Below are 60,948 nucleotides of genomic sequence, written 5' to 3'. Positions count from 1 at the left end.
TTAGAAAATCCTTTGATGTCACTTACCTCCAAAACAAGAACTGTGCAGACCTGACTTCTAATTCTGCAAAACATTTTGGAACAAAATGAACAGTCCCTCTCTGAAGCGACACTCTCAATGCCCTTAGTTTATTTTGACACAGCTAAGGACTGCAGCACTGGGCCCTCTTCACATCACCAGAACAGTTCATTTAACTGAAAATTTAATGAGCCCACAAATGAGTACTATAAGTAAGAACATCTACTGCTTATACTAAAAGAATAGGAGTATCAAGTGTTAGCTGTGGCAAATTCTTTAACCTCATAAATGGATGAGCCACCAAAAGGGAACATTAACCTAAAGTCTTCTGATATTTATAAATAGAAATGTAGGTCCAAACTGTGCACACTTGTAAGTTTTCAAATGAATCCTTTAAGAATCAATGGAAATACTTTATATTTACTTCATACTGTAATAATACTTTATAATTTATAATACTTTAGATTTGCAACATGATATTTATACTTACAGCAGGTATTTGGACGATACTTTTTGCCAGCTTCAGTGGTAACTGTTTGTTTTAAGTAAAAAGGTTCAGTTATAGCCCACTGGCTGTAGGACTTTATTAGATGACCATGCATTAACAAGGAAAAAGCATTTTATGCATTTACAGGATTTTATTTCTGATGTGATCTCTATAAAAAATGTACAATGAATCTATTCCTTATCCTTCAGAGTAAGTTTACATTAAAAAGTCTAAAATGGTAGTAATGCATATGCTGTGCAAATGTGATGCAGTGAAAGTATGAAATGTCAGTATGCTATTTAAACTGCCATTTTAATTTAAATCTATTTGGCTTTAAGAAACAGCTTTTGCATTTAGTCCTGTTTCAATAATGGCAGAAGTAATGTATAATACTTCCAGAGGGAAAGAGCTTGCTCTGAGCAGGTAGTCAGAACAAAGTTGTAGCTGGATGAAGGCTTTTTATTAGGCAAATAAACTTTGCTGGCCCATTCATCTAGCTTGGTAAAATCTTCCTGAATGGAAGCCCTAACCTCAGCATATCAACCACTCTCTCCCCTCCAAATTAGTGACCTCCGCAAACTTGCTCAGCCTGCATGCTCTTCCATTACCCCTGTCACTGGTGGAGATGTTAAATGGTATTGACCCCAGTATCTGTGTAACACCACCTGGAACTGGATGCTCATTAGACTTGAACCATTGACTACCATCTCTCCAGCCCCATGGTCCAGCCAGTTATGCATCCACTCTGTAGTCCACCATCTCCTCAGTTTGGGCACTAGACTACTGTAGGACACTGTGTCGAAAGCCTTGCTAAGGTAGAGGAAAACAAAATCCATGCCATGTAAATGCCAGGTTGGGCACCTGCTCCTTCCTCCCAGGCTGTGGTATGAAAAAGAACTGAAAACCCAACATGAGATGTCCCTCCAGTGTGTATTTAGCTATTTAAAATCCAAGGTAATTCTTTATCTATTGAAATTTGCTACATGATTAGCACATGAAAAGTTCCTGAGTTCAGGACAGCAAAGTTATAAATTTTGATTCTTTTTTAAAAAATAGAAGGTGCTGTATGATGTTGTCCACTAGTAAAATGTTTGTAAAACTGTGCCTATATAGCATGCTGCAGTTTTTATTCTCTTCTCCCCTTTGTTTTCACTCTTTATTTCCCTTTTTTCTACAGGCTGCCAATGAAAGAGGTTCTGTTTAGCTATAATGGTGAGTATTACTGTTTTTATGACTTGATTACAGTCACACTTTGAATACGTAACTACAGCTTTAGTGTCCCTTAAAAATTTTGTGTGTGTTTTTGTCTAAAAAATATGATAGGATGCTTCAATCATACAATTTTAGGGTTTGAATAATCAGCTGGCTATGTTTGGTGAATGAATTTCTATTAATAACTACTAATATAGAATAATTCTACTTTTCAGCATCATAGAATAAACTAAAAAATGAATTAATTCTAAGTGGGATGCAATCAAAGAGTAGAAGGAATTAAGTAGTGGTCTGGGATTAAATTGTATAGTAATGTCATTGAAATAAGATGTTTTATTTTATATTTGAGTACATAACTGCATAGTGCCATTAAAATTAATGGTTTGCTAGAGTTAAACAATACTATACAGCAAAATGCACTATACTTGAGTGTAGATACAAAGTAGCATTTAACAGGGGAGCTCAACAAATAGTAGGTGACATATAAAAGGCTGAAATGTTCAATGCCTTTTTTATTTCAGTCTCTACAAAAAGAGGTTAATTGTGACCAAAAGTTTAATTCAGTTAATATTAAAAATTTGAGAGTAGGAGCCTGGAGGGATTAAGAAAAAAAACACCTTAAGAAATACTGAGATAAATTAGATGTATTTGGGGTGGCACAGCCTAACGAAATTTATCCTTCAATGCCTTAACCAAAGCAATTTCCCAAACACTAGTGATTGGCAGGATGAGCAAGTTTTCAGAGAACTGGGGAAAGGCAAACATAATATCATGTCTAACAAAGGAGGAAAGGCAGATCTAAGGAATTACAGAAAAGTCAGCCATAACATCACTTCCAAGAAAGATACTGGAGCAAAGTATTAAATAATCCACTCGTAGGCATCTAGAGAACAGAGAGGAGATAAGAGGACTTGCACAGGGACACGTGAGAAACAAATCCTATCAAGTCAATCTCATTTCCTTCTTTGACAGCATAACAGATATAGGGGATATGACTGATACAACATATCTTCTGACACTGTCCCACATGACATTCATAAGCAAACAGAGCAGATATGGACTAAATGAAATTCACATAAGGTAGATGTGCAGCTGATTGGACAGCTGGATTCAGAACAATCATTTACTGTCAAAATGGGAGAGCATTTCTCACAGACTTCCACAATGCTGACATCTAGTATTTAGTACTATAAAACATTGTTATCCATTACTTGCTCAATAGGATAAATAGTAAATTTATCAGATTTGCAGATAATGCCCAGCTGGGAGACCTTGCCAGCAGTTTGAAAGACAGGATTAGAATTCAAAAAAATTTTGTTAAATTAGAAAAATGGCTTGAAATCAATATGATAAAGTTCTCTGAAGACAAGCACAAGGAAAAATGAAAAGCACAGACAGAAATAGAATGGCAGTAATACTGCAGGAGAGAATCCAAGGATTACAGGGGACAACAAACTGAATCTGAGTTGAAGAGGTAATGCTCTTGCGAAAAAGAAAAATGCTACTGAAGGGAAATGTCGAAAGAAGTGCTTATAATATAATGGAGGTAATTACTCATCTCTATTCCATGTTGGTGGGGAATCAGTTGCAGTATTGTGTTCCATTTTGGACATTTTTAGAAAGAGAGATTGTGGATGTGGAAAACAAATGAAAGATTTTGGAAAGATTTAATGGTTTCAGTTTCCTTACAAAGACAAAAAGAAATAAAGACAGAGCAGAGACACAGCGGTTTCTTCCTCTTTATAATGAGCTGTTATAAGGAGATGTTAGTCAGCTCTCCATCTTCCCTGACAGCAGAAGAAAAAGAAATGGGCCTAAATTTCAGGAAGGGAGATTTAGTTTAAAGATTAAGATAGTTGCAGCTATGTGGGAAGCTAAGTGCTCAAACAGGTTACCTCAGGCTGCTGCAAGGAGAGGCAAGCACCTCACAAGGCAGGTTTGGCTTCCTTGCTGTCGTCTTGCCTCACGGCTATGGAACAAACAGGAGGACTCAAAATTTCTTCAAGCCTTTTTTTCTGTGAAGCTGCAAGTTACATTTATCAGACAGATCAGCCGGTTGCATAAATTATGAAAGCTAATTGACCTAAGTGCATGTTATTTATATTTTACTGATCTGTTTCTTGACTACTCACGTTCATGTGAAAACTCTTCTTTTGCAGCCTTGAATTAAGATCCAGAGCTAAAACTGTAAAGCATTTTGAGGCCTGTTCCTATACTGAGATGGAATCCACAACACAAATGTTATTTAAAACACCATTTAAAAAAAATTGCTTCCAGTATACTAATTGCAAAGCAGTCATAACTGTCAAATATTCTTTCCAGAGATAATCATACGTATTAGAGTAATTAACCCCAGAGAAACACACATGAATGTGGCATATTTATATATCGTTTCTTGAAATGCTTACTGGTTTAAGAGATGCCCAGAGTAACACAGCGTATTTTCTTTAGAAATAATATAAATTTTGAAATTAAATAAAGCTGTATTTTTGTTGCAAAGTGTTTGTTGTGATTCCTTTTTTTTTTTTCTTACATAAATCTAGCTCCGCATATTTCAAATTGTTGAGAATGAATGCCAATGTCCCTGGAAACAGTATGTTCCCACGCTGTTAATCTTGGTGACATTTTGCCATCATACAGACACTTATATTTTGTGAAACACTCACAGAATTATTCACACTGGTATCACCACCTACAGCAATCCGTATGCACCGTGCTTCTTCCCCGCCTTGCAATATTCATAGCCCTTTTGGCCAGCCAGCGTCAATTCCAACCCGTGAGTGCAGACAGAATTGCTAGGTGCTGCTGCTGCCAATGGGGAGGAATCCCCACTTTCCTCTTCATTTTAGGCTGTTAACTTTTTGATGCTGTGCTACCTCCACAGACTGAGTCTTGCCTGTGCCTGGTTCTTAAACAGTTTGCTTTCAAAATACATGGTAAAAGTCTGAGGAAGCTGATTGCCTATGCTAACATGAGTCAGCTTGCTTCTCCCTGATCCCCTGATCCTTTGAATTTGTGAGTCACCCCACATATCTGTACCTGTTCTGGACCTATGCCTCACAGTCCTGCTGACACACTGCTACATGGTAAGGGTGCAGGTTGAGATTACTATTTTAATGAGAAGTGCTGCTGCTTCCATTAAAATTAATGTGATGAACTACTTTATAAAACATCATCATCAATTAAAACATTAAAATTAAAATCAGTTTAAATGTTATACTCTTAAGGGTACTCAGCCTCTTGTACTGCTGGACCTAATGTAATTTCAATCCACTGCAGCCTGCATTTAAACTATTTAACTGTGGAACTGTGAGAAAGGGATAGAAGTTCAACAGTTAGTGAGTCTCCATAAATAGATGATAAACATACATTCTTCCCTTTGTAGAGAAGCACGGACATCCTTTACAGTGTCACAAACAGGTTGATAGACATAAGGTATGCTTTTTTTGAATTAGTATCTTCTCTCAAGAGAAAAATAACAGAAGTTGTGTGTGTAGATACTGTGGACAGCATACCCACTAACTAGATGTCAAAAAAAAAATATTGAGGAAAGCATTTCAGTGAGCTCAAGAGAGAGTTCCTGGGGACAAAAATCAACAGATACAGGTAAATGTGAAAAAAAGTACTGAAAACTTTAAAAAATATAAACATAGATTCATACATATAAACACATCTATATTAAAAATGTTATTAATATTGTACAAAATGTGACAGGTCAGCCCATCCAAGATCTATTAACATTTCTTTTATTCAGTCAAGCATTGAAATGGGCACAAATCTAATTTCTAGAGCCAGTGTGGTCTGTGTGATTCTCAAAAATTTGAATAAATTTTCCTGCCATTTTCTTAAAGTACTTGCTTTGTTCTGAATTTCTTCCAAACCCAACTTTTTTTTTTTCTCCCATGAATTTCATCTTTGTAAAGCCCCAGTCCCATCTGGCATGTCTAGCTGAGAGATTTGTTTGAATGGTATGTTTTAGCTTTAAATAAGTCCAGGTGATAGAATGAAGTCCATAGACTCCAGAACCACATGCAAGGTAAAGAGCTACCAGAATTACAGGAAAGTCAATGGAAGAGTCGCTTTGTTGGCCTCTGCTTTGGTAAGTACTTCACTTGTATATATTTTAAAAAACAGTTTCCCTATCTCTTGAAACAGCTTCTGTTCATAAATGAAAAGTGAGAGTATATTGGCAATTACAGTCTAGGAAGTCTATCCCTAGGTAACTAATGGAAAATGTATTAAGAGAAGAAATCCTTTAAGGAGAGATTATGAAGAGCAAATATTGCCATAAAAAATTGATTGCTTTCAGTAGTACTATAAAAATAATAGACACTGCTTATTCAGTGGTGTAATATATTTAGTCCAAGATCTGATACCTTTACCCTAATTTTATTTGTTGTTTCTCTGGTAAATACAGATTCCTGCCAGTATCCCAATGACTGCTTATACTCAGTGAGGGCTTGTAGACCCCCTTTTTCTCTCATTCCCTCTCACAAGCCAACATGCAGTCTGATACACAGTAATCACTGTACCCTGCACGTTTCTGGTGTTTCTGTTGTTGCTGTACTCAATCACAGAATAACTCAAGCTAGCAAAAAAATGAAAGATGTTGCTTTTTTGAGACCTCCCCTTCTCCTTCATCTCCAGCTAGGTCAGGAACTAATCTGGGATTGGCAAGCTCACTGAAAACAGGACTTCTCTGAAGCTATGTGCAGCCATTCCCTAGCTTATCTCTTCACAAGAGTCTGCAGTGACAGCACAACCTTGGTGGTACGTGGGCCTTGATACTCTGGGATGACCGCCACGGTTTTCATCCCCCATTATGTCTCCTGAGAGGTTTCTACCCACACATCAAACACAATGACTGCTTTTCTCCCATGCTGCAAGCACTCATGAAGGACCATTGAAGAGGACAACTGCAGCTACATGACTACACGCATGATGTGCTGGTTCATGCCCAAACCCCCTTTCTTTCTATGCATTAACTCAGCTGAGCTCAGAGTGGGCTGACCATAGTCTCAGGGAGATTCTGGAGTGTGGCTGGTGGAAGAATGAAATGGCACCTGCTGCCTCAAGGTTGACCAGGGAATGCAGTTGGGGTGGGAAGGAACCGTAATGAATTGCTGTGGCAGGAAGCGTGATAAGGTTAGGAGAGTGTAGCGACCACTTGTGGAACCATATAATGCCTATAAAACTCATCTTCTGCTACCTGTGGTTGTTGCTTCATGCTCACATACTTGTGTATGTCTGTGTCTGTATGCATGAGGAATGGGGTTTCTTCGGCAAGGGTAATTGGGGTCATATTCTCATCCTCTAGCTCTGCTTTTGACCCTAAAGCTGTTCATCTGGGTATCTGAGAAACTTACCCCATTGGCCTCATAACTGAGTTATGTCTGGCTGTAGGTCCCAGAGGCTCTTATAACAAATTGCACTGTGGCAGGACTGTACTTAGATATCTGATGAAATTTGCCATGTAAGTCTCCACTATTCTGAGTTGCACATAACCTGGATTGGCATCATAAAAATTGAGATAGGCAGCCTTGAAATGTTTGAATTCAAAGTGACACCGCTCAATGCTGTAACAACAACCCACAACAGTGAGCTGCCAAGCTGTCACTGAGTAGGATGAAAAGTCTATTTAGGCAATGGTGAAAGCACCCTCGTTTCTGGGCCTGCTCCAAACACATGGAGACTAAAGTGTTAGCAAGAAAGATTACTTTAATGCCCAGGTATTCTCTGAATAAACATGTCCAGGATCTAGTCACTCATTATCCAGGAGCGTGAATCCTATTCTGTAATCAGCATATGGCAGAGGGAAGACAGTGTGGAATAATACTTTTGGGGAAATAGGTTTGTTTTAAAAACTTTTTTCCTTGTTGCAGCCATTCAGCTTTATTAATAATTAAGAGTAATACATATAAAATATTGCAGCCATTGCAAATCAGTGGTGTATTTTGGGCAAGGAGTCACCAGCTAAGTTTCCATTTGAGCTTAAAGCAAGGGATGGCTCATATCATTGCAGAATTTAAATTGAGGGTAAGCAACTACAAAGGCTCTCTGATGCACTGTGACGTGTCTACTGACCGAAATGACTGCAATAGGGGATGGTATCCTGGTTTCTTCCTGCCTTGGATGCTACACTGGCCGTGAGTCACTTCATTTTCCTAGCACAATGTAGTAATACCACAATTCACCCTCAGGCTGGGTGTAAGGCCTGCCCCCAGCCCTGCTCACAGCACCTGCACAAAGGGAAGGCCACTAAGGTCCTCTGACATGATGGGCTCTGCTGTGAGCTCATGAGATGGACTTTGAGCTTCTGGAGTCTTGGGGTTCATTGCTATATTAACCTCTACTATGAATGTGATTAGAAATGAGATTTTAGGGTGTCCAATAAGCTTGTTCAAACAAATCAGAGAGAATTTTGAAAGAATGTCTGTGGAATAATCCTGCTTGATCTTTAAAGAGATTCTTGTTCATTTCTACTGTTTCTTGTTTTGTTACTCCACAGAGTGTTCAATGACATTAATAATACTTGAATTTCTGCCAGATTTGTGGTGTATTTTTAAACTCAGGCATAGACGCCAGGGAGTGCTGAAACAGGTACAAGCCAGATATTTTTGTACTTAACTATGTAAGACTAGAACCAAGAGTGGCACCATAGTTCAAAAGCTTAACAGAACTGTTATATTTGGAACAAGTTAATCGTCAATAGAGATAAAAGATCACATTTAACTACTCTTAAATACTTATGGGTAAGTTAACACGTGCTTTCACACAGTAGTGAGAGCTACTTTTGCTCACAAAGGAAACTACTGAAATCAAAATATTTGCTGAACCACAACAAAATAGAGTCATGTTTTTGTTAAGGGTTAAACATAAGCCAGCAACAACAAATGGGAAAATTGGATTTTATCAAGTTTCAGCACAATTTCTTGTGTCACAAAACAAACCTGTTCAGAAGCACTAATTCCATTTTTGCATGCCCTTAAAAGACAGCTCATTCCTGTGCAAACTAGCACACTTCACTTCCAAGCAAATCCTTCGCCTCTGGTTTAGTTGTCAGCAAATCATAAAAGTTGAAGATTAAAAAAGCAAACAAAACCGACTATGACTTAAAACATGAATATGGCCATCCACTTAACCTGACTGGCTGATAACATTTATCACATATGGTAGCTTGTTTTCTTCATTTTGCTTTACCAGAGCAAGGATATAACTTTGTAAAATTATTTCCAAAGATCTGCAATAAGAAACAGCATTTACATTTTGCAAATGTCAATGCAATTCAAGAGTCATTTTATCGAAACTGATGGAGTCACACAAGCATAAGGAAAAGCAGACGTTCATCTCTAGTGAGCAGTTCACTTAAGACATGAACGTGTCTTTTCTCACTTTCCTCACATTACATTTGATGCATTGTAGCAGACAGTGACAGACACATTTTTGTCTTAAAAACAAAACCAAATCAAAAAACACAGAAAAAACGTGAAGGCTCAGATTTATATCCTAATATGTGATGTACAGTGATTGCATGTTGCTGACCTTGCCCTTTCTATTCACTTCCGTAAAGAAGTTTGCCTGCAAAAGAACAAAATAAAGCATGTGATCTGATGCAATTTTCCTTCATCCTCAGTCCCTTAGCTGTGGTGAGGAGTGTGTGGGAGGAGGTCCAATAAAAGCACTGCTGGCAAGAAATTGTATTAAAGACCTGAAAGTTTGGATTACTGGCCCTTCTATATAAACACACACACACACACGCACATGCACACAGGCACATGATTCCCCTTAATGTGCCTGCCACTCATGGCAGTGCACCCAAACCATCTGTGCTGCCAGCTGTGCTTTCAAAAGTAACTGGTCTTTGATTCAATGACCTTCTGAAGCACTGAACAGTCCAGTGAAAATCACAAAGGGAACGAGTCCCTTCATTCCTTTGAAAACTGCCTGCCATTAATTACTTCAGGTTCCTTTCATTTACTGCAAAATGGGGAAAGAAGAATGACCATTTTTTTTTCTCTTTTTTTCAGCTGTGAAGACTTAAATTGTTTTGTAATGATTCGTATTTCGAACTATGTTTTTTTTTTCTGCAATTTAGCCTTACATACTACCTCTACTAGTAATTTTAAAATTCTTTGCTGCTTTTTTCTGAATCTTTTAAAGTTTTGGCAACACTACCATGCATGCTTCTTTAGGTCTGCTGTCCAAAAACTGGAGACCGCAAATCAAATAGTAAAAGCTATTAGACATGTCTCTTGGTAGCTGCTCTGTTTTTCTTTATGGTTTTATTAATATAGCTAACCTTGCTCTCTATTTTTTAAATAGGAATGAGCACTGATCGATCAGTGGTATTTATTACTCTGTTGACAGAGATTTCCAAGTTTTTATTGAATGAAGCTTAAAAGAATATCTTTGAGTAATTGTTTATACTGAATATCACCTGATTTTCTTTTTAATTCACCCACAGTGAAAGAGTGCAAAATTAAATATATAAAGCTAAGTTAGATCACTCCTGCTGTAAGACTGGGAGAATATCTGTTTTAGGCAACAAAGCTTTTGGAGGTCCTGCTTTGAACTCTTAGACAGCTGCAAGTTGTAAGGCACCAGTTTGCTAGGGATATGATTTGATTAAATAATACTTTTCTCAAAAAGTTGTGATAATCCTGTCTGTTCATAAATAATTTCTGTGAAGCAAGTTGCTGGCAAACCCCATCTAAACCATGGTAGAAGCATGTTACATTTTTAACTCTCTATATGCAGCAATATTATTGGGCAGTGCAAACAAGATTGAAAGCAGGGATGCAGAATATATTTGCAGAATCACAGAATAGTTGGGGTTGGAAGGGACCTCTGGAGATCATCTGGTCCAAACCCGCTGCTCAAGCAGGGTCACCTAGACCAGGCTGCCCAGGACTGTTTACTGTAGTGAAACACAGCGGTCTATAGCCCTGAGTATCAAAAAGGAAAATGTGAAGCAAATGCAACCTAAATATGATGTAGTTTCAAATCATATGGAGAATATATATAGATTACAGGCAACTGAAACCAGGAGGAAGGAGAGCTTTCTTTGAGAGCACGTGCTTATCTCGCATATTATTTTGATTTTAGAAGTTAAAAATACAGAACTAAAATATTGGATCATATATCTTCTGCATAAGAAACTCAGCTTTACTACAGACTTTCTCACTTGGAAAAGAATACACCCAACATCTCAGAATGATTGATACATAGCGGTGGCTCCATTTCCAGTATCTTTTTATCTTGGGCAAATAAAATAGTTTACAACATGTCTGACTAATGATTAACGCATACAGATTCTTCACTTTATAGAAAACTGTAGTCTGCAAGTTTCTGTCCAGGTTTCTTTCTGAACAGTAACTGAAGGGATTACACACACAATAAATGGTCATTTACCTATAAAGTGAAGCATAGGAAGCCTTAAAGAGGCTGCTAGAGACAGAAGAATGTGGCTCAAAAGCCAGATCTTGCTTTTATATTGCATTGCAAGTGAAGTTTGGATGGAAAAGCAACTTGACTCTAGAAGGAGTTTCTCACGAGGACTTTACTCAGCTGAAGACCACCATTCTGTAAAGCGGAGCAGACTGAAAAGGAGCTTGTACCAGGGCAAGTACTGCAAGACACGAGGCTGTTGTGTGGGAAGAGATGATGGCTGCAGCTTTAACATCACTTCCAGAGGAGCTATCTGCTACTGCGACCAGTTCTGTACCACAGGTCCTCCTGGCCCTGTGGACTGCTGTGCTGATTACTGGGATGTCTGTGACAACTCTGTTGAGCCCACTGAGTCAGATGAGCCTTGGCTGCCTCCAACATCAGGTACACAGAGAGAGTGTGATTAATTGGCATTAGCACATCACAATAAAAAATGTACTTGAAACAAAAGCTGCTGATTAATTTTTAGTGTATTAATTTTTAGTGTATTTAAGCTAAAATGTGACTAAAGACACAGTGGACAAACACCAACTTTGGTATGAAACAGGAGTAAGAATTTTGCTTGCTATTATTTCTTTGTCTCTAGGGACATATTTTTTTAGGGTTAGCTAGATAATATCTCTTTTGGAAAGAGCCCCTAGTTTACCCAAATAAGATAACCTCATTGGATCATTAGTGTAATTTCATCAATTTCAATAGAGCATCACAGATTAACGTGAGATTAACATCAAGTCCCAAATTTTAGTATTCATTAGTAAAAACAGACCATCAAGGAGATTGAGACTTATCCTAAATGATAATAGTCTGAGGTATCCTGCAGTAGTTTAGACCCAGCATAGATTCTGTGGGACATCATTTTTATTGCAGCAGCTCAGGTGCAGGAGTAGCTGAAGGAATGTGATTAGAACAGGGATTTCTGTCTCATACTGTCTTTTTTTAGTTTTTCACTAGTCAGTTTGTAGCGGAACTTCCTCCAGGATTGCTCTAATCTCAGTCTATTTTTTTAGAACTAGAGACTGCAAAAAATGACCTACAAGCAGCAGGTTCTCGCTTGGTTCCCCATAGCCAAATCTCTGCTGGTGATAAAGATTAGAATGGGGGATTTTAACACTAATGTAACTCCTTACTATTAGTAGTCCAAACCTGACTGAAAAAGAAGAGAATGTATGAAACTTTTAAAGCCTAAAATCAACACAAATATCGCCATGACTTTTTAAAATTAACTGTTTCTTTTCAATAACTTTGATGATCATATTTCAGCACTCAAATCATAAGCTCTTCAGAAGACTGTGTTCTTAAGCTAGGCGTAGAGCCAAAACCTAATAAGTGATCATAACAGGGAGTGACAAAAATGCTAAATGCTGTAAAGCAAATTTGGTTTTCCAAAGTGTTTTTAATCATCTAAAAGAATGTGCTATGATTATGTAAATAAAGACATTTATTTCATATTTATTTGGATTGCACGGTTGCTTATTAACTTCCAAAAGATCCTGGGGTTGTTGTAGTAAGCTCTGCATAAACATATGTAGCAGCATTTCTGCTCCTGAGCTGACAGCCTAACGTTCTAGTTTTGCAAGCTGTTTTAATGAAGCAAATCAGTACAAAACCTGCAGCAGTCTGTCATGTGGATCCTGTGGTAGGTCTACCTCCGAAAAGTAAAAACATAATGGAAAGTTTAGACAAAGGATTAAGTGAGGGGGAATATTTTTACTGTCTTCCTTAATCCAAAATTTGCATATGTGTTCACTGTTCTATAGCTCCTGGGTTGTACATGCCTGGCATAGATGGCTATTACATTTAATCTAATCATGCACCTTTATTTGTCTTTTAAGTGAACTTATACCCTATTTTTTATATCTTGCTTCAAAACAAGTTCCCTTTTTTTTTTTTTTTTTCCCCCTGGTTGTTAAAGTGCTTCGCTGATGGAAAGTTAGCCACTTTTTTATCTGCTTATTGGATATTTTTTATACAAGTAACATATAGGGTAGAGAGAGAATAGTAAAACAGTCAAAATGCATCAGGAAAAAAATGTAACTAAAGGAACTTTCTAGAACTGAAATGCCTGAGGAACAGGGAATGGAGAATGAAATTGGAAGGAAAAAATGGAGGAAAAAAATGGATGTCTGAAGATTAAGCAAACTACGAGGCATTTTTAGAAATGATGTAAGTACATTAGCTAACTTTTAGTAACTGAGACTACACTTCTGTCTTTGGCTAGGAATTATTTAAGCACTAGAAGATTACATATGTCAAATTACTTTTCACTTGGAAGATTTTGATCTTTTGGTTGCCTGTGTTTTTGCTCTCAGTGTTTCCCGAGTTATATTTCTTTAAATAAACCAATAAACTGACATGCTTTACATGGCTTGGTATACAGAGAAATAAAGCAGTGCTTTATTTCTGGATCCCAGTTTATTCACTGGCATGGAGCATGGCAGTAGTAAGCTATGCTGGGATTTCTTTCATAGGTGTGCACTGTTTTGAGGTCACTCCTGAGTTAGCTATGTGCAACTGGTTTGACATTGTCTTTATAAAGCCAATATACAATATGTTTCAACATCTTTCCTGTGTAGTTTCAAAAGAAATGGTGCACATTCCAGTTTCAGCTTTCTTAGATACTGAATAAGAGTTCTAGACTTTTTTGTTTGTTTGGTTTTTGTTATTAAAGAACCCTTAAAGTTTTATTTATTGACTATGTTTATTATTTATCTTTTTATTTCAATTACTTTGATGGTACAAAAAGGATTGTGTATCCTGTCAGAGTCAACTCACTGGATCTTACCCTGGTGGAGGTATAAAGATGAACAGGAATATAGAGCTGGGATGGAAGTCCTCATTTATTAAATCCACTCCCTTTCTATCACAACCTCCATGTGATATAATCCCATTAATGAAGTCATCAGGCTCTATCTTGAAATGAATTAATTTCCTATTTACCCCATGACTCTGGCTAGAAGGCTTTTCAGAGTCCTGCTGCCCTGATGGTTTGAATCCTCCTTGTGATTCCCAACTTATTCCTATTTATTTACACCTACTCTTATGCCACAAGTCTCTATTAGCTTAGATATGTCTACTCTCTTTCTGACACTGATATTTTAGGTACATTTATAGGTTGTACTCTTAAGCCCTCCTAAGTCTTAATTTGGCTAGGCTAAAAAAGCTGTTCTTCTAGTCTTCAATTCCCTGTGTGTGCATTATTAGAAAACTTTTCCTGTACTTGTTCAAGTTTGTATTTTTTCTTGGAAATGGGTGGTGAGAGCTGCCAGCAGCGCTCCAGATGGGGCCTCATCCTGTCGCTCATACAGTGCATTAATACTTCCTTCCCTTCATATATTTGAAACATCTTGCTGGAAACCTCCTTCCAGTAACTGTCTGATTCTCATTTTGTGGCAGACTATGAAAAAATGTGAGACTTGAGCAATTTGCTTTGGATGTACTTTGAAAAAATGTCTCCATAGAAGAAACTGAATTTGAGCAATCAGTTTGGACCTCAGTTTGAGTGGGATACGGCTCACCTACCTCTGAGCTAGTTGGCATAGTCTCCTGTATAACTAACAGAGAGAAATAGGCCCTTATAATTAATTCATGAATTCTACTCTACTTTAGCATGAAATTAATTATCGCCTAGAAGCACATATTTCTCTCATGTTAATAATGGAGATCTAGATAGCTAAGACATAAATGTCTGTATCTGGTCAGAGGCACTCCACCCCTTGTCATGAGAGAGGGACTGCCTTCCTCACAGTTGTCCGAGAAAAGGCATGATATAATGGTAATATAAGTTGACACTATAGTCATATGAAATATGGTTAAAGCTACCTGAAAATGGAGGAGAAGGAAAACCTGGGGGTTCCTTGCTCCAAACCCTTTCAATGGGTGAAGAAACATGATCTCTACCTGTAGGCTTGCCAAAATCTGAAGGAAAAATAATATATTACAAAACATTTGAAATAGTTTTTAAAATACAGTAACTGAAAAAAACTTGTTAAAGATTCTATTTTAATTATGTATTATATAATAATTTTATTATTAGAAATTTATTATTTTGAAATTACTAGAAAATAATTTTAGTTGAAGAATTGTTTGCTATTTACATGTAAGATAAGCATTTTTTAGTGTGTGCTTTGAATCTGTTGCTGATTTTATTTACTGTGAATAATAATGTACCTAGGAAAAAATTAAAATTCATCAGACTGTCTTCATTATTTGGAAGAAACTGGAAATAGATATTGCCATCTTTCATCAAAATAATTTATGTATATTGCATTCAACCAATTAATTCAATAATAGCAAGAGTTTTGAGTTAGTTCACTTCAAAATGATTATGTTTTTCACGCATCTATATGTTATGTTGGCAGGTTGTTATAAAGATGGCCAATACTATGGAGAAGGAACAACAATTAAAGACAACTGCAATTCCTGGTAATGTTTCAGAGAACAGCAAATTGAATTTCATTTAGCATACATCGTGAAACAAGAATTAAAGTAGCAAATGTCCTTAAATTCGTATTAAACGTGCAATCAACTCAAAATGGTTGGAAGACTTGTCCTGTGTTAAGGTATCATAGACTAAAGCCCCCTAAAAACGATGGCAAGAGATCATCAGCCCTCCTTGGCAGGACCCCAGCGTCTGAAGGCTGCAGGGTTCCTGTGTGCCTGGTGACCACAGCTTTCCCTGGCTCTCCCGGGCCTCCAGCTGCCGGCTCTGAAGCCATTCCGCATTGCTCCGGCTGCAGCCAAACGGAGCCGGGACCCACAGCCGCCTTCGTCTCAGCCCAGGATCTGTGGGGCAAGGTGTCTACGGGCACGTAGTTCCTTTCTGGTTACCCAAAATGAAACTTTCTCAAAGCATCTAATTTACAGTAAATTTCTTTTTCTCCCTGATTTGGTTTAACCAGGATAGAAACAAAATTTTGCTATACCACATTTCCTGCAAGAAGTAAACCTTCCCACCTCGTTCCAATTAGGATTCATTAAATAGTGAAGTAGCACTGAGTAAGACTGTGTTTTCATTAATACTATGACATTTGTATTGTTTATGCTTTCCTCCCCACTTTCCTTCTGTTGTTAGAGAGCACAGTTTTCCTTCGACAATTTTGCTCAGAGATATTCTTGCCCTTTCAGCAAATGCTTCCAAAGTCTGTGGAAGTGTTCAAACGATGTATGTCTTGTTCGCCCAGACTTAATTCACCACATCAATACTGGAGATTATGGGTGAGAACCCTTTTATTTTAAGGTTTTATTGTAAACCACTGTATTGCTCATAATACGCATATGCAAATTATAAGTTATGGTGTACTCCCCTCCCCAAAGACAAGAAAAAGAGATTTTCGTATTTAAAAGCAAACATACTTCTATGAAATCCCTTTTTAAATCTCTGGCAGATTACAGAGATTTAAATGGAAAGATACTGAAAGTCTCATGCTGCTAACAGTTGACAGTTGACATCTATCTAAAGACATCTAGTTGACATCTATCTAAAATATTTTCCAAATTTAGTATAATTTTTTACTCTTAAAATTCTATTTAGATAATCTTCCCTCATTCCTTTTTTTCACTCAGGATAGATATTTAAAGTAATTTTTCTCTATACCCAGCTGCATTATTCTACATACCAGGACTCTAGGTAGCATTGCAGGAGAGGATGGCCCAAACAGGGACCAAGATATCAGAATTTTGTGAGGTTTAGTGCTTTTCTTGCTACGAGTTCTTGTTCCCTCCAAGTAGTGCAGAGGTGTTAGGGAAATGCTCAGTATCAGAGCAGTATCTCAGGAGCCTGCTGGCTGTTTACAGAGATTCAGGGATTTCCTCCCTACTAGCTGAGGCACTAAATTCACCCATGACACCTGTGTAAGTAAATTTCAGATTGTGACTCAGTACTGGTACATTTTGTACTCCATGGGAGTGATTCAAACCGACTGAGCTAGGACAGAAAATTGTTAGTCACCTGGATACCTTCACCTCTCTAATGTGAGCAGTATCTCTAACACGGGTTTTGTTTCTTTTTTTTACATCTATGAGGAAGATGGAAAGCTGACAACTACAGCCAGCTCTGGGGAATGACACTGGAAGAAGGTTTCAAAAAACGCCTGGGCACACTCCCTCCATCTCATTCTTTACTGAATATGAAAGAAACTCCAGTGAGTGTCATGTGCAATTGTTCAATTTTGTTAATAACTTTATGACGGGGAAAAATAGATGTGGAAAATTATAAGCACACAGTTCAGGGATTTAACACTAACTGCTTCCATGTTGCATATGAAACTTCCAGAATAGTTCTCCTAGCCATAGACAGTGTGGTCATTCTGACAGAAATCAAACTAGGAGGAGCAAAAGGAAATGTTATCCACTGGGAAGCAGTGCACCAATATTCACTTGACCAGTGCTGCCTTGTAGACCACTGATGTGTAGAAATCATTGCTTCTTCTCCATATGCTAATCTATTCCAATTGCACACATGACTGCAAAAAAGTTCTGGACGTATTTCTTTAAGGATAATGGCTGAGACTAAACAGGATTCTCGGAAAGAAGTCATGGAGGTCCATAGAATAAAGCAATGTAAAGATGCAGAACGAGGTTGGCATTTTGGCCAAATGAAAGGAAAAGTGATGGGAAGCATGGGAAAATGAGATGATTTTCTACCACCAGCTGTCTAAACCTCTTGGCCACGGCCACTTTCTTGGCAGTTAAATTAAATTTCTGATCACATATTTATGCTCAAATTAGGTCTGCAGCAAAGCAAATATACTGTAAATTAGGTAGGTTAAGAAATAAAGGAAGAAATGCATGGTTACTTAGTCTGAAATAGATTCTCCAGTGTTTTGAATCAGCTAGCTTCTTTCTTGGAAGGCTCACAATTATGGAAATCATAGTCTGAAAAAAGCAACTACCCCAGCAATGAGAATGAAATTAGAAAAATTGCAAGGATAAATAGATAGATCCAAGGATGGCCAATAACATTGAACATGCTCCTTTTTGATCTTTGGCTTCTACATAGCTCAGGCTAGTGATTCTATTTGAAGACAATTGCTGCTGTTCATTGTATATGCCTATACATATAGATATAAGAATATGGCAGAAGGGTCTCCAAATTACGGAAGGCCTTATGGGTACCGCAGGGCAGAGTTATCACTTGAAGGGGAATTTGGGAGAGAGGGGAGGACCAACAATTTTAAGTGTCTTGACCCTTTTGCTTGATGCAGACTGGTTCTTTGTCCCACACAAATTCTGCTTGCCCCAGTGTGGTGAGGCATTGGGTTGTGGCCCAGGAAGATTGCCTGGCATGCTCCAAATTACACTATTAAAGATTGTCAGAGCCATAAATAACAGAAATTAAACTCTGGAGTAAAAGACTTTCCTCATGTGCTCTGCTAGACTGCTTTTAACAGCAAAGGAGGAATCCATTTGAACTGAAGATGGCAAGTCAAAATAAGAAAATGATATAAAAGATTTTACTGCAATATTGAGTTGTATCTTCCACAAATTGCCAGTGAACTACAATGAAGATAGTTTAACAGAGGTTGGTTGTTTCTTTTTGCAGGGATGGGGAGGGTTTTTCATTTGTTTGTTTGTTTGTTTTGGCGGGGGAAGGGTTGAGAAATACAGTGTGATCTTCATATAGCAGAAGCAAGAAGTGAGTATAATGTAATTAGCTCACTCAGACATTGACTTCTTCATTATTAGGTATCTAGTTAGCTGAGACAATTTCCACCTAGAATAACAAGAAGGGGAAGGATACAAGAAATTATCTATAATATTTTCTCTCTTCCATTACCCTTTGGGGAGCTGGTCACCCAGTGGTACCATGTTATTGAATCTTTGCTGTTAGGCTTCCTGTGGCTTCCTTGACTGCTGCACTGCTTACATCCTTTGTTCCCCTGATGCGTTTCCCAGGCATAGGTTATCTATTTGTTACCTTTTTACAAAGTCTGTGGGCCACAACTCAACTACCTTTGGCTCTGCCAGAGTCCCCAAAAGCTTCAATGCATTCTTCTCCAGAAATCCAGCTTTGTGCATTTAACCTTCAGGAAGTCCTGAGCATTGCTGAATGCATAAGGTTTGCACAGGATTCTAAGAAATCTTCCTCTCTACTTACAAAACCTAAAAATACACAATAATAATCTCTGTATGACTTTCGCTGCTTCTGGAGAATGCTTTGAGCTTACAGAAAATTGCTCTGAATTTTACAGGAACCCATCTCCTGCCTGTAGTTTCTCTTCAGAAATATTAAATCTTTCTTGCTCTTGGATAGTCTTGATTTAAAAAAATTTGCTCTAAAATTTCCCATAAGGCTCTGAGAATTTCCCTGATCCAGTCCCCTTCTATAGTTTTCCAAGGAACGTCAGATCCTTAGTTTTCTTATTCTGCCTCATGAAATTTCCTACTTGCCAAATTTCAATACTTTACAGAAATATAAGAGAAAACTGGTTTTCTTCACTTCAGCCAATCCAAGTTAGTAAGCGACTCCACTTGAATCAGCAGTTATCAAGACCTAATGACCAGTGGGGTGAAGATGTGATAAAGTATTGCTTCATAGCTGACTTCATATCTATTGTCCCTGTGTGATTTAGCAAGTTTGCAGCAGGGGTCAGGGTCCATGAGGGGTGCTGGACAGATGCTTCCAGTTGTCCATTCAACAGTGTGATGTGTCACCAGAGGGGCGTCTGGGATTCTTTCGGATTCTGGGGTTAGTTGTACTGAACTCAAGAGATTGTCATTTGTCAAGTGTGAGAATTTATTATAGTTAAGAAGTTATAACAAAGCTAACAGCATAGCAAAGCTAGAAATATAACAGAACTGAAAATATAAATACATATCAGAGCTCTACAGTTCAATCACTGGTGCACGATACAACGACCGCTCTCACCCTTTCCTTGAGGGCCACCCCTCCGGTGTAGTTTTCCCTGGATTCCCTAACAATGGGTGCACGGTACAGTGCCCACTCTCGCCCCTTACAGGCCACCCTTCCAGTCTAATTTTCCCCAGTTTCTCCTCACCATGCTGTTGACATCAGGGACATCCTTGCCGACGGGTGGGTCCTTGGGTCCACAGGCCAGCTGACCGTGAGTCCAAGTCCACACAAGCATATGTGGCTGATTCCCTTTTATACCCAGGCAGAACAACGCCAGCCCACAGCCATACCAAGGCCGCGTGGCTCTAGTCAATACCAGGGCGTGCACATCAGCAGGTCACCTCGCACCAAACACTGCTCAGTGGGTAGCAACACACCCATCAGCAGGTCTTTCTGTGGGGAATGGCTCCACAGTTTGGAGATGTGGGTCTGCGGTGTCACTTCCCCTTTGTCTGGACTTCTCAATGATGGGGTCATTAAAGGGTGCGCCCCCAGGCTGCAGCAACCCCACAGTGTGGTGGCACTGGTCGTGGTGCACCCAGGGTTCGTTAACTCTTGGGGAGCGCCCTGGAGCAAACCTCTCTTCTATGGGCTGCACCATCTGGTGTCCCACGCTTGCCTGTGTGGTGCCTGTCAAACAGCAGCCATGGAGTTAACTTCCAGGCACTTTTGAAGATAAGTAACTTACCAGCTTTTCAGAGAAACCTGTCTGTGCTTCCCCTTCCATGAGTAATTTTCTGTCACTGATATTTTGTAAGGCACATGAACACATTTACAAAGATCTAGTGATAAAACCATGCTAATTTTCATGAAAGTGTTTCCATTAAGATTTACCTGTATCCAGGAGACAGGTAGAAAAGGATATGAATGACAAGAAATTCAGAAATAATGACTTAAGATTTTTGAAAGGCACTTTCAAAACCTGAATGGCTTGACCTTAAAGGGACTTTGTTGAGTACTAATCTACCTGCAGACCAAGGAACTGCTTACTCATCCTGGATAAAATTGGTACTAATTAAATCTTCATGGGTTCTCTGGGATTATTACCGTCTTTCCCATTTTGCAGGTGAGGAAACTGTAAGACATTTGCCCCAAATCATCTATTTAGTTGATAAAAATGCTATGATTAGTGTTCAGGAGGTTTTGTCTCTATCCTGTGCTTATCTGATTAAAACCGGGTAGCTTTGCTGATGAAGAATGAAAACCATAGCTACCCATTCATTATATATAACTTTTTCTGAATTTAAATAAAAATCATTTCTCTAACAGGTCACTGAATTACTCTTTCATGAATAAATGAAAACTTCTGATATCTAAGGGGCTGCTGTTTTAATCATTTTTATTGTTTTTTCAGAATGCTTGAGAAAAGCAATTACATGCAAAAAATATTCAAGAATCTAATGCCCTTCTGTGTTAGCCATTTTATAACTATGGCATACCCTTAGTTTTTAGTAGTTTTGGAATGTTTGGTTGTAAAATAGAAGGCTTTTAGTTGTTTCTTTGACTGATAATCCAGTTACAAATTTGGCTTCATAATGTTGCTTCTAATTAAACTGTGTGACAGAACTACATTTTGGTTTAAGGAAAACACAAGCTTCTTGAAGTTGCTCACAGAGTTCTTAAAAGCTCTGCTATTAATAAAAGATTATGCTTGCTCAAAAAGGTGATGTTTATCACCTTAGGGTATTAATACCACATGATGGCATACTAGAATATCTAAAAGAAAATTATGTGGCACGTGAACTAAATCTGAGCTGAGGATCCTCTGTGGCAAAGTACAAGTAGATCTGAATATAGGCTGACAGCTAAATACACCACTAAAATCTTTATGACTCCTGAGAAAGTTGAAGCCCCCGAGCATATCACTGCAGAACATGGGTGTTACCTGAGAAGGCTCACATATCTGAGTTGTATCACACAAAAAATTTGAAAACATAATTAAGTTAATAAGGCACCATTTTGAAAGTCATTAAATATCAAAGACCTCATAAAGACTATGTAAAAATACACAAAGTATACAGTTGTTGCCTTAGAATGAAAATTATTATATATTGTTTCCTCTGACATACATCTCATAGTAAAAAAGTTCAGCAGCTGTACATGTCTTCCCTCTTGCAAACTGAAGGGCGTGCATGCTCATTTTGTCTTTTCAAAGCAAGTGATGTAAAGAATTTTTTTTAACATTTAAAAATGTTTTGTTTTTAAAATTTTTTTACAGCTTTTCCTCAGAAAAAATGTTTCCACATTTATCATAATTAGTAATTTTCAGCTTTTTTCTCTGATAGGCCATCTAATTTTTCTGAAGAAAAGTCATAGCTTCAGTTGGAATATTCTTTTATAACCCTTTACCTTCCCCTTTTGGCCAGGTTGCTTGCTTGATGGCATAGAACACGTATGCAGGATTAAAAAGTTTGCCAATCGTGCTGATTGCATTGTGCTGTCTGATGGTAACATGTGGAGTACACATTGAGAAACAGTCATCTAAATCTACTTTTTGTCAGAGAACAGTAATGCTTCTGAATATCATAGTAGCAATTGCTCGGAGTAAAAGCTTCTGTTTCTGGCTACAGGTCAGTCCCGCATTTTTTAAATGACAAGGCTGAGGGTTAATGACTGATTTACTCTGGGATATACAATTTGAGGCTATTAAATACATTGGCAGTAGTTTAGGAACACGAAAAGTAACATATTGGCCCAGACCAAAAATCTATTTAGATACTCCATTTGGAGTATTGTATGTGGTCGCCATCCAGGTTAAGTGTGCTAAATAACCTTTTGCCAAATTCTGCTTGTTTATCAGCTGATAGTGAGCAGTTTTATCAAGCAAATGAAATGCTATTTGTTTGGTATTTTGCCAGTGTCAATAATCTTCAAATTAAATCTTGTGCTTGTGCTTGCTCATTAATAATGAACCTAATGATAATTTAGCAAGAGAGTCTTTAATGTAGCAGTGGCTTTGTGTGCATCCTTTGTAGTCAGTCACATGTTTCTAACAAGCTTTTGAAGAAAGTAGACTTTTGGAAGTGATTAAATCAAAATATTGAGACTAATACTTTCGCAAGATTAAGTAGATTATTGACTTTTACGGGTGGAAGTAAAACTTGCAGAAGCACCTAAGCGGCTCAAGAGCATACAATACACTTTGAAAATGTCTAGTGGAATTTAGGACTAAAAGTCTGGGTCTAAACTGCTGAACCTAAAAGCACTTTGGAGTTACTGGCTCTGGGTGTGTGCACAGACTGTATCCCAATCTAATATCAGATAAAGACCTGAGGTACACGGCCTCTTCTCTCCCTCACTCACTTCTTCTCCACCTTTGGTTTTCTGTGGGAAGGAAATCCAGGTGTACAAGCTGGATGGAGGCACTAGCGTTTCCGAAGACATACCATGAAGCAATCATGACACAGTCGCATTGTTAAAGCTTGGTTCCCCAGAGAGTCCTGAAATAGCTTGAAAGAACTGGGCTAAAATGTTTAAATCACCTGAGGAAAAGGTCTTGTGAGTCACTTAAGCACTTCAGAAAAATGATGCAGTGGGGATACCCAGAATAAGAAGACTAAAGATAAATAAATAGAGATAAAATAAAAGAATGTACAGGATAGAACCTATTGTGCTTCAGGGTGTAAGCCTGCTTATAATAAAGAAGAATCAGAGAATGTTTTTCTTGGGAGTAGGTTATCTTACAAATGCAGGTTTCACTGTATTTTCTCTGAAACAAATGCTTCCAACAATTGAGAGACACTGCTAGACTGGATGGACTGTTATTGTCATTCAGTATGGCAATTCCTACCTCCCTATGCAGCATAAGCAATAAGTCCACAAAGTTCAACAACAATGAAAAAAAAAAGCTCAGTGGTTTTGGTATGTCAAACAGAGCAGATTATGAGTAGTTATACCAGATGGTGCTTGCTTATGTGGCTATTTAAGCAAAGCGTGGAGGACATAAATTAAGGCTGAGAGATGAAGATGCCAAAAAAGGATGGTCAAATGGATGGCCTGAGCAGGCCATGAGTTCTCAACAGCTCATGATCAGATTGTGAAGCAGAAGAAAATATACTGTTTTCCTTCTGGAACAAGAATAAGTGCTAAAGATTGAAAAACCTCTTTGTAAAAGATGAGTCAATGATACACTCTACTGATTCCTCTCCTGTGGTAATTAGTATCTCCAGCCACATGGAAATACATTCATTTCATATGTAAATCATGTTGAAGCAAAGAGTGTAACAGGTACATAACCTTGCTGCTATTCATAGCAGAAAGCTCTTCCTTCCAGAAATGCCAGCCGGGTGATAACTGACATGTTTCATAGGGAAGTGTTAGTTGGGATAAAAATGAGAGGGAAAGCAGACCGGTTCCTCACCAGACACTGTCTGGTTGCCAGATGCAGAGCTGAGCTTCCTGGCCAAGCAGTGGAGTGCCAGAAGCCCAAGCCCCCGGCTTGGAGGCTTCCAAACCCCCGGAGCACCCAGCTTCAAAACGGATGCTCTGGAAGCCATAGTTGCTAGTGCTTTCTATTTCAATTTAAAAATTAAGGACTTTTAAGGCAAAGTTAGGGTCAAATTTACTCTTAATACATTCCTCAGTATGGAAATAAAATATACTTGGGTCTTGTACACTTTGTTTTAGAGAAACTCACTACCAGAAGAACAATTTCCCGTGTTTTTTGCAGCCACTTATGCATGGCCTGAGTGGATTCATGATCCTTTGGATCAACGAAACTGTGGAGCATCCTGGGCTTTTTCAACTGCAAGTAATATCAGTTTCATTATCCTTTTTAAAATATCATTGCATGTTACAAGTGTGATGGAAACTTGTAGAGATTAGTAATGAAGTGATTTCAGTTTGCTGTTCACTTTTTATCAGCAAACAGCAACATTTAAAATTACCATACCTTTCCCTCTAAGATGTCTCAATGACTTAAGAAATTAAGTTGCAGAGCCTTTTTCTTTGCTTTTCATAAATTTGCACATCAGGGGGAACCTTGCTGGTAAAAGAAAGTAGAGAATGCATTGACTAGTGTGCTTTACCATAACTAGTAGAGTAACTTTTTAAAAATCTACATGGCCTGCTTGAACAACTACGTGCTTGTCTGAAAAGCCTAATGAAAAGCCTAAAAGATGCAGGCTTTTTTTTTTTTTTCATATATTTTTATATTTGTGCACTTGCCATTATCTAGCCTTACTATTCAAGTAAATTAAGTATAATATTTTCGATAACTTTATGAGGAGAAACTCTGACACTATTCAGATATTTGTGTAAGAAATTATTTTCACATTCTGTAAACAAAGAAATGTCAGAACATGAGCTTGAGTTGCACTGCTACAGCCTTTGGTTTTATGAAAAACGGACACATGAGAGTTTGTATCCCCTTCTTCAAGGAAACTATAGAGATCAGTTCTGTTCATTTTTTTTAAGCAGAAAGAAATCTCAGTACATATTTGGGCATGTAAAGATAGAGAAAAAATTTATACAATCCTATGACTTGGTCCTTCCAGTGGATCCTCATAGGTGCAGGTTTCTGAAACTGCTGCTTTAAATCAGAGAAGGAAAGGAACATTTAGGTTAGTTAATCCCAACTTTCTGCCAAAGCCAGACTGAAAACACTCTATTACCAAAGTACCATGTCCATTGCAGTTTTAAATGAGAAAATCAAGAGAGCTTCTAACAGTTCTCCTGACAGATTACTGCAGAGATGAATAGAGCTCACTGAGCAAAACTTTCCAGATACTCAGCCTTAATTTTCCCTTTAATAAATGAATCCTCTGATTTTAATTCACATCAGTTTTCAATGCTAAATATTATCAGCTCCCTTCCCATGGTGTTTAGGTAATTCTAAAACACTCTTAAAAAAAAAAAAAAAGCTTTTACACCCATGAAAATAGTTTCATTATCATGTGACATCTTATGACAGTGTAAAACAGAGTCACTGTTGCTGTCGGCTGACTCCATTTGACCTTCCTCATTCTTTTGAAGTCTGGTCTAAAGTTCACTGAAGTCAGTGTTGATTTTGATTGGGCTTTAGATTTCAATGGAGATTTTTATTTTCAGGCTCAAAAATGAAGTGCTAATGGTAAAAGAAGATATAATTTAAGTACAGGTAATGATTGGGATTGGGGTTTAATAATTGTTTCACTGTTGCCCATTAAAGAATGAAACATAAGAGTCTTAATTTCACTTACAATTTAGTTAACCTAGTCTGCCTTTAAATCAGTGCATAAATATATTAGTATTTAGAACCATGACTTGCTGATCTAGTGTAGACATTTAAGAAGACCATCTCAGAAGCAGAATTTTCTGTGATAAGGGAAGATGATCCAATGAATCCCACACTTATACAATAATATGAGCAATTCCAAAATATTCTATCCAGTAAAGCTACTACATACTTTCAGTCTTGAATTTTATTCTTGACAGGACTGTTCTTTTTTTTTTTTTTCCCCCAAGTAAAGGAAGGATATCTAGAAAGGAAAGAAAAGGGACTCTTGAATAATAGGAATTTGGGGAGTCATCTGCGGAGAAGTGGGGAGTATTTGCATCTTCTGCTGGAGTCAGCTAGAGATGGATGTACATTAACAAACACGATAGACGCTATCAGACTAGATTATCTAAATACCTCATCTGACCTTTGGATATATGGAATGTTATGATAACCAGTAAATCTATGGATTTACAATATTTCAGCAAATCTGCTCATTTATCTTTGCAGTTTCACAATTATCTCCCTCAAAATTCTGTACAGATTATACACCAATTGTTATGTAAAGGTATCCACACAGTTCAAAAATATTGATGTTGTGTTTCAGGCCACCTTTCACAATGACCAGAGAGCTTTCATGACTAATTATTCACTTTTTAATAACAGAAAATTTCTTTCAAAATAGGTGTTGCAGCAGATAGAATAGCAATTCATTCTGAAGGTCTGATCACAGACAACCTTTCCATTCAGAATTTGATCTCTTGTGATACCAGGAATCAAAATGGATGTAATGGTGGAAGTATTGATGGTGCTTGGAGATATCTGAAAACACATGGGTAAATATTTAACTATCTGTTTAGAATATTTTAACTTGAACCATCTGATTAAGGTACATGTGTTACAATGATTTTTTCTGACCTTTCAAAATGGAAACATTTAGCTCTGTCTTAGGTCAGATTAACTGTATTACCTTGTCAGGATTATCACCATCTCTCATTTACATTTTCTTTGAAGCCCAGGAACTGTGAAACATTCCCAAAAAAATAGGTGAAGACTATTTTGGATGAAATGAGAACTCTTGCTGAGGACACTCTGTAAACAGCTATCTCCCATTTACACCTCATTATAACTAGATGTTGTCAGTAGCTGTAATATCACTGAACTTGGGGTTCAATGGTATTACAATTGAAGTTTCTCTCAGCTCATTTCCCCAGCCTGTCAGCATGCCTCTGAATGGCAGCCCTTCCCTCCAGCATACTGATCACTTTCCACCAGTTTGGGGTCCTCCACAAATTAGCTGAGGGTTCCTTATGTCCCACTGTCCAGGTTGTTAATATAGATGCTAAGCAGTACTGCTTCATTGTTAACCCCTGAGGAATGTCACTACTGAACGGTCACTTTGAACTGTTGACCTCTGAGCATGGCAGTCCAGTTCAGTTTCTGCTGATCTTGTAATCTACCCATCCAGTCTATATCTTTCCAGTTTGTCTGGAAGAATACTATAGGAGATTGTGCTGAAAATGTTGCTAAAGTCAAGGTAAATGATATCCACTGTTCTTCTTTGGTCCATGGAGCCAGTCATCGATTTATAGAGAGGAATCAGGTTGGTTAGGCACCCCCTTCCCTGGTAAACCTGTGCTTTCTGTTCCCAGTCTACTTCTTGACCTTCATGTGCCTGGAAATGCCTTCCAGGAGAATTTGAAATAATGACATTTTATATATTCCATAATCAAATTCAACTGTTTCTCATGTTATGAGAATTAACTTGTACTTCCTGTTCCACACCCAAATCTACCTGCTCTCTCACTTTTACAGTCACACATCCCTTACTCTGATATACCTGATGCTTGCAGGATGAGAGATCTCAGGTCTGCTGTCTGGCAACTTTTGATGTTAGTTAAAAAACCAAACAAACCATGAACAGATCAAGAGAATGTCAGACATGACTCATCAGATATTGTAGTTATCATGGCAGCCTGGGGATCCAGGTTAAGACCAAAGTGCTGTCATTCACATGGACGCTAAGTACACAGAGCAATCATGCTGGTTATCTTCAAGTGTATCGAGTGTATTTCTGCTCTGGCAAGGATTTTGTATTGTAATGAGGAGATTTTACAACAAGTGTTTCTCTATTTTCCTGTCTCAGGGTTTAAATATTAGAAGGACACTAATTATGTTCTAGGTTTTGAGTGGTAGACCCTTTATATATGTAATCACATTGGGATAGTAATGAATTTCACCCTAGAAAAGGCCTCTTAGCATCTTGTTCATGTAAAGCCAAAGGCCTTCATGATGCAGTGAAAGTTATACTTTAGTATTTTAAGCAATGCTTTTCTGTAACTTGAAGAGCAGGCTTCTTTTAACCAACAGCTCAAGCTCTTAAGAAAGTAAATAAAGCTCTTTTTTTTTTTACTTCTGATTGTTCACTTGCTTACCATATTAGGGATAGCAGCACAAGAATTGGCAGAGTAGATCAGATAAAAGATCCATTTGAATGGATATTCTCTCTACAAAGGTTAAAGTTCCTTTCTTAGAGGAAAAAAAAGCTAAAGAATGCAGATATAGCACAATCTCCTAGATTTCTGTTCTCCCTGTTATCTCTGTACAGGCATAACTACCATAATGCCTAATAATAAGACTCTTTCTATACCAGAAAGTCATATTTTTTTAACTTGAAGCAATGTGGTTAGTGTGGTGCAACCCTTTCTGCAGAAGCAGTATAATTATGCAGAGATTAGTTCATTTCCATAAGGAAAGCAAAGTGGGCTGAAGCTGTATGAGAGAATTCTTTATCTACTTAGTTGTATCCACACTGGAGTTTGTGCTAATATAAAGACTGCAGTGAGAAGAATACTTAATGACTGACCATATTGTACTAGCATGAAACTGTGTGCAGAGCAGGCCTTACGACTGACATAAGTTTGAAAACACTGAGGTAGGGCACCTCAGGTCCCCAGAACCCTTGGAATTAGACCTTTGGGCCTCTGAATTCCCAAGTACATGTATTATTGCTCAGTCATCTAAGACACCTTACGGTATTCACCAGACTCTTGCAGCAGACTGTCTGAATAAAGAATCTGCAAGGCAGTTATAAGAACTAGCATGAATTTTTGAAGACTCTCCATGAGATCTCTGTAACATAAGACCTTCTTGGCCAATCATCCAGTTTTATTGTTGCCACAGAGCCAGTTCCAACATGTACAATGTCACTGCACTCTTACAGACCTTTGCCTATCCCTGATTATTGATTCACCATTGAACTATCACGCCTGAAAATATCTCTACTTACCCTGCTTAATAAACAAGACTTCAAAATACTCATTTTCTTTCCCAAATCTAAATGGTATTTCAAATTATCCTCCAGCAATCCTAACCACAGATAAACACCTTAAGAAGAAGATCCAAAGGGAGAGAGCATAAGAGCATAAGAATGGCCAGAGCAAAGGTCCGTCTAGCCCAATCTTTTGTCTCTGACAGAGGCCAAGAGCAAATGGTATCATGCTTACCTAAAAGAAATTAACTTTTGGGATTCACTGGCGCTGATAATTGAATCATTTTAGTTACTGAAACTGTAATCCATAATCCTTTATTTTTGAATACGGAACAATAGAAATTTATGGGATAAATGTCTGAAATGTCTCTTGAATGAGTCTTGTTGAATATTGCTTGCTTCCTCACACTTTCAGGTAATTTTTATTTTATGAGACAGTATATTGCAATCATTTTTTTCATTATCTTCATAGCCAGCAATAAGATGAAGGCACAATGATTTTCTGTGGGCTTGTAAATTTTCACAGCAGGTTTTCAATGTTGTTTTAAAGCTTCTGGCTTTCTGCTTTCTGAAGTGTGCTTATCTCAAATTTTTGATAGATTTTCAGGAAAATCAGGTGCTGGCCTAAACTGTCCTTGATGAAGCCAATAGAAGACTTCCATAGAGCTGAGTGAGGAGAGTTAGGCCAGTGCTGAGACCTGACCTTTCAGAAATGCTGAGTGCCCAGTTAACAGAGAAATCTGTTATAAGTGGAACTGAATCACTGCCTGACACTCACTTTCCCTCTCTCTCTCTTTCTCCATTAATTAAAGAATAAATCCAGCTGATTATTATTAATTTTAGGCCTCTTTTAGTTAAATTGGGAGGGATTGAAAGCATCTATTTTATCTGGTAATGGAAATTAAAAGCTTACAGTCTGAAAATGGAAAAAAAAACATTTCAGTTCCAGGCAGTAAAAGGTTAACACACTTGAATGGAAATACTGCTTCTAATCAGGGCCTGATCTGTTTCATAGTTTGGCCTCTCAGTGGTTGCAGAGTATGATAAGGATATTATTGTTATTAATTTTGGCCAACTTGCTAATAATATAAGCTAATATTTTAAATTATGTCCTTATCTCTCAATTAAGACACATAAATGCAATAGAAATGAAAGATTGTCACAGGATTGAACACACAAAACCATAAATGACTTCATATGAATTCTACCAAGGTTTTATGAATGCAACACAGACTTTTGATGTTTCTCACTGGGTATTGCTTGCTCCTAGTGCTATTATATGTGCATGTGCATATGTACATGTACACACAAATATATTCATATTTGTTTCAGTTATTCTTCTATGACTCTTCTGGCAGGGTCTTCTCTGTTGCTATCCCTGAAATGTGAAATATTCTTCAGAATGTGCAAACTAATTCAAAGAGCTGATACCTATATTTATGTTAAATTATGCTAATCATAACTGTGAAAACTGTGTTTAATGAAAGAATTTAAAAGTAACTGCAATTTCAGAATTATCTTGTCCAAATTACTACGTACCTCCAGTTCACCAGCTCATCCCTTAGTGCTTCGCTTCTTTTGCCATAGAAGACACAGGCAGAACTTGTGACAACTCCAGAAGGACAATCTAGCTGATAGAAGGGAAAAAAAAAATCCCTGTACCAGGAAGGAATTGCTCCTCTGTTTTTTCCCTCTGGAACACTTCTAAGTACACCTGAGGAATAGATGTCAGATGTCATCCTGTTCCTTGTGCTGGAATACAATCAATCACATGCTTCTGCCTCTCTTATACTAGATTATGCTGTAAGAGTTCTATTTATGCACCTTACCTACCTTGCAGGCCTGATTGCACCTACCAGCAGTGCTTTATTTCTTTAGGAAATTTGTGACCCGGGGTGACTAGAGAAATTATATATGAATAGAAGCATTCTATATACTTTATATATACATACATACATATACACACATATAAACCATAAAAAAGTTTTATTTCAACCCAGCAGTAGAAACAAAGCACAATAAATTTTTTAAAAAGGAATAGCAATCTATGTGTATTTGACCTAATTAATTACCGTTCCCCAGTGGAAATCTGGGAATACAGAACATCTTCAGACATTTGGAAGGGATTTAAAGGGGTTGACAGTCAATAGATTGAAAACCTAAGCAATAACAGCTAACAACCCTGAGACAGAGAGTCCCTTTTTGTCTAGGCAGAATTATGGTTTTTTTCCAGCTCCTGGTTGTTTTGGTCTAGCTTGTCCAGAAACAATTTGCTAAGAAGAAAAAGACTTTGAAACATTCTCCTCAAGGTCAATTGCTCTACTACTGAATACTTGATAGGAAAAAGCCATGTTTTATCTAGAGTAATTGAAACATATATGTGTTCATCTTGTAAAAGTTCTGGCAACTAAGGAAACACAGGCAAACATAATTATTCCCCAAATTGCATGGAAATACAGTTTATAGTTCTTCAGATTCATAAAATTCAGTATAATTGCTGATCTACTAAAATAGATGTTCCTTTTTATAGGAATATCTATTTTAAAATATTCTTCTTCAAAGAACTATATTGAACTATTTAGTTCTATTTTTAAAAGAACCCTTCTGATATGCCTCCATGACATCAAAACAGAAATTTATAAAATTGTTTTGGAAACATCTAGTACTATAATGTAAAAAGCTAGGAGGTCCTAATATCTAATAACTAGGTTAACATAATAACTGGAAGACTCAGGATGCCTTTATATATATATTTCAGATTGTCAGTAAGTGCATTTTAAATATATGCTTTATTTGATTCACTTTATTGAACTAAAAAGGATGTTCATGTAATCAAAGTCAGAATGGCTGAACTATTCAAGATAAGCTACTTGAAAGAAACAAACTTATTGTGTGAAGAGGCAGTTGATTATAATAAGTTTTTGATGTATTGACAAGGTAAAGAATTAAAACCCCTCTTTACTTTTCCTTGAAACACCTCTTATTTTCATTGCCCCTTACATGCATTACGGTCTCTTAACATGGGCTTCAAGATCCTTTGATTCAGCACATTGGATGTTTTCAAATCCAAAGCTTACAGGGGTTCAAGTCTCAGGGGAGTAATTACAGCTGTTCCACCATCACTCCTCAGACAAGATCAGTGTCAAATGCTGTCAAGTCTTTGCAGCCTGCCACTATAGAAGTGTTTACCAGATGAAGCTTTGTTATTCAAAGCTTTGTCTTTGTAGGCAGAGCTCTTTTAAAACAATAAATTTAATTCACGTTTCCAATGGTACATTTCCCCCAAGATTCTTGTCATAAGTAGATTTTTGTGGTTTTGAAATCTTTATTAGAATAACAACTGTCCAGTGATTACTGGACTCAATATTTTAAACATATCATTTAATTTCATTAAGCAGTGCTAGCAGTGAGTCATATTTCCTAGAAATAAACTCTAAAAAACTTGAATCTGAACCATTAATAGAGCTTTATAGTGAATAGTAGGAAAAATGCAATTGTTGTATGTGTGAGCAAACCATCTCTCAGCATTTGGAAAATGTTTAGAGGCAGACACTTTTTTAAGAAATAACCAGGATGATTTCAGTAGTTGTAGAGACTGGAAGCATATTCCTGGGCTATCATGGCCCAAGCTGTCAGTTTAGTCTCCTTGAGAGACTCATTACTGTCAATAACTAGGAACTGGCAGAGGGAACCCTGTGACTGGTCCTCTCCCCTGGCCTTTTCTTTTTCTCCAGTGGATCAAGATGGAGAAACCCAGTGACCAACCCCTGTGTGAAAGCTTTCCGTAGTACCTCTCTACAGTCAGATTGTTTGTTAACTTACCAAAAACTCAGTGCAATAACATCTTCCAAGGCACGTTCTCACTTCTACTTATCTCCAATGTATTTCAGTTCTCTTTTAAGGGGTGCACTCCACTCAGAAACAAATGTTGCTGGTATTAACCACTTAGGGGTGTACCTTTCTTAGGAAGAACCACCAAATTTACTCACATGCCAACAGGACAGCAAATATTTTCACCCAAACCTTTAAAAAATGCATATAGAATTTTTATCTCAACAAATATTCTTAAAGAGGGAGAACAAATGTTCCCCATATTTATTATGACAAATGGAAGGTCAGAGACTTTTCAGCTAAAAGAAATAAAAAAACCTGCTGCTTTTCATCAGCAGTCCTGTAGAAAATGTAGAGAAAACAGAAAATGGCTAATTTCCCTTAAAAATTTTCTGCTGCAAATATCTACATTTCACAAGCAGTTTTTGCTAAATGGATCCTGTTGAAAACACTGGCAATTTATTTATCTTATTCTTACTTACTTGATATGTGGGCAGTGACTAAATAATTAAAAGTTTGAAATAAAACTGCAAAAATGTTTAAACAAACTTCTTATCAATTTATTTTTTTATCTGAACAGGATTGTGTCTTATTCTTGTTATCCATTATTTTGGAATCAGCACCTGCAGCCACCAGGTGAAAATCACTGTTATGTGTCAAGTGAACTTGGGAAAAACTATACAACAGGGCCGTGTCCCAATGCTTTAGAGCAATACAATCGGTTATATCGGTGCGCCTCCCACTACAGGGTATCCTCACAAGTAAGTTCATGCTGCGTATTCATCCCCTCTTGCATTTGTTTTTTGTCCTTTGGGGCTTGAAAGCTTTCTGGCATATGGAAATGTGTTCACTTTACTTGAGAACTAGTGCTGTTATAAAGTCTATTGCCCTATTATTTTCAGAATGTTTTAAATTCTATATTGTTTCTCAGTCATACATTATTCTCTTAAAGATGCTGCTTTGTGGTCCTACAGAAATTAGACATAGAAAAGAAATTATGCCATCATAACTATGCATAACTGCTTCTTAAATATGTTTCTGAAAGTTTTGTGCATTTGGTAACCCTAACATTCTGTAGCAGAAATACAAGTATAATGGTATGTTCATACCACATGTGTATATACACAATGGTAAATTATTATAAGTATATGTATATGTATATGTATAATATATGTATAGCATATTTTATTTAATAGAATTTATTTTATTTACATGACCTCTCCACTCCTGCTGTTCCCTCCCCTCAGGAAACTGACATAATGAAAGAAATCATGGACAAAGGACCAGTGCAAGGTATGGTAAGTTTGAAAGATGATAATATCATTACTGAAATAATTAAAGTGTGCAGTGACCTTGTATCAAAATATTAGAAATCATAGGTTGCATTCCACAGTGAATAAAACAGACATATGGGCTGTAGTTCATCAAGGGACTCCAGCATTTATGCAACTTTTGGTGTGCAAGTAGTCATCCTAGAGACAGCTGTACTGGATCAAGGTCCATAATGAGCAAAAAGACTTTGAGCTGGATTTGTTGCAAACTTGTGAAAAATCTATGTGCTGGAAATGTAACTTTTTCCCATGACAGCTTTTCATTCACTGATGAAATAGCAATTTGGGGCTGTGCAGGCAAAGTTTAACATTAGCAGAGCTCTGCCGCCTGGGGCTGGGGCTGATCCCGCTGCTAGCCAGGGCCCTTCATGTTTGCTGTCCCCCAAAAGCATCACTGAAGCATTTGCACCCTCTAGAGAGTCATTTAGTGCTGAAATGGCCCCAGAATTTCCCCTTTTGTAGCCTGTACACTTTCGTTTGCCACAAAAGGCTCACAAGATTCGGGCTTTTCGTCTGAGACCTGCAATGAAGAATCCAGCTCTCTTAGGGAAATAAAGAGACTTTGGTAGGAAGTGAGGGGAGAAGAGATGCTTTGCCCAGCCATATCCGGTTGCAACCGCAGATGGTGCTGATGGTGCCTGTGCCTGCAGCTTCTCACCCTCCGGTTCTCCCGAGATGTCAGAGTTTGGGGATTGAGTCTTCGGTGACAGGGAAAGTGCATTCAGTGGGAGGTCCATCTTTCATAGATGGAAATAAAGGAAGACCTATAGAAAAACTAAGCATTTGCTTTTAGGGGATTTTTAAGGAAATGCTCTTTTATATATTATTCCTCAAGTCTGCATTTCTACTGCCTTCAACTTTACAATGAATTATCCTTGCTTCCAACTTGTTGTTGAAATGGTCCAGATTATTAAATTGAATTCATTTCAATACATCTTGGTGTTGACTTTTTTTTTTAAACACATTATGTGGGCAGTTGCAATTAATTTTAAACTCAGCTTTAACAAGATTAATACTAGCAGTCTTTTGTGATCTACTCAAGTTTGTTTGGTCAAGGAAAATATTCTTCCCTATGTTTCATTTGATCTAGGAGTGAACACAGTAAGTTCCATTGGTTTTAAGAAAATGAGAGAATTAGGATACTGAAAATACAATCTTAGACCATTTTCTAATATTGCATTCCTAAGATATGTACACACAGTTTACTCGATTAATCTATCAATACTAAATCTCCCCATAAAACAATCTATATTCAGCTATTTGTTAAGTTTTAGCCATTCAATACTTTCTATAATTTCCTGAAAAGTCAACAGGTTTTCAGAGAAAGTGTCTGTATCAGGTTAAGGTAATGTTGTTTGTGGAAAATCAAAATCTGAAGCTAAGTATATAACAGAGAGTGTAGGTATGCAACAGAGAGTATTTCACTGAGTGAAATCCCTTTCCATTTTTTCTTCTTGCTATAATGAGATTTTTAACTATGTCACAGTTATGACACGATAATTTGTCACTGGTTCCCTATTCTATCTGTCTGTACTACAAACACAATCAGGGCACAATTCTAACTTTAAAACCTTATTTTTTTTTTTCCAAAACATCCTGTAAGTGATCTTCAGCTACTGAAAAGATTTTCCAGGATTACTCCATTTTTCATTCCTCAAGAACTTACAAAGTGCTTATAGCCAACCTTATCTAATGTACAAAGTAATTTTTAATAGCTGGAAAACATTTAAAATCCTTTTAGGGTCATGATGTAGACAGTCATCTTGTATGATGATGAATATATCTGTGTTTTTCTGCATATTCAAAGCTAAGAAAATAATTTATTTTCCTACCTTGCTGAAAGTAGATTTAGGAATTTAATTGAAAATTTTCTATTATTCATCTTTCAAAATCAAAAGACAATTTCTCTATGGCAAACTTTGTTGTGTTTTATGGCACATGAACTGAGCAATTAGCAGTTTCAGGTGCAAATGATGAAACACTACATTTTTTTAAGGAAGGGTTCCATTTTCAAATAAACATAGTGAACTTTCATTAGTGCCTTGAAAATATTCAAATGGACAATTGAATATTCCTTTCTCAACTTTTTATTAATGAACTTTAGAAAATACTCTGATAGCTATAGTGTTGACAGAAAAAAATATGCCTCTCTATCACGTTATTCAGTCTCAACCAAAAGAATAGCTAATCCATTATTAGCAAAACATGAAGATTTTGCCCCTACAAAACATATAATTTTAGCCATCATGGTCTTGGAAAACAATGGTATTTCATTTGCTGGCACAATAAAAGGATCTGGAGAAAGCACTATGGTACATTATTGTATTGTGCTATACTTTTGTTCCTTCTGTAGTGTCTGCTTTTTTATTTTTTGTATCTTAGAATGTTTTAGATGCATAGGTTTTAATTTAAGAACTTTATGCGAAAAATCTGTACTAGAATGGATGTAATAGTCTGCTACATTTATATATGTAGATCTGACAGCTCAGCATGACAGAGGGAGTTCATGCATGAGCTATAGTCAATCTTATGAAAATTGTTGTTTTGAAAATCTTATGATTCATGAAAAATTAATCCATTAATTTTGGAAAATATACAGCCTCTTCTACCTAGGAGGGAGTACCACCAGCTGGTTGAGTGTGATCGTCTCAATCCTGTCTATGTCAGGGCAATGTCACTGAATAAATAAAAATATCTCAATAATTCTTGGACTTAATTTTGAAACATCATCCCTCTGCGCACGCTACACTTCATGTACTCAGGCCACTTAACTTCCAATACTGTACCATTATTTAGCTCCTGATTAATATGCAGGAGATATATATATATATATATATATATATGCACAATATATGTAGGTATAATATGTAATCCTGGCTGATTTTACACTACTGAGCATGGGGGAAAAAAGAGAAAAAAAAAAAAAATTTCCAGACAGCTCTAATGGAATCCTGAGCTTGTGGATAGAATGCAAAAATAAAGTTTGTGGTATTTTCCACTTGGTCTATTGCTCTCAATATCTATGAGCTCTGGTCTTGCAGATAGCTCTGGCAAAAGCTGTAGCATTATCCATTAAATAAACGTAACTTTTTTCTTATTTATCTAATATAGCTCTCCTGTAGACTTATCTCTCAGGTAGTATCACAGTTGTTTATTTCCCATGAATTGCTATCTGCATATATTTTGAATGTAAGAAGTGACCCCATTAACAAAGAATATTTTTAGCTAGATTTCCTAGGCAAATGAGCTCATTTGATCATGTCTTGAGCTGTTCTTTTCCTCCCCCACCCCATTAAATTTGTGAATATTTTCTGTTTTCGACCAAATTTAATAGAGGCTGAGAGGTTGTAAAGATGAATAATTCCCTTCAACTTTATGAAAATACTCAAGTAGGGGAAAGAAATTTGGAAATGCGCCAGACAAAGAAAAGACTGCAATATGAGTTCACCTTACTGGGTATCCCAGGTCTATACCAGGCACATACGTTATAAACATTTCAACCCCATAAAAAATTGTCAGTGAAACTTGTACTTTACTAGACTCACAAGGCACAAGCCCCTAGGAAATGGAGCTTCATTAATTCTCATGTTCCAGGGTATGTGGATGTCTAATAATATTAAATCAAAAGCTAAATGTAAGCTGGAGTTGAGCTTGTATTTATGCTTCTCATTCACTAGAATTCAAAGGTAATGTAGACCTGGAGAATTTTTTCATTTTTCTGGTATTGATGGCCTGCCATATAGCAAAACAATGGTACTAAGGTGACAGAAGAAATGTGGGGGGAAAAAAATTAAATAAAGGTACTGCTATTCCCATGTAGTGATGCATATACCCAAAATGCATATTATAATTTTCCTTTTCTTGCACAAGATCTCCAGTTCATCAGTTTTTTGGCCCTACATTGATATTGACACAAAGCGTCATTTTTTCCCCTTCTGTACAATACTTTCAGCTGAAAGTCAGGTTGAACATATATATGGAAAATCTAGCTTTCCATAAGGAAATTCCAATGTAATTACTGAAGTCTATATAAGGTTCAGACAAAGACATGCAAATCGCCAGAGATCTATCACTGTGCCATATTTTAAAGGTTATTATATAAATGGATATACATTGACTATTAAATACTATTCCTGAATATATGCTTGTCAGATGCTTGTCAGAACTGAAGATTTTATGAATGAACTTTGAGGAGATTTCTCTCATTGGACTAGGCTTTGCTAGGACTGAAAAAAAGTTATGTACGCCTGCAGAAGGCGATATTTCTTCTTACTTGGAAGACTTGCTTGTATTGGAAGAAGTCCCTGATAGGGAGTTTCCATGATAGGGAATCCCAATTAATTTGACAAGAGACCTCGGAGAGAAATCTGTTGGAATATTTCCCTTAGTTTACTCACAACAGGGAACTTCTGTGCAATTAGAGAATTCATTATAATTACAAAGTACTCTTATGCAGTCTAGCATACAACAAAAACCTCACTGGTAAAATGCAAGGAGCAAACTAGAATAGAAGCAGTATTTGCTAACTGAGCTGATTTTTTCCTATTTGTTTAGCTATAATGAAAGTGTATGAAGATTTTTTCCTTTACAAGGAGGGAATCTATAAACACTCTTGCAGTGCAGGATCTCAGTGGAAAATTCATTCAGTCAAACTCCTTGGGTGAGTAAAACACATTTTTTTACCCTTTTCCTTTGCTGGTTGTGCACTTAATAAAATGTTAATGTACAGTTTGGAACCCAACGGCTTTTATTGTCAGAAGTGGAGCACTGTTAACTCCCAACACAAGATTATTTTTGTTTTAATTTTTGTGTATCTGAGAATTTTAGAGGGCACTGGAAAGAGCTATAAACCCATGTTTTTTTAATTCACTCTAACATTTACTCTAAAGCTTAAAATATACTGGTTTATAGAATAAAATGTTTTGCTGAACAATTGCAAAGTATTCTGTGTGTATGCCAGCTTACAAACAAAATTTACACAGTTCCATGTAAATATGTCACCAAGCAGAATGCAAACTGAAATATAAACATTGCTAGCAGCCTCCTAAGTAACTAAGAGAGCTTGCTGACACAGCAGCCTGGGCTCTTTACTCCCCAGACAGAACTCACCTGCTGTTCAGATGCTGCTGATTTTGTTTGGGGTGGACAAGGAATACACACCCCATGAATGAAACTACTACAGAAGAATATGTACAATACAGAAGTAGATTTCCCCTCAAATGCTTAACAGTGACACTATATTAAAATGACAAGTGTCCAATCCTGTGTATACTCGAACTATAGAAGACACCCCTGGGCTCCATCCTCAAATGTCAAGGGGATACCCAAGGATGCATTTATTAAATCACTGAATGAATAGTTCCACAGAAAAAGATGGAGAGGTGTCTCAAATATTTTATAGGAGAGCTAGAATATCAAATAAATAATGATTCAGGCTTATGCTAGGAAGATTATTGAGAAAATCTTCAACATGTAGTTCAGGAAAACAATACAGTGAAATAATTTTTTTTTTTTTTGCTTGTGATTTTAGTGAAGATTTTCCTTGTAAAGTGTCATGGAGATGCCTATGACTGTGAAATCTGTAGGTGTGTATTACAGGAATGTGCATGATGGTGGCACAGCAGCAGAGAGAAGCAGCAGACTCATGCAGGATCAGTCTCGAGCCTATACAGTTGCAAGAAGTATTGACTCAGTCTAATAGGGGAAAAGTTCCTGTAGCATGCTTCTAGTGAATGTCGTGAAGCAAAGAAAGAGATAAACTGGAACGTAGCGTAGAATAACAGAGGACTGCATTAGGAAAGGATGATTATGAAAGGCAGCCTGTATGTGATGGTTTATGTATGCATATATCAGTATATATGAAGGACAATGGGAAACCAGAAAGGAAAATCTGCCATGCAAGTTGAATGCCTGAGTTCAGGGATGAGCTGCTGTGGGATGGGGAGTGCAGATGTTAGGCATCCTATGAAGTGTGTTTGGTGCAAGTGAAGGGTGATGACAGGTATTCCCTCAGGCAAGTATATGCTGAATAAACAACAGAGGCAGGTAGCAATGCCACAGTGGCACAAGGGATCAGAGTGATGGCTGAGAAGAAGGACTATTTCATGCAGCCTAACATGCTGAAGTGGATGCCAATTTAAATGGGAACTGATAGGCTGTGCAGAGAAAGGAAAGCAGCCTTTAGGCAGAGCCCTGTGCTGAGGAAAAACTGAGAGCATTGACTGAGACAGGCAGCTCCCTGGAGACGCTCGTATTGACCAGTCATATAAGACACTGAGTAGGAGGAAAGCCAAGTGGTCTGATATACTAAATAAGACAAGAGCAAGAAAGTGAAGGAAGAAGGAAGAAAATCGAAGGTGCAGATATATAAGAAACCTCAGCACACTTAGTATTTTAGTATACGGGAAATACTAATTTTCACTGAATGTTGCTGAAGTACCCAGTGGATCCAGCAATATAAAGAATTACTTATCCTTTCATTGTTTAATGCATAAGGGTTCTGCCCTCAGAGATTATGCCATATAAAATATTTGTGGTGAGGGGCTTAACTGTAAAAATTGAATTCAAAATCTGAAAAGCTGGAGGCTGTTTGAGTCCAAGACTAGAGCTGGTCGAGTTTCTAGTAAAGATAAATCCAATAACAAAATGTGATTCTGCACCATGAAGTATAAAACACAATTTATTATAGATTTTAATGTGTCCAGGATCAAGCTGTCACTTTTTTAGATCATTCTATAGCTTGAATTAATTTGAATATAAAATATGTTGCCCGGATATTAGCCCTTCACCACCCACTCATAGCTTGTCTTTTTGAGCAAAGGATAATATGAACTGCTTGACTTAAATAAAAAAAATCATGAGAATCTCATGAAAGTTGGATTTGCTATAAAAGTGTTGATAATTATGTACATTACCCTTAGTGGAGCAGTATTTGGAGAGAAAAATGGAACAAAGACATGCTGACATGTAGGGTAAAAAAAACAACTTTGTGCAGCCTGATGTTTATTATAACCTGATTTTTTATTTCTAACCTTTGTTGTAAAAGTGATTCAATATTTGTAGAAGAAAGTCATAATAATGAATGGCCATATTGAATTGAATTGAATATTGAATCCATATTTGTAATTTCTCAAAAACATTTTTGAAAATGCTTCAAACAGGCCATGCATTGTACTGTGTATAAGGTGATGGAGTCTTACAAAACGCAGATAAGTGTTAGAGGAACTTTCCAAAGCTGTTTGTACTGAAAGACAAATACACATATGAACTTTCTAATTGATCACTGAGTTATAAGGATTGTGAATCCAATGACTGAATTCCCAAGTTGCAATTGCTAGGTATTTTCTAGCACCTGAAGGCTTTTTGTTTATAAAACCATCTCTGATTGCACTACAAACCTGTCTCCAAGGAGGTGCTGTGTGGCATCAGGCTTGAGGAGAGAATGGGAAAAGACAGAGAACTGCCTGGAAGCATGAGAAGAAAATGGGCAAATCAGGTCGATGGGGGTCGCAGACCAGTTGGATGTGATTGTAGTCTCCGTGGACAGTGAAACAGCACTTTCTACTAGCTGAAGGCAGGGTGGATTGACCCGACTGACATTTAGAAAGAACAGGGTCTCTCAAGCCCTTCCTGTGTCTTGTATTCCAAGAAAGGGAAGCAGACATAAAAAAATGAGTTACAGAGACTGAGATTCATAACAGCTAAGTCTTGATGTCTAAATGTTAGATGTATATGTCTCTGCTTGTCAGCTATGCTTCCCTTTATAATTCATGGATATTCATCTGCTCTATCCTAGGTATCTATTTTATTGTGTATTAAATTGCTTTGTCAGCCCTTATTTCTCTCTTTCCTGACTATAAAGGAACCCATGGATAACAGCAAACTGCAGTTGCTAACATTAAGATGTCTAGATTAGAGTAGGTGAATCCTGTTTGTAAAGGCATTGTAAAATACCTTAAACAACAAACTCATTGTCCTACTAGTGCATAATTATAGTAAGATGGTATCTTAAGGATGTCTTACGTATGTATGTTTGTGCATATGCACACGCACACACACACACACACACACACACACACACACATGAATTTATGTGTATACATATGTAAAATTACCACTGATAATTACACTAGAGTGAAAATAAGCTAAAGAGGCACAATGAACTGCAAATGCTGAATGGGACTGAGGAAGCCAAATTGGTCAAAGTTTGATAATTTTCACATTTTTAGCTGCACTCTGTTATTGTAAGAGGACTAATGACTGAAAAAATAACATGTTAAACTGTACTTTTTATCTTAAGTTCTCTAATAATAAAAGCAGACTGAATTCACATCACAAAGGATTTTTGTAGCAGATTTACCTTCCAGGTTTATGCAGTTAAGCCAGAGTTGCCGAACAAATGTATGAAGTCTATTTTACAGCAGGTTCTCTGTGAGATTGGTGCTTGTCTTTTTAATCCTCCTCCTTCTCCTTCTAGTCCTCTAGCTTTCTTAGTTCTATCTAGGAAAAGATGACAGGAGAGAAATGAAGTGTTCATAGGTAAAGAAAACAATGAGGCAGATTTGTAGATGGTGTAAACATGTCTAAGTCCATTAAATTTAGAGGAAGTACACTGGTTTGAGTAGCTAGGGTTCTAGTTCAAATATATCTCTTTCTAAAGTTGGACATAATGAGACAAAAAATCCAGCACTAATTTTTGTAGCCTGCTTGGACAGATTTTCTCTCACCCTTATTCCTCCATTCTGTTCAGCATTGGTGCCAAGGTACAATATCTGATCCATAACTCCACCCAAAGAGCTGGATCTGCTGTACTCTTGACACTGAAAGTTTCAGAAGGCCCTCAAAAGCTCAAATCCTGGTCCACAACCAAATCTATGGACTGTAGCCTTAAGGTGTAGAGGGCACAAGAAAAAATTTATTAAAAGCCTTAGATACTGTTTCACAAACAAGATTGTTTTTCAGAGATTTAGAAGGTGCTCAGAATGATAAAGGACTTTCATAAGAGGAGGTTGAGAAATATACATTAATCAGAAACACATTTCCCTTCTGTTTTTATGAATGATTTAGTGGAAGTTTTAAATTCAATAATGCAGCAGATTAAATGGCATTGAAACAACTATGCCCTGAAAAAGCATAGGTTGAATTCATTGTTTCTTAACACAAAAAGCCACACTAATGGAGATAAAATTGATATGTGAAACAAAAATCTGTGTTTTGCTGTTGAGGGGATGGCCAGATAGAGCAGCAGCACTTTAAGATTTAATACACCATTAAATGACTCACCTGGGCTTAAAAAAAGTTCTTATTGGTAACTACTATTAATGATGTTCCAGTTTTTGCCTTTGAAGACACTGCCTTCCTCACTCATCCTCGCTCCAGCTCAGACTCAGAATAACAACAAATAAACAGCATCTTAAACAAAAGAAGTGGTTTTCTTACTGGCTAAAGAAACCTTGAAATGAGTTCCTTTTTTCTTTGATGAGGGAAGAAAGTCTACACTATCGTTAGACAATCAACATCAAATAATCTACATATTTCTTACAAAATATTACAAAATTAAACAGCACCGCTCAAAAACTATTTTGCAGAACAGAGAAATACAATGCAAGATCATGGGGAGAAGATACCCCAATGTAAGGTGTTTGGTGATTCATGCAGTTAAATCCACGAGACTCTCTCCCATGTAATCTAGCATAGTAGACCTGTGGGCATGAAGTAACTGCTGGCTCACTAATAATTTCATTCATCTTTTGTACGCTAAAAAATCCAGGTGAAACCACAGTATCAAATTTCGGTAACAATTTTCTGAGAAGATTTACCTGGTGGAGAACACTAGTCAGCTCTAATCAAACTTTTGTCTAATTTAGTAGATGAAAATCCTAGTCTTTAGGAAAGTACTGTGTATTTGTGCTATAGTACTAAGAATACAATTTAAACTGCAGTAGTTATGCCTTTTTTGTCTGGTAGCATTATAACAGTTATATGGTTAAGTTCAAGGGAAAAAGGGAGATGAAAAGTCTTAAACTATGTGTGTTACTGGCTCCATCTCCTTTTATCAAGAGAAGGAGGTACTCTGAGCCTCTTACAAAAGCAGAAGTTAGATATCAAAATAATCCAGGTCAAGATGAGAGGGACTCATTAATCTTTTTATTCTGTTTCTGTGTATATACAGTCTATGAGAAGACAGTTGTCTTGCCCAAAAGGTTTTATTGTTTGTTTGATCAGAGTGGTGACAGTAAAATAACAATGCCTACATATAAAACATAGTATTAGACAAATAAGCCTAGTCTGTTAGCACCAGCTGAGGTCAGCACTTAAGTAGGATGAACTATCTTCAGAGGGTATCCCTCTTTCTTGTTTGTAGAGAGTGGCTCTTTTCCTAATTCAAATGTTTCAGTTCCCTAATATTAAATGGGATTAATCTGAACTTCACCAAGTCTTGTTTGATCGCCAGCATTTTTTTTCAGGTATTGAAAGGGAATTTGGTGAAATTATTGCTCTGTATTCAAGGTTATTTTGATTGAAGATCATGAAGGTTTCTTCTTAGAAAGCTAAGTAGTATATTTGTCACAGAATATTTTGGCACACAGAAGAAAAATCCATTTTAAAGTAATTTTCTGTAACTGATGGGCAGATCTTCTCCTTAATGATTTCTTAAAATCTCAAAAGCTCTTATTTTCTTTTTAACACAAATGGGAATTTTAAAGGGGGTAAGATTGAAAGCTTTTCCTTAAGATTGAAAGCTTTTCCTAAGAACACTGAAGGTGGGAATATCGGTGGTCCTGAGCTGTGTAAAAACATCCATAACAGTTTCCCTATCTCTGTGAATAATGAGGTCCAGCATCTGTTTGCTTTTGAAATGTCAGTCCTTCGAAATAAATATCAAGCTGGAATAATTACAAAAGCAAGAAACAAAAGAGGGCTATTAGATTATTTTGATCATCTTCCAGAAAACGGAATATTGTTCTCCAGTGGATGTTGTCCAAAAATCTGTCAACTTGCTCTTAAAAGTCTCTGTCATTTCCACTGGGGGACTATTCCACTGGGAGTTAAATTGCTCTGTTGTTGGGATATTTTTTCCTGATATTTTCTTTCCTTGACTTCTTCCCATTACTCTACATACAGACACTTAATACATGACACTAAATTCTCTCTTTCTTCTTGGTGTTTAAGCCCTGCATACATCTAGGTAGTTAGCATCGATATACTTTGATTTATTCTTTTATCATTTCCTCACAGAAATATATGTTATTGTTGCTCTGTTTATTCCCTCCAGTGACTTTGCAGATTTAGTGTAGCGCTCCAGTCATACACTTTATGGTCCAAACATCCATGATCTTGCCTACTTATAATCCCAGTTTTTGAGATTTTCTTTCTAATGTTGTCAACATACTCAAAGCAGATATGTCTAATTTCCTGCTATTACATCTATTAGCGGTTTCCCTCCAGCTTCTGATATCTTGGCTTCCCTGGAGATACTGGAAATCTCTGAGCAAAGTGTGGATGTCATTAGTTAGGAATATGTAGTTTGGATAGATTTACTTTAGGAAAAATTGGTGAAGACTCTATTAGCACAACCACAGGATCTCAGGAGTAAGAACTCCCACAAAAAGTAAAAGAACTGGAGGAGGAGATATAATATGGACTATATTAGAGAAATTATATCAGCTAACAACTGTGAAGCTAATAACTGTGAAGGTGTCATAGTTTTTTTATAAAGTAGTGTCACTCATTTATTAATTCCCATTGATTTTAACCTACAGTCAAAGTATCAATACCTCTCAGGTTTATTAATGGGTTGCTAGCTCTTTTCTTTCTTGAAAGATTACTTTCTGAAAGTAGATAATGGCAACAGCATTTACTTTTGTACTAAATCATTTTTCACATACAATGCCCTGCACAAAGGAGTTTAGTTCCACGACTAAGGCTCAAGGCACAGCTGTTAAAAATTAACAGTAAACTAAAGTGACATTCTCCCTTCTCTCTCCTGTTGTCGGTCCCTCAAGCACCTCTCGATCCACCCGGTGAGGAAACATGAAATGCAACCCAAATTAATTTAACAGCCTTTCTAGCACAAATCATTCCTGATTAAATTTTGTTCAAACTAGATTGTACCATGTATGATTTTGTGCCATATTGTGAAAAAATGATATATATCATTCCCATGTTATGATGATCATTCTCTCCCTCTTCCTCTCTTTAAATTCTTTGATTTTATCCCTGATGATGTAAGATATACAGCATCCAACTTCTTCAGTCTGCAGTTTCTTAATTCTCCTCATCTTTCATATTACAGTTATATTACATATATATACAGTGTATTACAGTATATTACAGTTGCGTATTTTTGGAAGCTGATACTTTCCATTTCTCCAAAGAGTGGATAAAAGATCTCTTTTAAGAAGTAAATCAATTCTGATGGTTTTCAGAATTCCAGGATGAAATCTGACTGTATGTTTAAAAAAAATCAGTTTTTGCACAGGACTGAGACTGACTTATTTTTCGGTAGATTTTTGCAGTTCCCGTAAAATACCATTCCACTTCTCCTTCATTTTCTGGTATATAATTTATAATTCCTCATAATTTCATACTTTATTTATCATGTTTGCATGCAGTCATACAGTTTTCTGTACTTACATCCCCACAGTCTTCCGTAGATAATATTTTTTCTTGAGCTGTTGTTTTTCTTTTTCTTTTCTTTTGTGTATTCATATGTAGATTCAAAATCAGTTATTTATATTATTATAGCACATTATTGGCTGTGAACAAATGTTGTCTGCCGTTTCCCACTCCAATACTTTATTCACGATATATTTCCTAAGAATTTCCAGTTTTCTCTTTTGCTCCAGTGAGGCTTCAGTAGGCACTCATGCTCTGACTCAGTTTGAGCTGAAGATACTTACATTTTCTGTGTCTGCAAGTAGGTGTGATGTGCTGGATATCTAAATTATCATTACAGAAATGGAGATCTAGTCAATACAGGCAGTGGAGCCTGGAAAGCAAATCATCTGGCAGACACTAGTCGATCAATTAGTTGCCCCCATACAGATATTTGGTGCTATGGTAAGTGCTCTAGAGCATCCCACCCAGCTGCTTCTCCGAAAGGGCACAAATCTCTTATGGGTCCTCTGTCATATCTGTCAGAAGCACCTGGACACCTCAGACACCCCAAGACTTCTCAACTAGCCATAGACACCATAGGCAACTGGATGGATCCCCATGTACTCTGCTGCTGTGGACCTCAGACCCTGCGCGCTTGGGAATGCCTGCATTTAGATGTCTTAATCTTGATCTAAATCCCTCAGTGTTTCACTGTCAGGGAAAAGACAAATTCTAATTCCAGTTCTGACATTAACATTTACATTAAGGCTAATAACACCAATGTTCAGAATCTCAGAAGAGATCAGTACAACTGACTGTGTTTTTAACAATATTATAAAGCAAGTTTTAAGTATTCTGTTTTTTCATGCACTGTTAAATAATATCCTTGTACTACTGTTGCCTTCCATGTAACTTTTCAGGAATAGAAAGGGGTGGTTTGAGTTTCATTTTTATACCCAAGTTGCTTACCTAGCTCTTTGGTGATTATGCCTTTAGTTATTCAATTTTAAAAATTCTGCTTTTGAAGATTTTGAAGGACCACCCAGTACTTCCTCTGAGCTGCTACTCTCCAGGGAAAATGGTCTGGTATATTATAATTTTTCACTATTACTATCAATGATATAAAAGGTTGCTTTTTCTTCCTATTACATCTTCCCCAAGGACTCCTTTTTAATTTATTAATGAATAAACCTTTGCAACAAACATCAACTTTAAAAAGACAAAGAAATAAGTCAGATCACAGAGATGAACCTGATTCAGGAAAAGATATTTGCACAGACTACTGTCTATTTAGGAAAAAACATAGGACCTGAGTTCCATTGAAACAAGGCTGTGTTTCTGAATCGTTGAAATAACTCACCCTCTAGTTTCCATTTGGCCTGTTGGATGGGTATGAATTTCAGAAAATTCACATTTCCCCTCAATTTGTTTTCAGACCATTGAATATTATCTGATCATTCTAATACATTCCTCTCAGCAGGTTCTTGTTCATGCTTCAAGGAGCAGTACTTACAGCAACAGAAGTCAAAATGCAAGTTTAATTTAATATTATTCATTTATAGTACACATTCCTTTATAAATCAGAAAATTCATCCTCGGATGTCTGGCCTTGGCAGAATAAAGGATATTTAGGGATTAGTTTTCTCTGATGAATTTAAGCTTAAGTTAAACTTAAAGTGCTGTGCTTGGGTGCTGTAGCTTACATTTGAGAGGTACAACTGAGGGATACAGTGCAGAATGAATTTATTTCATCAGTAAGGTTGAAATCATGAAAACTGATGAAGTGTTACTATATAGGCAGGGAAAAGGAAAAAGAAAAATTGCAAAGATCAGATGCAATATTTATGCTGAGAAATCTATTTTAGAAAATATGTACTCCTTTTCTAAAGATACCACTGCAGAAATACTTCTCACTTAGGAGTTTTTGAAGAGAATTGCCTCCTCTTTAGAAGGTATATTAGTATGAACCAAGAAATCTCCAGAAATACTTTTAGTCGGAGCTGGCATTCATTCCCAGAGGCAAGATGTCAAATCAAACTGGCATGTGGCCACAAACACTGCATCATTGAACAATATATATCTAACAATATACAAAACAACAGCTGTTTCCATTACAGTTGAGTGCTTTTCTGATTGAGAGAAGCAGGTTAGCCAGAGAGAAATGAAAGCTGGTGAATCTCAGCCAATCTTTAGAATAAGCCTGAACAAACAAGGCCAAGTTTTAGGAAAAGCTTGGTTAACCATCCTGGGACCTCAGGCCACACTTACTGCCCATATGAGTCAGCATCTATGGAGATGTCAGTTTGTTCCACCTTTCTTGCTAAGTCTTGATCCTAATTCATTCACTAAGAGTGGTTTTGCTCAGTAAGCAGTGAATCAACCCTATTATCTGCTCTTTAGACTGCAGCCATTAAAAAAAAGGTAAAATGGCTTGCCCTATTGCAAGCATATTTGGTTATTTACCTGACATGCAAGGTCCATGCAATGAATGCAAAATAATTTAATAATTCATAGAACCACAGACTAACTTAGGCTGGAATTCATCTGGTCCAATCGTTCACACCCAAAGCAGGGACAATTTAAATGAAGTAGTTTAAATTATAAACTAGTTTAGGTTAGAAAGCTCTCTGAAGGTTCAATCCCCCAGCTCAGGACAGGACTAACTTCAAAGTTATCTCAGATTGCTTGGTGCCTTATCCAGCTGAGTTTTGAATATCTTCAAGGAAAGATGTTCCACAACCCATCACTTTACTAGTGCCTAACCATACTCATTGTAAAATACTTTTTTCCTTAAGTCCAATTACAATTTCCCTTTGTGACTGTGGTCTCCTGTCCATTCACTGTGCACCTCTCAGGGAAGTCTGGATCTGTCTTCTCTCCATCCTCACTTTACAAAGCAGAAAACAGCAATTATATCTCCTTGAGCTGCCTCTTCTGCAGGCTGGACAAACCCAGGTCCCTCAACCTCTCCTTTCACAGTGTGTGCTCCAGAGCCCTGAGCATCTCGGTAGACTCCTCCTGGTCTTGCTCCAGGCTGTTGATGTCTTTCCTGTGTGGGGTAGCCCAAAACTGGACACAGTGCTCCAGATGCTGAATGACAGGTGCTAAATAAAGGAGAACAGTCACTTTTCTTGACCTGCCGACTGCAGTCTTGTGTGCTTTAATTTGTTGTATTTTAATTTATGGTATTTGAATGAATGGCTGTGGGAATGGATTACTGACTAAGCAGCTCTTTCTAAATCATGAGATAAAATGCATACGCTAAATATTCCTGTTTGCATGTGATTAGTCAGCAATAAAACCCAGGAAATTAAATTCGGATGTGTTAAGGATATTAAAGGATCCTTGTCCATTTTGCTCTCTGAGTATTTTTCTGATTAGAAACATTTATAAGTATCAATAAATTCCTATCAATGTGTGAAAAAAAATTGAACTTTTTAGAAAATAATAAGCATTAGGAAAATGTATAATGACAAGAACATGAGCCTGCAAAAAATGGTCATCATCTTGCTCAAGCACATGGGAGAGATCTGTGTACTGCTAAATGAAGAAATACATGAATATAAATTCAAGAAAGTTTTCATATATCTTTAAAACTGATGTAAATGTTGGACTTGTACACTGAAGCTGTCTCAGCTGATGGAGTTTTTAGCAGAAATCCACCAGGAAAAAAGTAAATCTCAGCCTTACGTGAAATTAAATAGCTTATGGATATTGTAATTTTTTATTTATGATCATGAGGAACTGTATCCAAGGTATATTTGGCAAAGAAATGGCAAAGTTGATTAATAATCACAGAACATTCATGTGACAGTGCAAAGAGCTGTAGCTACAATTTGCCCTTGAAACTGTAATCCAAACTTCATGTCTTTAAAAAACATTTATTTTCAGAGAGGACATTTCCATCTAATTGTTCTGTATTCCTGCTCTTCTTGGCAGATAATATTGAGACCATGGCGGGCAGCAATATGTTGTGCCATATTGTTTTTAACTCTAACCCTTATTATACTACTCACCTGAGTCTGAAGGAAATCAAAACAGGAAAGATTAATCAGGAAAACACAGGAGGCAGATGTACACTGCAATACACCTTTTCCCCACAAAGTTCTGACAAGAGGAGTGACAGTAAAGTCCCAGAGCCCACAGTGGGATGCCCGTTAAGCAAACTTCCAGACCTGAAAGGCTGGAAACATCTTCAGTTTCTCAGTTTAGACACAGTCACAAAAAAACCAAACCAAACCAAACCAAAACAACCCGTGCACTTATCCTGTTCAGCATCTTTTTATATTAACTTTTATACTGAAAGATTTGGAAACAGTTATGCCTGGTCTTTCAAATTTGTCTTTCCTGCTTTTTTCTTCTGGAAACCCAAGTACTCAGTGTACATTATGGCTTAATACTAACCAAGGAAAGCTAACGCCACCACGGCTGTTCAGATTTTTTACCAAGATACCATGAAAATCCAATTTCCCCACCCACACTAATGGGGTTTTCCATGATGTCTCTGCTGCTTGCCTATCAAGGTCTATGGAATATTACAAATACAACCCAATGACGTGGTGCCAGTGCGATGTATGTGTGATAAATACCCCATTGACAGCATTTTGTACACTGTAGGATTCACTTTATACTATGATAAAACCACAATAACAGTTCATATCTTCAATATTCTCTTTATTTGTCTCCTTGTACAGGCACCCAGGCATCATGGCCCATGAATAATAAGTAAAGATACATTCATTATATGACTGCAAAATGAGACAGAGCTCTTTAAGTAACTAATATGTATACCTATATACAGGTGCACAGTGCAACTTTCTCTTGTTGAACTGCATGCAGATGATGACCTTGGAGCTTTATCTGCTCTGTACATACACACAGAGAGGCTGAGCAACCCAGAGCACAGAGCAATTCAGCTACAACCGCACAATTAGGAAAGAGCTATTGCCTAGCAGGTGGGGTGAATCTCTTGTGTGGTTTCATGGGTATTCCCACAACATTTAGTGTGTCCTCAAAGATCTGACTGTGTGTGTCAAAGATGTCAAAGAAACGTCAAGTAAGTTTATAAGTCACTCCCCACACTGTGCAGTAAAACAGATTAGGTTGTCAGCAATCTAATTTGAGCTGAGATCAGCCAGGGACATTTTTAGTCTCAGCTCTGCCAGCTATTTTTGTAAAGGTGTTGGATGAGATCTTTAACAGAAATGTTCCTAGGGATCTTCAACTAAATTGCAAAAATGCGTTCACATTTATTTAAATACTCCTATGCAGTTCAGTTCAGTTCAGCTGGCAAGCTTTCCAGAGGAGGGATTCTGCTGGGGAAAACATTAGGTTATTGCAATGACAAACTAAAGCTACATTTGTGCTGGGAAATTTTTGTAGTCCCTGACAGCAATTTGGCTTGTCGCTAGCAGGATATATGTCTTCATTTTCATCTGCAGCAGAGTTTGTTGACAGCATTTAAAACATGGAGATATCTATTAGTCATGCTTTTTACTGGTTTTGCTGTTAGGACAGGTAACTATCATAAGCGTTTCTTTCTGTTTGCTTGTTTCAAGCAACAAAATGTGAACATATGTATCAGAGGCCTCACCTGTATCATCTCTTGTAACAGGTGGGGAGTACTAGATGACAAAGATGGACAGAAACAAAAGTTCTGGGTAAGTGAATCCTTACCATTGTGTTTTGAGGCAGAAGACAAAATCTCTAAATTACAGATTATCAGACAACTTCTTTCCTTTCATTCCCTCTTCCCTCTTTTTTTCCCATCACCTTAAAGTCTTCTGCATAGTTTTCCAGCCCTTTTCTGCCAACCTTTTATGATGCTGACCCTTGAACTGTAATATCATCTGTCTCTGTTTCAAAGTCTGCTTCTTCCACTTGTCTTGATCTTCCACTTGTATCTGTGCTTTTCCCCACACCATCCTTTCTGTTTCAAAGAATACCCTCTCCTTATTCAAATTTCCCATGAAGATCCTCTTCTTTTTCATGCCTGCAAAGAGGACTCAATAATATTAATCACTATTATTGGCTAAACTATATAAAAAAAAAACAACAAAAAACAAAAAAAACCAGGCTGTCTATTTAAAGTGCATTGGCAAAGGCCAGCCAGCTATCAGAAAAAATTACGTATTGGCTTTCATCCACTTAGAATAAGTCAGATTCTATCACTTTGATTATGATTAACAGCTCGTTCCATTATGCCAGTGTTCAGCAGAAGGTAATTTGGAGTTTACATAGCTGATGGCAGGGCTTGTGGTATAATAGCTTAGTTTTACTGACATCTAGGGCAGAACTCCTACTGACTTCATGAGAAACTAAATTGCTCAAAATGTCAATAGCTACCTGAATGCAATATAATTCACTAAAAGTCAGCTTTTTAATATCTTAGGTCTCTCTTTAACTCATTAGTTGTAATTGGAATTTTGACCATTACTGTTTAAATGGCAACTTCCTCCAGCCAACAGTTGAATTATTTAATGATTTCTGCTAAAACATGTCAAACTACTTAGTAGAAATAGCATTCTGTTTTTATTCATAATGGTTTGGGAACTGAAATTGTGATCAAAAGAGAAAGGAACAAATCTTTAGAAAACATAAAAAACAAGTACATTCTGATTCTCAGGGTACAAAATCTGAGAAACAGTTTCTTTAATGAAGACTAACACATAAGATTCATTTTACCTTTTTACACCTTGTATTTTTAAATACTACATAAAATCACTAATTAGTAACTTTTTCCTCTTTGTTTTTCTTTAGATTGCTGCAAATTCCTGGGGAAAATCTTGGGGAGAAAATGGTTATTTTAGGATTCTACGAGGACAAAATGAATGTGATATTGAGAAGCTGATTATAACCACTTTGGGATAGCCATAGTCTTCTACATTAATATATTATGATGTATGTTGCTTTATATATCTGTTCTTTCCGTTCTATTTCCAGTCTTTCTAGAAGAAATAAAATATCAGCTGCCAAAAGGAATCCTTGGTCCTAAAATTACCTAAAAGAGAAGCAGCCCTGCTATGTTATATAGGTGGGGGGAAAAAAAAAAAACTGTCATGAAATTCCAGTGAATAAAAAATTTTTAGTGACATCTTCAGGGTCTTTATTAGCCTATTCCTCATTCTTTCATTCTAGGAAATGAAGAACTTGACTTCTAATATAATCAGCAAAGGAGCTTTTCCTTCAAGAGGTGTTCATGGTGGTAGTATACAACAGATGTCCTCGCCACTAAATTTGGGTCACAAGTTATGCAGAGCACTTCTGAAGGAGCTGTTATTAAAATGCTAGTATCACACTGCTGCAAAACAAGCTCTTTTGTGGCCTCTAGTGTCACAGAGTAAGCTGAATTTAGACACAAAAGCCGTCATCACTTGAAATTTACAGCAAATTGTAACACAGGTAATTTGAGAAAAGCTAAGTGCTCTGACAGAAGTGACTTTTTTAGGCTTAGTGAGCTAATTCAGTATTTGTGAGGAAAATGTACTGAGCCATCTATACGGCTACTTCCTAAATTCTTGACGTGCATTGATTCCATAATCTTCAAGATTTCAAAAGAGGAAGATTTAGCTCTGAAGTGAATGATACTGTGAAAGCATATCCAGTCAGTTTTGGTGTTTTGTGTCATTTAACCTTTACTTCAATCTGCCTTGTGCTTTTACAGCTCTCACTTCCATCAGTAGCCGTTACTACCTCTGATTCACTTGAAAAATTCATCCAAAATCTTGGCGTGGGCAGTCATTTTGAATGTCTTCAGTGAAGAGAAAGCTCAGACTGGTCTATTAGATCTTTATCTACTCAAGCCTGTCTTGAATGAAACAGCATAAGCAAGTGAAACACATCCCGCCATGTAAAATCTATTTATTGGTTTGCAAAGAGGTATTGTCCTACCCCACATTCTGGAATGAATTTCTGTAGGCATTCTTTGGTACTCTGAGGGAGTCTATGTGCTCAGTGCTCTCTCTTTCACTCTCTCTCAGTATCATACAGTTGCTGACTGTGGAAATGCCACGAGCACCCTACTTCATATAAATAACTTCAAAGTGGAGTAATTCATTTTTTATGGTAGACAGTCTTGAAGGAGAATGCAAAAAGAACTTTGCAGCAGGAACTTTGCCATTGAGGAACTCAGTCTGTAAACTATATGGTATCTTGTAGTATACCTGACTGTCTTCTTGGCCTCTTCTTCTATCTCCTGCACAGTAAACATACAAATATCATTTGTATATATTTTCCAAAATCGTAAAGCTTAGTCATCTGCTATCACTCCTTTTCCAAAAGGGTGAGGGCAACTTTTGGCTAGCTGACTAAATGCTTGTAGGAGGATTTCTTGTGTGGCATTTTTGCTACGATGTCAGCTTGGTGTATTTCTGTCTCAAAAGAGCAGAACAGTTCACCTGCACTGGTTTCCATACTATTATGAGGGACTATAAAAGTATAACAGGAATGAACACTGAGGAATGGCAAAGCTCCAAGGTAGCGTGAGGAAAGGAAGAGCTAGCTAAAAGAGTGATCTAGAAGGACTTGTGAGGTTGGGCGAGTAGAGAAGCAGTAGTTGAGTTTAAGGAGCCAAGTTTCTACTGTATGGTAGATGGGTGAAACTGGGCATCGTGTTAATTCTAAGTGACTATGGAATGACATGGTACCCAAATTTAACAGGCAGGCAAAAGTAACTGTGTCTGGAAGCCCCTTTGCTCTGTGAAAACTATGCTGATGCTCAGGCAGCTGCTCTGCTGCTATTCAGTGTAAGGGTGAAGGGTCTCCTGCCAGTGCAGGTCTTCTCACTCTCTGTCTGATGAAGAGATGATGGGGCCTGGGAGCTGCTGGCAGCTCTGCATCTTGCAGGTTGCCTGGAGGCAATTTTTAAATGTCAGAAAGTCTGTGAGCTCTTCTACTCTCCTGTTTAGTGAGCGTATGAGGAAACTTGTTCTTCATTAAGATGCCTCCTCTCTCATTTTTTGCCTCTCAGTCACTAATATTCAGCTGTGCTTACTAGCCTGGACTAAAAGTGTCATCTAGCCTGGAGTTTCTCCTGTGTGAATAGAAAGGGACAATACGTAGGCTATAGCTCAGGCTAACTCAATACAAAGCTCATCAGCTTTAAATCATGAGTATTTCTAATGGTCCATGGGAATAGCAGAAGGGTTGCTGCCGGAAAGGGAAGGCAATGCAGAAGTATCCTTTGTGTCTGTGACATGCCATAACTTCCCTTTTCCACTGAAAGCAGCTAGGTAATATTATTTAGGCAAAAAAAATAAAAAAAAAACCCTACTCAGATTACACATCATAATATTCCTTTTTAGCAATGTGCTGTGTGAGGTTTTGATCAGCTGTCACTCTAACTGTGAAACTTTAACACTGGGTGCAGAAGTATCTACAAGAACATATGTCTTAGGATCTGAGACCTGACAGACTTCATAGCTGATGCAGAGATCCCTGTTTAAATTTCTACATATTTAGAAAGAGTTTCAGATAGAACTCTGAACATAAATGCCTATAAATTTGGGGAGAGTTTGAATCTTCCCAACATTAACTAGACAGAACAGGATCCTTTTCAACTTACATTGACTATCCTTCAGAGTTTTCCACAGTCAGATACTAAATATTACTGCTGATATCTTGTAGATGAACAAGGTTATTACCTTTTCTGATGGCTTTAAAAGGAAATTATTTTAAAAATCAAAAGAGCTAACAAGCCAAAAAAGAAACCTAGCTAACACTCTATTGCTACCCTTTTTCCATCCTATTGTGATACAACAACGCCCATCTGTTAAATGATAGCAAATCCGTGAAGGCTGGTTCCTATTCTGTGGAAAGCAAATGCTATCCAGCCTCCTTATATTCTGTGTGTGAGTGGTTTTGCTTGCATAGGGAAGCCCAGCAAGCATTGAATTCCTGAGGGCAGCTACTCAGGGAAGGGATCTGAGTCACACACAGATGCCCGGGTCATGGGGAGCTGCCTCTACACCTGGCTCCAGGCAGAGATTTTGGTGGGACTCAGAGGCACACATGGCTCCTTTGCACAGCTATCTCACTAGGAATCACCACACATGACTTAGCAACACTAGATTTCCCCAGCTCTGAACGGCTGCTCATCATCATTAGGAAGACTGCAAATTGAGGACACCTGCCATAAAAGTGGTTTTCATTTCATGTAACTGTTTCAGAATCCCGTGTGTGAGGAGGATGGTTTTACAAAGCCATACATTATCATTAAAGCATGGTATGTAAGCAGTCCTCCTAAAATTAATGGAGAAAGGAGAAGTGCTTGATCATCTCACCTGATGAGCACAATTGCTTGAGAACAAAAAGCTGAAGGCAGCCAGGCTGCAAAAAGAGTTTGGAGCAGAGGGAAAGGTTATGCCAGTGTGGAACTTACACAGATTGAGGCTTTCCTTCCTCTTCAAATTATGGGAGAAGTAAAGACCATGGGCAGCCCTCATGACGCTTCTTCAGGAACTGAGGGAAGCCTCCTTGCCCTGCTGTGTACTTGCCCTCCTGTCTCCAGCTGGGAGATGTAGTGTGTGGCTTGGATTTTACTAGGCTTTTTTGTTTGTCCGCTGCTTATGACATGCTACTGCCTGTAATGTTCCCTTAGCAGGCTGTGGTTGGGCAAAAAATGTTTGTCCTGAATGCATGAGGCTGAACTCCCTCTAGAAGCATGCTTAGCTCAGGGAGGCTTCTGAGCTTCAGGCTGGTCCAAGGGGACCTGCAGCCAGCATGGGGACTCAAAGCTGTGAGTACATAGTTTTACAGATAGGTGAGTACAATAAATGCTGTGCTGTGGAGGAATGCAACATAAAGCAAGCAGAGACAGAAAGCTATGGGACAAAAGGAGCTTGCAGCAGGAGCAGAAGACAGCTCCCAAGAAAAACAAAAAGAAGGGGATGTTTGGATGTTCTTGTAGTTCCAGGGGTCAAGGAAGATTGCTAGAGTGAGAGCAAAACTGGAGGAAAGGAGCTGCACTTCAAGGACTCAGACACACAGGGAGATTTCCTTGTAAATCCTTCTATGTTTTACTGGAGATGTGACAGGAGGCTATACCAGAGCAATTAATGTTGCACCTACCATATGGCAGGGTTTCCCTATGCAAACAACTAGCTCACATCATTGCACCCAGTCCCCAGCAACCTCTGCAAGGATTGAGCCATTGGCAGGACAGGGGCTGAGTCCTTGCCTGAATTATCAGCAAGCTGTTAGCAACGTTGCTTTATTCTGAAATACTCCTACTTCCCTTCAGCTAAGATATGCCAGTACATGGTTACCTTGTTTATTTTCAGACAGCTTCATACTGGGGACCTCGAGCTGTTCTCTTTTTCTGCTCTGGAATTTTCTTTTCTTTTGATCTACCATGTGTTATTCAGCAGCCACTTAGAGCCAAGAAGTCTGGCAGAGGTCAGTGAGTGAAGAGCATTTAGCATGAACCTCTGCTTAATACAGCAGCCACTTCCTGTTAGAGCATATTAAAGGCAAAATAAATGCAATCAAAGGAATAAATTCTTGCTTTTCTTTATAGCAATATAACTGTCAAATATGCATACAGTATTAATGACATCAATGATTGTTATTGCTTCCTCTATAACGCTTCTCTCACTGTGTCTAGAAATCTTGAGCAGCACCACGCAAAGCTAATCTCGGAGAACACAGCAGAGGGAAAAGCCTGAAGCAGGAGGTCGGACTCTGCTCTCCACTGAAATCCTCAGTGATATAAAGTCTTCTTGGGGTACTTGAAGCCACAAACTGCCTCAGGCTGCATATGAAACAATTTAGGGTTGCCTGGAGGTTTCACTCAACTGTGCCAACAGTGACAGCCATATAAACACAAAGATAGGAACTCATGAATTTAAACTACTCCCTTAATCTATGCATAATTGCATTTCCATTGCAAAACTCTGAAGACTATTGCATTTTTTTCTCTGTGGCATAAACAGCATAAAACCACTGATTCTGTGCCTTACATCTATCAAATCATGATACACAGCACAGTATATTTTATCAAAGAAACTTTTCTGGAGAAATTATGTGTAAAATACAAACAGTTTGTCCTAGTACATTGTGCTGTCACAGAGTGAAGGACTTGGCTGATGGTCCAAATTCATCGGCAATATTACTGCTGACTGTGACTGTTCGCACTGAGGTGGCATCACTTAGACAACAGAGCTCTGTTCATCAACAAGAAACTTGTCAGCAGGGAAACTGGGCAAACAAGGTCTTAGAGCCTGCATATTTCCTTTTTATTTATTTTATTTATTTCACCTACACAGGCAGTTTTAAAAAACTAGTCTGTGCTGTCTTAATCCACAGCCTATGGAAAACTGAATTAAAGGTATGCAACCTCAAGAGAAGCCAAATTGCTGAAATTTGCTGAAATTTGTGAAAGTCCCAGCATTAGAAGGAAGGCAAAAAGGTGGGAAAGAAAGGAAAGGGAAGGGGAGAAAGAGTTTAACATACCTCTCATTTGAGCCAGAACTGGAAACAAAAACTGACTGTACTTTTTGTCTTGGAAGCAAAACTCAGCAAGTTTTGCTGGGTTTCAGCTCATCATGAAACAAAAATTCAGACCATGTTTACAGGTTTTTTATCAAGTCCAGGCCAAGCTTTGAGCAAGCAAAAAAGTGTATATTGCTAGTGGAAGCTGTATTAAACTCCTCTTTTAATGTTTTTCCTCCATAACCAGCCCTAGCTTGGAACTCACCCCTCGTTCCACTTTGATTTCCTTGTTGGCTCTAATCCAAAACTAAGGTGAACTGTGAGAGCAGATTAATGCAGCTGCACTGAAGGAGGGCACCAGGTTATAAAAAAAAAAAAAATGCTTGTTTGATGGCCAGTGAATAGATCCTGCCAAGTTTCATACAACACTGCTAGAGACAAAAGTAGTTGATCACCATGGGGGAGGCTGCCCTTGTGGCATTTTCAAGGCAAATAATTGCATGGTGATTCATCCAATAAAAGAGCCTAGATTGGGGCGGGGGGGGCGGAATTACAAGGGAGTTACAACTAATCTCTTATTTTTCTAAACCCTGAAGAATTAATAATTCCATCGCATATATAAATTTTCTGCATCTGGGTGAAGTTTGGATGAGCAGGTGGCATTTCACTAATTGGCTAGTTTTAACATAGATTTTCATCCATTGTTCTGATGCTTCTCTGCCTCTTCACGCTGCGCTGCCTTTTAATGTGTTTGCATTTACATATTACCTTTGTCATTACTGACAGTAAAGTTGATATTTAAATAAGGTTGCAGGCAAGTCATTTGTGTATACTTGGAATAGCAAGTGCCCCTAAGTTTCCATGGTGTTTCAGAGAGGCTGCTAGAATTTACTTCAGCAGAGCTGGAGAACAAGAAATTTAACACAATTCAGAGGTACAGGCATTTTTTCAATGGACAGACCACCCATGTGACAGTTACAGAGGAGGAGAGCAGGGGAAAGAGAAATGGGCAAAACATCAATTTATCACCTACCAGTTTTGATTCTGTTGCACTTTTCTTTTGGTCTAACAGAGACTCTGTCAGTTCAGCTCCTGTGCAAGGTGGTGCATGCTCAGTCTTCGCCAGGGTACTCTGCTTTCTCAGTATAGCAGAGCCTTTTTCTGGCAGGGGCTCACACAAAAGGGAGAGGTTAAAGTTTAGTTGTTGGAAGATAAAAGCATGAGAAACTGAGGGCACACTTTGGTGAATATGTTATGCAAAGCCCTTGATTTAAG

At 37.6% G+C, this 60,948-nt stretch overlaps 1 protein-coding gene across 2 annotated transcripts; it reads left to right on the top strand.

The window, feature by feature from the left end:
- Nucleotides 1-11,087: 11,087 nt before the first annotated feature.
- TINAG (tubulointerstitial nephritis antigen) lies at nucleotides 11,088-54,335 on the top strand. Of its 2 annotated transcripts, XM_013953259.2 has the most exons (12): nucleotides 11,088-11,548; nucleotides 15,523-15,586; nucleotides 16,289-16,378; nucleotides 17,190-17,304; nucleotides 24,642-24,765; nucleotides 26,897-27,047; nucleotides 33,894-34,074; nucleotides 34,561-34,606; nucleotides 39,199-39,304; nucleotides 48,722-48,775; nucleotides 52,859-52,904; nucleotides 54,004-54,335. In XM_013953259.2, exons 1-12 carry the CDS (start codon nucleotides 11,179-11,181, stop codon nucleotides 54,112-54,114), a joined length of 1,458 nt encoding a protein of 485 aa, XP_013808713.2. In that variant the 5' UTR covers nucleotides 11,088-11,178; the 3' UTR covers nucleotides 54,115-54,335. The 2 variants fall into 2 exon arrangements, with proteins under 2 accessions (XP_013808713.2, XP_013808714.2); XM_013953260.2 differs by lacking the exon at nucleotides 48,722-48,775.
- Nucleotides 54,336-60,948: the final 6,613 nt, after the last annotated feature.

This window comes from Apteryx mantelli, chromosome 3 (assembly GCF_036417845.1).
Source record: "Apteryx mantelli isolate bAptMan1 chromosome 3, bAptMan1.hap1, whole genome shotgun sequence".
In the NCBI taxonomy this organism is placed as follows: Eukaryota; Metazoa; Chordata; class Aves; order Apterygiformes; family Apterygidae; genus Apteryx; species Apteryx mantelli.
The sequence above is the reverse complement of the archived record's forward strand: the minus strand, read 5'-3'. Positions and strand labels throughout refer to the sequence as shown.

Excerpts from the sequence above, each read along its gene's own strand:
- TINAG (XM_013953259.2), top strand. The coding sequence starts at position 11,179 with ATGTGGCTCAAAAGCCAGATCTTGCTTTTATATTGCATTGCAAGTGAA. Across the intron at positions 17,305-24,641 it reads TGAATATGAAAGAAACTCCA|AGAAACTCACTACCAGAAGA; the intron begins GTGAGTGTCATG and ends ACTTTGTTTTAG. Across the intron at positions 39,305-48,721 it reads CATTCAGTCAAACTCCTTGG|CAGGTTCTTGTTCATGCTTC; the intron begins GTGAGTAAAACA and ends CATTCCTCTCAG.